This window comes from Mus caroli, unplaced genomic scaffold, assembly GCF_978045245.1.
Source record: "Mus caroli unplaced genomic scaffold, Mus_caroli_1 scaffold_15, whole genome shotgun sequence".
NCBI lineage: Eukaryota > Metazoa > Chordata > Mammalia > Rodentia > Muridae > Mus > Mus caroli.
Genome location: NW_028227270.1, coordinates 47,857,065 through 47,918,012, shown reverse-complemented (window position 1 = coordinate 47,918,012; position 60,948 = coordinate 47,857,065). Strand labels below are relative to the sequence as shown.

The window sequence follows — 60,948 nt, the reverse complement described above, 5'->3', positions numbered from 1 at the left end:
CTTCTTGGATTTTGTCTCTGTTTTACGAGTGGTACGAACCTAAGATCTGCCCTGTACCTCTGTTCTTAAATGGTCCTCTAGCTACTTCCTTCCTTACTCAGCCATCTGGTTTACTTGATGACATCAGTTGTTTTCAGATGACTTCAGGAGGCCTACATTGGGCTCCTGCCCCTTTCTTGACATCAGAATTACTACTGAACACCATGTTGGTAAAATGCACTAAAGATAACCTCAAAGTCATCAAAATGCTTTGGGGTCACATTTAGGAATAAAAATTCAACTCTCCTCCCTTGCTAATGCTTGACTGATTAGTGAGCCCAGGTCTGAGTCTTTCACTTCCCTGAGTCCGTCCTGTATCGTCTGTCTGTCCCCAACAAGAGGCTTCACTCTGTATGTATTGAGCAGAACAGAAAGCATAGGATGAGAAATGAGAGATTTACAGAAATCTTCAACAGAGTTTTATATGGTATTAAGTTATTGATTCTAACTGACCTAGAAATACTCAGTACTAACAATAAAACTTTATCAAGCTATATCCACAGGTTGATTCCAATGATTGTGGATATTTGTTGTATAGAGTTGCTTCCAGGCCATTTGCTAATTTCAGCAAATGATTACCACCACACACACACACACACACACACACACACACTACTCTGGATCAGGGCCATGGAAGAGTATATAACTTAAGATTAAAGTTATGTATTAGTGTAGGTTGTGAGAGGGCACACTACTTGGGAAACTGAGGCAAGTAAAGTTGCTTGTTACATTGTTCTCTTAAAGGCAAGTTAAACTTCAAAAGGTTGGTTACAAAGTAGGATGGAAGATTATGTCTTCGATGATCCCAGAATCTCTTACCTCAGTTGTGAGGTCCAGGAAAGACCAGCCTCTTTGAATGTAAGAGGTATTGGCATAACACTGTTTTATGACAGAATAGAGGCAAAGAGATAGCCCTTAGTGTGTTAGCCATTAGAGGTGATACCACTATCTCCTCAAGCCCCTGTTACCAGCTGGAATGTCAAGGACATTATTCCCCTACCCTCATCTACATGTGGAAGCCATAGCCTCTCCTGTCAGATGCTATTCAGAGTCAGGTCTTGGGTTTCATTGGCTCTCCTCAAAAACGTTATTATTATTATTATTATTTTGTCTTATAAAATGGCCCTGGGGAGCTCTGCACACCTCTGCCCTACAGAGACCCTAGAGAACTTCCCATTTGCCATGGGAGCAGCCCTCTCCAAATCCTCCCTGGGGATCTGAGACTTCTAAGCCTTTACAGGAATAAATGTTTGTTGACTGACTCCAAGGTTGTAATGTTTCTCCACAGCAGCTCCAGCTGACCACTGACAGCTGTAGCAGTGTGCCCTCCCCATTCTAATCTCACTTGGAAAAACAGCTCTAAAAACAGCTCCTGCTAGGCATCTGCCTCATTTGGGGGGGGGGGCTGAAGGGAAGCGATAAGGCCACAGGACATGGGTACAGAGAAGGAACCAGAAAGATAAGGGCCCAGCCATTTTGGGGTCCCAACTAGAATGAGACACTGCTAGGAACTTGGTTCAGTGGAGCCTGCAGGTGAGATACTTCCTCTAGGGTCCCTCGCTCTGGTCAAACCTCTCAGCTATTCTCAGGGAAAGCAGAAATGGAAAAGAAGGGCATGAGGAGGTGCTGGGAATGGGGAAGGCATGCAGAGAGGAAAAGGGCTTACCCTAGGACCTGCTTACATTTGGGTGTCCTGGACCTCTCTAGGTGGCCGAATGTCACACCCATCTGGGCAGGAGGATTCCAGTTCCTAGTCCTTTAGCCCTTGAAACAGGAATATTGGCCACACAGGCTTTATAGGTCCCTCCAGGAAAATCGGTTTCTGAAGCAGGCTGACTGGAAGGAGCCTCCGAGTTTGGATCAGATGGCCTGGATCCGTGTAAAAAAGTATGCTCAGAAGAGAACAGAGGCACACATTACAAACATGCACTTGTGACCATGGGACCTGAGAAAGGTGGCAGAGAATCAGGACCCATCAAAGGGGTATTGGAACTTTAGTGCCTAAGGCGCTCACGGAGTGAGGAGGGAAGAGTGCCTGAGCAAACTGGTCAGGGCAAGGACAAGACTTGTTGTGACCTGGCTAGGAACGCAGGTGGGCCACCTCCACAGCACCGGGAGGTGCGTCCCACTTGCTTTGTCTCCGAGCGGAACTGGAGATGGAAAATCTTGCTCGCAGGTTGGTTGTTCAGGGACAAGGGAGCAGGGTCGGCGAGTCATACAACATCGAAGGGAAAACTGGGGAGACCCGGGTGAGCCTTGGGAGCTCCGCACAGATCCACGTGCGCTCGCCACTTCACTCTCTTCCCGGGATCTGTTTCTGACAACCTTGCTGAAACCAGTTGTTGGGAGACTCATGCAGGCGCTGGCCGAGGAGAGCGAACAGGGACGGAGACTTGGAATGCTCCCTCCTGGAAACCAACTGTCCCTCTGGTCCGCAACGCGTCCAACCTGGAGATACCCTGCAGATCCCACGTGGCTGAGACTCTATAACCTTGCAAAGACACCTGCCAAACTCCTTGCCTGCCGAGGCTCAGTGGCCTCTAGCTCCCCGCAGTCATCCTAGTCCCCAAGTGGTGCAGGGGCGCTGCCCAGCCTGTCCTCCGCCCACCCTGGGCGGGACAGAGGCGGAGCCAGTGCCAGTGGGCGCCCCCCGACGGCGGGCGGGGCTAGGCGGACCGACCCTGAGGCCGGATAAGAGCTCGAGGCTGAGACCTGCCAGAGCTGTGAAGCGCGACTGGAGGCTTACAGGACCTCAAAGCTGAAGTCTGACGCAGGAGGCAGGTAAGGACCAAGATCGCTTCTTACTTATCCTGGGCAGAGGCATCTTCACTGCTCCACTGACTCTGGACGGCCGTCCGGTGGAGCAAGGGGCAGAAACCACAGCCGACAGGGTCCAAGTTGCCAACAGCCAGGGTTTTGGAGAGCAGCTCCTTCCAATACAGAACTAAGGGGTGTGCACTCAGTGCCTGTTCTCAGAGCATAGGATTCCACAGAGCCCAGACTCAAGACCTGGTTCATAGAGGTTGATGCTTCCCAGAGGGAAATGGCTGTCTGTGGCTGAGGCTGAGCATCACGGACCCTCGGTGATGGGCCCTTGGGGTTATTTTCACAACATGCCAAAAAGCTCCATCTCTGTTCTCCGTTTTGTTTATTTGTTGTGTTTTGTTTTGTCTTTTCTGTAAGCCGGGGCTGAATTCAGGTTGTGGGGAGAAAGCAGAAAATCTTGGTTTATGAGCCACCTGTTTCCTGATCCAGCCGGTGAAGAAAGATGTTTTCTCAGGGGCCATTTTGCTATCTGTGCCTAAACCTCGCCTCTGAGCTGTGAGTTGAGGAGTAGGGTGGGGCAGACAGGTACCTCTGTACCTGTGTCTGTGAGAGAGCTGGGGACGCAGCCTGGGACCAGGTCCTTTGCTCAGCATCTTGCCATCTCTCAAGCAACGTAGGGAGCTGTCCTACCTGCTCCCTAGCAGCTGCCACCCTCTAGCCCATCTTTGGCACATGTGAGGAATTTGCATTTGGGTTTGTCACCAGGGTAAAGAGGCCACAGAGAAGTGGTGCATAAAATAACTTCTGTCAGGAGTTTTTGTTTAGGGATGCAGAGGAAAGTCACCCCATTAGAGCAGCCACCCACATGTCAGGCTTCCATCAGTGTGCTTGTCTGAGTTCAGTGGAAACAGGCTGTCACTGGGCGAGAGTGCTGCTGCCTCCCTTATGCCCCATGGCCCTGGCTCTGCAGAAGCATAAGGCAGGGCTTCTCTGGGAGTGCTGCTAGTGTAGCAGTGGCCTGATCCTTCGCCTGGTGACATTCTGGTAACTCCCTGTCAGCTCAAAGGCCGGTGAAGCCATGGTCATGGGCAGGGTGGTCTGTACGCACTCTCCTTGGAGAAACCAATGTCCCGTTTGTTTTAAACTTTTCGTTACTGTAGCTGATTTTGGTTATATTCACTTTGCTTTTTGTTGTACTACTAAGTATTAAAAAAGCTACACATCCTTGCAAAGACTGAAGTGAGCGGTATGCTGTTGGCAGGGTGTAAAGTTGCCCCCCCCCACCCCGGGAATGTGGGTAAGCAATGCAGGCAGCATCTGAGATTGTTATTAAGAAGCAAATTAGAAGTCACACAAGCCGGCATTAATGTGAATGAGGGCTTTGGCGGGAAAGAGGATGTGTCTATTTCTAGTCTCCAGAGCCAATCTCTCCCATCTCTGTGAACCCCTTCCCTCCCTGCCCCTGCACATCCCCCTAGCTATCTTTTATCCTAGCCATGGAATTTCAGGTGCTTGGACTACCTCGGGTCTCTGTGTTCAACCCAAGCACCCTCTAGACATGGCTACTGAATCTGTGCATTGCTGTGTGGTTTTGTTTTGTTTTATTTATGTTGGCTAAAGTCGAAGAAGAAAGAAACAGACTTCCTCGGGCTCCCGTCTACCCATGAGTAAAAGCAAATGCTCCGTGGGACCAATGTCTTCTGTGGTGGCCCCGGCTAAAGAGCCCAATGCTGTGGGCCCCAGAGAGGTGGAGCTCATCCTGGTCAAGGAGCAGAATGGAGTGCAGCTGACCAACTCCACCCTCATCAACCCACCGCAGACACCGGTGGAGGTTCAAGAGCGGGAGACCTGGAGCAAGAAAATCGATTTCCTGCTCTCAGTCATCGGCTTCGCTGTCGACCTGGCCAATGTCTGGAGGTTTCCCTACCTGTGCTACAAAAATGGTGGAGGTGAGTGTGGCCTGGCCTCCTGTGCTTTCTGAGGGTGGGGCCATGACAGGGGACTCAGGGGTGCAGTGGAGGCCATGGGAGTCATGGTACAGTGGGGGCTGTGATCTCAAGAAACGCTCACAGTGAAGGCTGAGGAGATGACTCAGTCAGTAAAGCGCTTCTTGCACAAGCACGAAGACCTGAGTTTGATCTCCAGAACACACATACAAAAGTGTGTGCAGGGCATGGTACACACACTTGTAATGCTAGTTAGTACTAGGAAGGTGGAGACAACCCTGGGGATTGGTAGCCAACCAGAGTCAGTCTAGCCTGTCTAGGGAGCACCAGGCCAATGACAGACACTGTCTCAAAAAATCAAGGTGTCTGAGGAATGACACTCAAGAATGATCCCTGGCCTCCCAGGCATACAGAAGCATGCTTCTGCATACACAGGAAATTGCTCACAGCGGGAAATGCTTTCAGTGAGACAATCCTGTCTTCCTATAGGATAGTGGGGCTGCTTCGCCAGCAGCAGTAGTTTTCAGCCTTTTCAAACAGTAGAGCTCAGAGAAAATCTGACAGCCAAGGAATATGGAACCCAGAAAGCAGAAAGGAGAAGGAAGTAGGTGGAGGCATTAAGCCCTGATTTCTTATTCCACTAGTATTTTTAATTTGGAAGGAAAATTCTCAAAGGTCAAAATGTGTTTTCAGTCATCATCAGCAGTGCCTATAAAGTTTTTGAACTTTGTAAAATTTCAAGTTGAACTGAGGAGAGAAGATGATGCCCCTGAACTGAAATATAAATACCCATCTTATCTATGTATGGCCATAGCATCCTGAACTCAGATGATCTTGTCTGAAATATACTCATCTCTGCTACCTCTTCTCTTCCTCCCTCCCTGCTCTGTCCTTCCTTCCTTCCTTCCTTCCTTCCTTCCTTCCTTCCTTCCTTTCTCTCTCCCTCCCTCCCTCCCTCCCTCCCTCCCTCCCTCCCTCCCTCCCTCCCTCCCTCCCTCCCTCCCTCTCTCCCTCTCTCTCTCTCCCTCCCTCCCTCCCTTCCATTCTTTAAATACAGTTATGGGAGTTGAACCCATAGCTTTTTACATGCTGGCAAGTGCTTGACCACAGAGTCACATCCATTGACCTCTTGGATTTTTTAGTTGGAGTAAGGATTTCACTGTTTCCTAGGCAATTCTTTAACTCTTTCTGTAGATCACACAGGCCTTAAACATTGGCCTCTAGAGTAGCTTGGACTATGGTCTCTGCCACCAAGCCTGGCTCCCCTACTTTCTCATCTCAGCTTTAGATCCATAGTTGTGCAGTAGGGCTAAAAAGAGGGCAAGGAACAGATTTACCAAAGAAATTCAAGTTGAGCCCAAAAGGCCTCTGTTTTCATGGCTTGGTCTCCCTGAGTGGCTGCAGGGTATGAAGAATTGCTTTGGGAAGGAAGAGCTGAAGCAAATCCATGAGCACAGTGGCCTCATTATGTGCTCTTAATGCCCAAGGTCTCAGCAGCTCCAGTAGGTGACCCAAAGACATAGGTGAGGAGCCTCCTAGCTCATCCAAACCCCAGAAAAAAGCTGTGGTCAATCTCTGCCTCAACCACAGTCATATTTTGGGGACCAAGCAGACTTGGGTGTGGTGACTTTTGTGCAGTCCAAGCCCCGCAGTCCATCCAGCTCCAGGAACCTCCTGGCAGCAGAAATTCAGCTCTGGTCCCCAGAGAGGTGAGCTGTAAATGCCAGGATTGGGTCACAGATCCCAGGACCATAACCCTCAGGGGCAAACAAGATCAAGACAAAGTGGGGCCTGGCATGAAGAGGCAGGCAGTGCTAAGAACTGGGCTGAGACATGACTCAGGGCCTTGCCTGCCTTGCTTCTGGATGAGCTCAGGACATGGGGTCAGGGGACAACCAGAGGCATTAAGGGGGCTATGTCCAACACTGACAACAGCTGCAACAGGCAAGGAGGTTCACCACCAATCCAGAATATCCCCTTGGGTGGTAGCTATACGGGAGCCTTCCACTTTAGTCAGGAAGCTGGGTGACAAAGTCATACTCGAGGATGCAACATTGGGGTCCACATGCAAATGATGAAAACTGCCCCTGCCCATGGCCCTCAAGTTGAAGCTACTGTTCTATGCACAGGTGCCTTCCTGGTGCCCTACCTGCTCTTCATGGTTATTGCTGGGATGCCCCTCTTCTATATGGAGCTGGCTCTCGGGCAGTTCAACAGAGAAGGAGCTGCTGGTGTCTGGAAGATCTGCCCTGTCCTGAAAGGTAATATGCAGGGACGTGTCCCACAAAAGACATTGCCATGTCTTTGGGGGTTCAGAACAAGATGATGGCATTATGTGCAGGTTCCAACTTCCTAAACTGTGAGGACATATGTACATGACTGTGGGTCATACCTTAAAGACTGGTATGACCAGGAATCTTCTAGAACATTCCTTGCTCCCAGGCCAGGCTTCCCTAAAGCTAAGTGATGGTATTTTTGTCAGGGTGTTAAAAATACCTATGAATCTGCCATGTGTCTATCAACCATCTACTTACTTATCTATGGTCTATCCAACAAGCACCATTTAAAAAAATCTATCATCTATCATCTGCCATCTATCTCTATTATTACTCATTTATCTACTTATCATCTATATACATATTATCTGTTCACCTATCAGTCATCTATCATTCATCCTTCTATCTACATATCATACATTTATAAATCATGTATCTATCAATCATCTACCTAGTTCAGTGAGTCCCAGAATGTTTATAAAAGGCCTAAGAACTATGAGGCAGAGGTACCTTACACTGAGTCTAGGTAGCCTGCTCAGTGTTTGATACTTCCCAGATGTCAGCTCCCTTGTCCCAGGAGATCCCAGCTGGAGAACACAGTGCCTTCTTCATGGGAGATACTGACACTGAGAACAAGGCTAAGGACTTCTCAATGAGTTAAAAGCCAATCCTGAATCCACCCCAGCCCTGTTTACCACCAGCCAGCTTTGGATCACTCTTATCCTGACCCACTGTCATCCCAAGGAAGATAGAGTTCCAGGAGACTTAAAGACTCTTCTTGGAAGAGACACGGTGACATTCCCCTCCAGTGGTTGGCATTTGCTGAGAAAAACGACGCTTGAAAGACTAGCATTGAGTTTTCTCAGAAGTATTTGAACAATACCTGCATAGAAGAAAGTAGAACCCCAGTTCTTTTGTGCATCATCTGTGGGCCAGTGGTTGACACCCAAGACCAGAAACTGCTGCTTTGAATAGGAGCAGCAAAGGGCTTCTCACAGCTGCTCAGCCCATGCTCTTCATGAGCATGCTGCTCTTGCCCAGTAGAAATGTGAAGTGCAGAGGTTGTTGGGCACAGACAGCAGGCTTCTCAGTTTAGGATTTGTAACTGGTAAGTGTATGAAACTGTGTTAAGAGGGACCTTATCTAAACCTCCATGCACAGCTTTAGAGCCAGACAGATCCTCTGGATATGTTACTGCACTGGATGTTCCCCCACTGTGATCAAAATGTAAGATTCAGCACTTAGGAGAACTGCACGGGACTGTCTGACACTATCGATGGTTTCTAAAGGAGGACTACTGTGGCACTTGGGAACCCTGGGACTTTAGGAGATAATTCTTGTGTTGAACTCCAATTACTATACAAGCTTTTTTGGGCCAAGGTCAATGAGCTCCATCTAAGAGCTCCAGGTGAAAATAGCTCTTGTCATTCCCTCCTAGACTATCTAGCAGTGCTAATGTGACCCAGGGAGTATATACCATTTCTGAGGCTGTGGTGGTAGCCACGATGAGCTTCAACCAAATCTGGTTTTCAGGTGACCGTTTGGAACTGAATTGGAGACCCAGCCTGCCTGTCCTTGAATAGAGGACATGTCCAAGTTGGTGGTATCCTGTAGCCTTGTGATGCCAGACGTGGATCTGCTGGACTTTTTGAGATTCATGCTCCATGACTGTGGAGTGTGACATAGATTTCCACAGGATACAACCAACCAGTGCCTCAGTCTTCGCTGGAAGTCACAAGGACTGAAAGGCCAACAGGAAGCCAGGAAAAGGGGAAAGATTCAGTGCCCAGGGCTGTGGCCAGCCCAAGAAAGCTAGTTAGCTCAAACATAGACCTACTCACAGCACAACTTCTCTCTCGGTAGTTGGGTGTGAGTGCTGGTGTACTTAACAATCCCAGCACTAAGGAATCGGAGGCATAAGGACTGCAAATTCTAGGACAATCTTGGCAGAATAAAAGGCTGTCTGAGCAAAGCTCTTCCACAAAAACCACTAAAGCATTTTTTTTTCTATTTGTAAACTATCAGTAAACCATTTTGAAGAGCTTCACGGCACTATGCAATTCTCATAACTTGGCTTGGAGCACAGTGGATGAACAGGCATTGGTCCTGATAGCTTTGTAGAGAACAGAAGACTGTGGCTATGTTACTGGATAGCTGAGAGAACCTCAAGAATGTGAACAGAGTCCAGTGAACTTGCTGCCTTAGTTTTTGGTGGTCCTATCCTCATTTCTTGGCAGCTTTCAATCCATTCCAAAGACAAGTCTATAGGCTTGAGCAGAAGCAGGGATGTGTGAAGAGCCTGTAAACCCCAGGTATGGGATCTCAGTCAGAGATGTCCTCGCAGCGCTAACCTGAGGCTGGGGAAGCTTTACTCAAAGAAGCAAATGTCAGTTTTAGTGTCTGTGTGCCATCATGGAAGCGCCTGTGTTCTCTCTCTCTCTCTCTCTCTTTCTCTCTCTCTCTCTTTCTCTCTCTCTCCCTCTCTCCCTCTCTCTCTTTCTCTCTCTCTCCCTCTCTCTCTCTCCCTCTCTCTACCTTGGCTTGTTCAATGTTACACCAGGTACAATCCCAGAGGGTCTTTTCTGCTTGTTTTTCTGACCTCCCTCATGCCTTCTCTTTCCTTCTTCATCTCTTCAAAAGTCTAAGAAAATTATCTGTATTTTCATGGCACATAAATTTAAGCTCTACATGGACAATGAAGATGGCAATTAAAATATCCAGCACAACTGTGAGATAAAAAGACTGAAAAGTTCCTCAGGAGAAGTTGGGCTAACCTGTCTCTTCCCAGTCTACCTGTCCCTGAACAGTTCTGAGTGGCTGTGAACATGCTAGGTGACTTGGGGACAGGGCATGAGTAGGTTCCAATGGCTATGTCTTGAGACACTCAGGGTGTTCTTAACATATATGGATGGATATAGATAGTTGTGTATGATCCATATGATTCTGTGTAAGCCGCCCGTGGCCACACCAACTGGATTCCTGAGTGGGAGGCTGAAGCTGTATGGAAGGAAACGTCAAGAGAATTCTGGGTGGCCCTCTATTTTCCTGAGTAATCCTGGCAATCTTGTTTACCCTTTGATAGTTTTGGATAAACCTGGGTTCTTGTGGATGGCCAAAAAAATGTCCTAGTTGGCTCTTAATGATTCATGATGGCTCTGAAGCTTTGGACATTTCTGGGTGACTCTAGATGGCCTTTGTTGGCTCTGTTAACTTGAGTGTTTCTGGCGGCCCTTATGGTTGTGGATAATTCTAAAAATTTGTTGTGGCTCTAGTAGCCATAGATAACTTTGTTTGGCTTTCCTTGGTGATTCAACAAAGCTGTAGATGACCCTAGATGGGGCCTAAATTACCCTGGCTGGTTTTTTTTTTTTTTTTTTTTTGAGTAACTGTGGTGGAAACAAATGGCCATAAGAATTCTGTGTGGCTGTGGGTGACCCTGGATGGTCAAGTGTATCCATGGCTGACCCATGGGGAGTTTCTGAATGCTCAGAGGGTGGTCTTAGATACTCTTTGATGATCTTTGATAATCCTTCTGATTCTCATCATCTCTCTGAGACATCTCTCTCTGGTATATACAGACAATTTTGAAGAGTGGCAACCCCTTCTCCATAATCACAGAATAAGGTCTTACCCATCTTTCCTGTGTGTTATGGTGCTGTGGAGTGCAAGGGATGTCAGTGCACCAGCTCAGGGTGAGTAGACGACAGAAAGGGGCATGCTGCTGATGCTGGCTCTACTGTCACCACAGGTGTGGGCTTCACTGTCATCCTCATCTCTTTCTACGTGGGCTTCTTCTACAATGTCATCATTGCATGGGCACTGCACTACTTCTTCTCCTCCTTCACCATGAACCTCCCATGGATCCACTGCAACAACACCTGGAACAGCCCCAACTGCTCTGATGCACATAGCAGCAACTCTAGCGATGGCCTGGGCCTCAACGACACCTTTGGGACCACACCCGCTGCTGAGTACTTTGAGTAAGTGAGTGGTCTGTTCTTCCTGTCCTGCCTGGAGAATGGGAGGGTTGGCAGGTCTGCGAACTCAGTTGCAACACAGAGGACACCACCCCACCTTGTTGTTCTCAAAGCTGTGCTGAACAAGTCCCTATCCTTGCCCGTACGTAGCTGCTGAGTCCTGTTCTTTATGCAGTATTATCGCACAAGGATAGTCCCATACATGCTTAGCCAAACTCTAATGATGGGGGCCTCAGGAGGGATGGGCCCTGGACTGTTGCTCAGTTGTTCTATCCTGCCCCTATAGTGGGTGGGAGGAAGCTGCTCAAGACACTGCAGCATTGCTTAGAAGGAAGGAAGGACGGGGAGCTCTGGCTTCAAGCTCCCAGGACAGAAGGCACAAAACAAGCAAGGTCTTGATTAGCTCCAGAAAGGGAGCTCTCTGAGCATTGCTGCCTGGGTGCTTCAACTTAGGCAGGCTGCTGATAGGTTGTAAGGGATGTCCCCTTGCCATGAGCTTTTCTCCTTTCTAAAGATTTCTTCACTTACTTTGCTGTAGCCCTTTCCCACACATGGTCCTAGTTTTCTTTCCCCAATGCCTTCCTAGTTTTCTGTCTCCTTGCCAGGCCTGACCTTCCACAATCCACCTGTAAGCTAGTAACCACCCCTGAAATGTATTTTCCTGAGTCCTGTCTCCCATCAGCTCTTCTATACCCTTCTTTATCATAAGGTGGCCTATCCTGGAAGGGCTGCGACACTTGCTCCCATAGGCCCACTCTTGACCTCTCTTGGAGTCTAGGCATGTGTGCATGCATACATTCACTCATATGTGTGTGCACATCTGTGAACACATGTGCATATGTATGTATACATCACAAGTATATATCTGTGTATGAATGTTAATGCTTACCACAAAGAGTCACATCATCAAAGGCAATAATTTCCTCTGAATGATTTTCAAGGTGACAGCTATGGAGATGTAAATTTACAAACATGCAAGGAAATCTGGCTCCTCCATGGGGCTCTGGAGCTGCCTGCCTCTCTTGGGACACTGCTGGTGCTGGCTTGCCCAGCTAAGGCAGGGAATGCTGAAGTGTGGCTTCTGTGTCAGACAAGGGGAAACAGCATCTAATCAGTTGCTGTCAAGATTGGGATTTCCCCTTGGACACTGACTTTTTTTTTGGTAGGACTGAACTCTCACTGGTCTATTTGAAAATGTCTTACTACCTATGTTTAAATAAATAAGAGTTCACTTACCACTTAGCAGAAGAACCTGTAGCTGGGCCAGTGCTTCTGATCTTAGTACTCAATAGGCTGAGGCAGGAGAATTGCAAATTCAAAGCCAGCCTGGACTACAAGGAAGAATCAAAAGCTTAGCAGAAGTGGCTTTGGCCAATAGAAATGAAGCCATTTCGGCTTTAAGGGAAAGCAGGTTCATTTGCAAAACAAAATGCCCTACCTTTAAAGTTTTAAAAGTGGTGCTCACTAGAGGTACTGAGATTCTGGGGAGGTGAAAGGAGACACTGCTCTGAATGTTTAGATAGAGGTTTTCCTATGGCAAGCAAATAAGAAAGAATGGTATTTTTCAAAGAATACTTCCACCATCTGTTGAAGTAGATTTCAGTGCACTTTTTAAAATTCACTTTACATTCCAATTGCAGCCTACCGCCTCTCCTCCCAGTCACACCTTCACAAGCCCCTCCCCTTATTATGCTTTCTCCTTCTCCTCAGAGAAAGGAAAGCACCCCATAGGTACAAATCCACTCGGGCACATCAAGTTGCAGCAGGACTAAGCACATCCTCTCCAACTGAGGCCAGACAAGGCGGCCCAGCTAAAAGACAGGAATCCAAAGGCAGGCAGCAGAGTCAAAGACAACCCCACCCTGCTTCAACTGTTACGTGAAGACCAAGCTGCTCATCTGCTACAAATGTATAGGGGACCTAGGTCCAGCCCCTGCGTGCTCATGGGTTGTTGGTTCTGTCTCTGTGAGCCTCCATGGGCCCAGGTTAGCCAACACTATAGGTCTTCTTGTGGTGTCCTTGATCCATTCGGTTTCCTCAATCCTTTCCCCGACTCTTCCACAAGTCTACCCAAGCTCCACCTAGTATTGGGCTATGAGTCTCTGCATCTGTTTCCATCAGCTGCTAAGTGAAGCCTCTCAAATGACAGTTGTGTTAGGCTCCTATCTATAAGCATATCAGTATCATTAATAGTGTCAGGGGTTGGTTCTTTCCCATGAGGTAGGTCTCAAGTTGGGCCAGTCACTGATTGGCCATTCCCTCAATCTCTGCTCCGTCTTTGTCCCTGCACATCTCGTAGGTCAGACACTTTTTGGATTGAAGGTTTTGTGAGTGGATTGGTGTCCCCCTCCCTCTACTAGAAGTCTTGCCTAGCTACAGGAAGTGACCACTTCAGTCTTCATATCTCCAGCAGCTAGGAGTCTCTTCTGGGGTCACCCTCATAGACTTCTGGGGACCTCCCTTGTCCCAAGTTTCTAACTCATCCTAGAGATATCCCCACATTGACTTCCATTCTGCCTCCCAGCCCTCTCCTGATCCCCATGCCCTCTTCCACCCAGTTCCGACTCTCCATCTACCTCTGATGTCTATTTTATATTACATTCTGAATAAGATTCAAGGATCATCCCTTGCACCCTCCCTGTTACTTAGCTTCTTTGAGACTGTGGATTATACCATGGTTGACCTGTACGTATGGCTAATATCCACTTATAAGTGAGTACATACCAGGTGTGTCTTTCTGGGTCTGGGTTACCTCACTCAGGATGATATTTTCTAGTTCCATCCATTTGCCTACAAATTTTCATGATGTCTTTGTTTTTAATAATTGAGTAGTATTTCATTGCATAAATGTACCATGTTTTCTTTATTCATTAATTGGTTGAGGGACATCTAGGTTGTTTTCAGTTTCTGGTCATTACGAATAAAGCTGCTATGAACATAGTTCAGCAAGTGTCCTTGTGGCATGGTGGAGCATCGTTTGGGTATATGCCCAGTAGTGGTAGAGCCGGCTCTTGAGGTAGAACTATCCCCAATTTTCTTAGAAATCACCAAATTGATTTCCAGTGGTTATGCAAGTTGGCACTCCCACCATCAATGGAGGAGTGTTCTCTTTACCACAACAGTATGTACTGTGCTTGAGTTTTTTTTTTTTTTTATCTTATTCTATTCTGACAGGTGTAAGGTGGAATCTCAGTCATTTTGATTTGCATTTCCTTGATGACTAAGAATGATGAACATTTTTAAAAATTCTTCGTGGCCATTAGAGATTCCTCGGTTGAGGATTCTGTTTACTTTTGCACACTATTTTTTATTGAGTTATTTGGTTTGTTGGAGCTTAACTTCTTGAGTTCTTTATATATTTTGGATGTTAGTCCTCTGTTGAATTTAGGGTTAATGAAAATCTTTTCCCATCCTGTAGGCTGCTGTTTTGTCCTATTGACGGTGTCCTCTGCTTCACAGAAGCTTTACAGTTTCAGAGGTCCCACTTATCGATGTTGACTTTAGTGCCTGAGCCACTAGTGTTCTGTTCAGGAAGTTGTCTCCTGTGACAGTGTGTTCATGGCTCTTCCCCAACTTTCTCTTCTATTAGATTTAGTATATCCCGTTTTATGTTGAGGTCTCTGATCCACTTGGACTTGAGTTTTGTGCAGGGTGATAAATATGGATCTATTTTCATTCTTCTACATGCAGACATCCAAAAGACCAACACCAATTATTGAAGGTGCTTTCTTCTTTTTCCATTGTATGGTTTTGACTTCTTCGTCAAAAAATCAAGTGTTTATAGGTATGTGAGTTTCAGTATTTCAGTGTCTTTGATTTGATCTCATTGATCAACCTGTCTGTTTCTGTACCAATACTATGCAATTTTTATTAGTATTATAGTACAGCTTGAGGTCAGGGATGGTGATCCTTCCAGAAGTTCTTTTATTGCACAGGATTGTTTGGGGTACCCGGAGGGTTTTGTTTTTCCATATGAAGTTGAGAATTTCTCTTTAAAGAGGTCTGTAAAGAATTGAGTTGGGAATTGCAACTAGGAATTCAATGCAATTCTAGACTTCAATGCAATTCTAATGGGAATTGCATTAAATCTGCAGATTGGTCTTGGTAAGATTATTACTATGTTAATCCTATTGATCTATGAGCACGGGCAGTCTTTCCATCTTCTGATGTCTTCAATTTATTTCTTCAGAAACTTGAAGTTTTGTCATACACATCTTTCACTTCCTTGGTTAGAGTTTCACCAAGATATGTTATATTATTTGTGGCTATTGTAAAGGGTGTTATTTCCCTATCTCTCTCTCAGTCCATTTACCATTTGTTTAAAGGAGGGCTATTGATTGTTTTGAGTTAATTTTGTATCTAGCCACATTGCTGAAGGTGTTCTCCAGTAGAATTTTGGGGGTTACTTATATATACTATCATATCATCTGAGAATAGCAATACTTTGACTTCTTCCTTTCCAATTTGTTTCCCCTTAGTCTCCTTTTAGTTGTCATATTGCTCTAGCTAGGACTTCAAGTACTATATTGAAGAGATAGGGAGAGAGTGAACAGCCTTGTCCCTGATGTTAGTGGGAGTGCTTTAAGCTCCATTTAATTTGATGTTGGCTATTGGCTCGCTGAATATTGCCTTTATTGTGTTTAGGCATGTGCCTTGCAACCCTGATCTCTCCAAAATTTTAACATGAAGGGGTGTTGGATTTTGTCAAAGACTTTTACAGCATCTGATAAGATAATCATGTCTCAAAAAAAACAAACAAAAAAAAATCATGTGATTTTTGTCTTTCAGTTTGTTTATATGGTAGATTACATTGATGGATTTTCATATATTGAACCATCCCTGCATCCCTGGGATAATGCTTACTTGATTATGGTGGATGATGTTTTTGATGTTTGCAAGTATGTTATTGAGTATTTTTATATCAATGTTCCTAAGAGAAATTGGTCTGAAATTCTTTCTTTTTTGAGTCTTTGTGTACTTCATGTATCAAGATGACTGTGGCTTCACCCTAAGATGGGTTTGGCAGTGTTCCTTATGATTTTATTTTGTGGAATAGTTTGAGGAGTATAGGCATTAGTTCCTCTTTGAAAGTCTGGTAAAATTTGGCGCTAAACCATCTGGCCGCAGACTCCCCTTCTCCCATATTAGGAGACTTTTAATGACTGCTTCTATTTTCTTTTGTTGGTTGGGGGGTTCGAGAAAGGGTTTCTCTGTGTAGCCCTGGCTGTCCTGGCACTCACTTTGCAGATCAGGCTGGCCTTGAACTCAGAAATCCGCCTGCCTCTGCCTCCCAAGTGCTGGAATTGAAGGTGCGCGCCACCACCGCCCAGCTGCTTCTATTTTCTTAGAGGTTATAGGACTGTTTAGATAGTTTACCTGATCTTGACTTAACTTTAGTAAGTGGTATCTATCAAGAAAATTGTCCAGTTGATTGGAATTTTCCAATTTTGTGGAATACAGGCTTTTGAAGTAATACCTAATGATTCTTAGGATTCCTCAGTGTCTGATGTTATGTCTTTTCATTTCTGATTCTGTTAATTTGGATACTGTCTCTCTGCCTTTTCACTTAGTTTGGATTAGGGTATTCTTAAGGCCTATTCACTATTACAGTTCCCTTACTGAACATTTTAAGGAGAAACAAAGGCCCCAAACATTACATACATATAATGAGTAAGGTTGTCATGTGTCCTATCTGTGGGAGCAGTATCTGACCTATGTAGGGGGATCAGCAAGACTGTGAGGAAAGCAGTGTCTAGGGACCCTATTGCGGGGTTTGTTTGGGGGATCCATCCGTTGCACTAAAGGAAGCTAAGAGTCAAGTCAAGCTTGAGCTGCAGTTAGCATATACACAGAGAAAAGGGTGAGTAGGTTTGCGAGCTCATGTGTCTTTCACAACTGCCAGATGAACTGAAATGTGGTTTAAAATACTTGGAAAGAGCAAAGATGTCAGCATGGGTGAGGGGTCTGGGGAACTTCCTGATTTCTCTTTGGAAGATGTTGGAAGCACTGGTTTCATTGTTGTCCTTGGTAGACATGGACTAAGCTGACTATAGGCACAGTAACCGGTTCTGCATGTAGGGCTGGCCATATCTGAGGAGCATACTTCATCCTGGACAGCTGGGCTGTAGAGTCAGAGCCTGGGAATGACATGACCAGTGTTTGTTGTCCCACCAAAGCCTGGCTGCTGTTCACCAAGGATGAGGTTGACACACTTACACTGCTCTTTTCATATCTGTTCCTACCATGTCTTAGCTGTCATATCCATGATGTGACATCACACAAGTACAGGAAGGCTGGGACTGCTCCCCACAGATGCCTGTGTCATGAGACACATCTTTCTTGTCAACCACTAACTTGGTCTTTACACACTTCATAGGGCAGTCTACACTGTCTATTTGTCAGCTCCCCATCTATGTCCCAGTCACCATTAGTAATAGATTAGTGTGTAGCCAGGGCTACAAGCCTTCACAGAGTACAGAGTTGGATACCTCTGCTCGGCAGCCTTCCTTTCCAGACTTCCACAGCTTAATTTTTAAAAGATAACATTATTTCCTTCAGTATCTACTACATAGACTAATTATATTTTTCCTCTAATTTCCTTATTTGAAAATCGCATAGAAACCAGGCTTTGGATATGCCAGACAAGGAATCTACCATAAAGTTACATCCTGTGTTGGATAGTTTTAGGTCAATTTGACAAAACTAAAGTCATCCAAAAGGAGAGAACCTCAATTAAGAAAATGCTTCCATAAGACTAAGCGGTAGGGGCTGGTGAGATGGCTCAGTGGGTAAGAGCACCCGACTGCTCTTCCGAAGGTCAGGAGTTCAAATCCCAGCAACCACATGGTGGCTCACAACCATCCGTAACGAGATCTGACTCCCTCTTCTGGAGTGTCTGAAGACAGCTACAGTGTACTTACATATAATAAATAAAAAAAAAGACTAAGCAGTAGACAAGCCTGTAAAGTTGTTCTGCATACATCCCAGCCAAGGTGCGTGGTGCATTCTTGTGGTCCTAGAACTTGAGGGTGAAAAACAGAAATAGGAGGTTTATTCAACATGTTCACATTGAGAAAAGGGACAAAACATTCCAGCTATACACACACCAAGTCCATCTTTAGGGGTCTCAACATTAGGATAAAGTTTAAGGAGGGGCCAGACTTAATGCATAACTAAGCAGTCAGACGTCGTGTGCCCGTACAACACTGGCCCATCATTGTCTCTTTCCTAAGGTGGTATAACAATTTTTAAATTTCTCCTCAGAGAAAAGTGTTCCCTCAGTCTGGCCCAGACTCTGGCTTTCTCTTCTACCCGCATGATATTCCTAGGGAAACTCCTGTTTCTTACGATCCATTATCTCAATAGTCTAATGGCCAAAGGTGAGGTGCACAAGTGTCTCTTTAGAATATCCTCATGCCTGCCAGACCAGCTACATAATCCCACTCTCATCCTTAGTACCTCACTATGAGGTAAGAATATATTTGTGAGAAACAAAGACAAATGAAGAACCAAGGTCAGAACACTGAGTTAGTGTTAGGCTGCTGGTTGTAACTGGTGGCTTTTTACTGCTCTTGGAAATGCTAGCACCATTTTGTCCCATTGGTTTGTGACAAGGTCTCACCATGAAGCCTAGGTTGGTCTCAGGGTTTTAGTCTTCCTGCTGCTGCTTCCCAAATACTGGGATGACAGGCAGCACACTCTACAATACAGGATGGAGTCCAATCATTCTTATTAGATAGTAGACCTGGTGACTTTTACTTTTTATGATAGTATTTAGCATTTGTCTTCCTTTAGGAACATGAAGTCTGTTCTGGGAAGTCAGGTGAATGGGTGCCTTGATTCTTCAGCTTTGTGCTTGTGGCTCTAGAAGTTTCTCTTGAAGGATAGTTTAGCATCTGTGTTTTCATGACTTTGTGTGACCAATAAGTCCTTTTCCATGGCTAGTGAATGACTGTTAGCCTGGGATTTAGGATCTGTGTCTAGTTGGATGAGCTGTGATAACGTCAGCTCCAGCTCCAGTGTATATTCCTCCTGGTCTTAGTTTCCTGCAGACTGCACCCTGGTGTTCAGTGAGGATTTCATTTCTAGAAGGGACCTTCTTTCCAAGACTCTGTCCTTCAATGTGATGTTTCTTGGGCTCTCTGAGCTCCAGTCCATTCTCTATGCTCAGCAAAACCCAGAACTGATCTCAGAACCCTGACCTATCCTGGCAGGGGTGAGGGCTCCTAGAGGTGAAAGTGGGTACTGGCTAGATTCATCCCCATGTGCCCGCCACCCAAATCTCAGACCTGGGTTCTGTCCAGTTCAGTATCTGGTTCCCCTTCCAGAAGGGCTAGGATCCAGGCTATATGTGGCCTCACTTCTTTATTATAGCACATGTCTGTGGGCAATGCTATAGTCTTGCCTCCTCTATATTGCAGCATGCTCCTGTGGGCAAATCCAGGGGCTAGAGGTAGAAATTTGGGCCCAAATCCTAACTTTGCTATTTGTTGGCAGAGCTTATTTTCTCTATGCCTTGGTTCCTCTATCTGTAAAATGGGGAGAAGGGACCCAGAGAGACTGTATACATGATGCCGCTGGTACAGATTCCAGTCAGGGCAAAAGACACGTAGTCAGGATCTCAGCTTGGAAGAGAACACAAGAGCACTGTTACTGTAAAGTCTTTCTCAGTGCTGGTGAGATACTAAGCTAAGCATCTCTGTCCCTTCATATTGCATAAGCTTCAGAAAGTTCTGTACATCATCCCTAAGTCACCTTACTTGTTGACTGCAGGTCCCACTCTCAAGAGTAGTGCCCCTACTGCGCAATGTGTGGCTTTCTGTGGCTATTGGTGGGGCTAGTTTCCATGTTATAGCCAGCCAGGGAGGTGAATAGTAGGTGGAGATGAGGCTCGGGGGCTGGATTTTCTTCTAAATTGTCCATGAGATCTTTTGTGTGTGTGCCATGTATTTATGTGTGTATAATGTATGTGCATTGTGTGGATGAGTACACTTATACATGAAGGTGCTTATGCATGTATGTATGTTTATGTAGATATGAACATGTGCTCATGTAGATATGCATACATGTGTGAATACATGAGGTATTCATGTATGTGTATGTCTATGTTGAGGACAGAGGTCAACTCTGACTATCTTCTCTAATCACTTTCCGTTTTATTGGATGGACTTATATGTTGTATGTATATATTCATGTAGGTCCATGTGTGTGTGTGTGTGTGTGTGTGTGTGTGTGTGTGTATGTGTGTGTGTGTGTGCATATGTGGAGCTCAGAGACTGTTATAGGGTATCTTCCTCAGTCACTCTTCCCCTTATCATTTCTGGGACATGGTCTCTCACTGAACCTGGAGCTCACTGATTTGGCTACGTTAGCTGACCAACGAGTTAGAGGGACCCTCCTGCCTTCTGCATTGAACTCTAGCACTGGGGTTATAATTATACACCAGCAGACCTGCCTTCTAATGCTGGAAATTCAAACTCAGTTCCTAATGCTTACAGCACAGGTACATGGCCTGCATACCATCTCCCCAGCTTTCAGACTATGAGTTCAGTAACTTCGAGGATAGCCTTGGGTCTTTCACAGAAGGAAGGGCGATCTGACTATACTTATAGTCAGATCATACCAGATACTTTCCATATGACAAAGATGAGGAGGATAGGACTAGCTCAGCTGTTCCATTCCTATCCTGGGAAGCAGTTGCTTCCTCCAGAATCACTTGTTGCCTCTCTCCTTCAGGCGTGGTGTGCTGCACCTCCACCAGAGTCGTGGCATTGATGACCTGGGCCCTCCACGGTGGCAGCTCACAGCCTGCCTGGTGCTGGTCATTGTTCTGCTCTACTTCAGCCTGTGGAAGGGAGTAAAGACTTCAGGGAAGGTGAGGTACTAGCCAAGAGGACCTGAGAACACATGGTTGTGGGTGAGTGGGTAGATAAACATATGGCCATGGTGAGCAGATAGGTTGGCATAGTTGGTGAGTAAACTCATGGCCATAGTTGGGTAGAGTAACATGTGGTTATGTTTGCATGGTTGTATACATGGCCATGGTTGGGTGACTGGGCACATGGCCGTGGTTGGTAAGTGACCATGTGGCCATGTTGAGTGGGTGAACTTGTGACCATGGTTGATGGGTGGCATATGGCTAAGGCTGGTAAATGACATGTAGCCATGGGTAGGTGAGTGAATATGTAGCAGTGATCAGTGGATGATAGGTGGTTGTGATTGGTGTATGGACATGTAGCCATTACTGGATGAATGATCATGAGACCATGGTTGGGTAAGTTGTCATGTAGCCTTTATTGCACATCTAGACATGTGTATATGGGTGGGTAGGTAGATATGAGATGATGTTTGCTGGGTGGGAACATGAGTATGGTTGAGTAGAAAGTAGGCAGGTGGTCATGGTTGAGTTGAGAGTAGACAGGTAGCTATAGTTGGTTTGGCTGTGGATACATGGCCATGTTTAGGTAAAGAGGGGATGTATGACTAGGGTTGAATGTGAGTGGACATGTGACCATGATTTGGTGGAAGCAGGGGACACATGATCATGGTGGATGTGGATAGACATTATGTTTGGGGTAGAGCATGGAGAAGAACATTGTTCATAATGATGTGTCCAGCATGAACTTAAAATATTTTCTTACTGATGATTAAAATACTTGGGAATTATATTGGTATGAGTACACATGGCAATTTTAACCAAATGATCCTGTGGTAATGCATGTGCCAACACCTGAAACCCTCCAACAATAGCAGATATTGCCTTCCCTGACCTCATACCTCAAATCACCTGCAAAGTCCCACTGCAGGTGACTCATGTTCCTTAAAGGTACTGTCTTCTCTCCCAGGTGGTGTGGATCACAGCTACCATGCCCTATGTAGTCCTCACAGCCCTGCTCCTGCGTGGAGTCACCCTCCCTGGGGCCATGGATGGCATCAGAGCATACCTCAGTGTGGACTTCTACCGTCTCTGTGAGGCATCTGTGAGTGCAGCACTGGGTCATGGTTGGCAGTCCTTTGGGATAGTAAGGCTTTGTGACAGGGCTCCTGAACATGCTTCAGAGGCCCAGTCTGTGGCTCAGAAGTAATTCCTTCCTATCCTATGAAGTCAGCAGATGCAGACCAGCCTATATATCTGTCTCCTTCATAGGCAGGTTTAGTTAAGGAGGGGTCATAAGATACTTCACTGAGCTAAGAGAATCTTCATTTATGGTTCCAGGAATTGTGAGTGAGTGTGTGTGTGTGTGTGTGTGTGTGTCTAGGTTGACACCAAGAGCATTATCTGTGGCTCTGTGGTAGTTGTCTGCAGGGCTGAGCTGCCTCAAGGCCCTATGAACCAAGGTCTCTTTAGGAGTCCCAGGTTCTCATAGGCTGAAGGTTTGTTAAGTAAAGGAAGGGGTTATTCTAGGTTAAAAGAAATGGAGAAAGCCAGGCGTGGTGGCGCACACCTTTAATTCCAGCACTCAGGAAGCAGAGGCAGGTGGATTTCTGAGTTCAAGGCCAGCCTGGTCTTCAAAGTGAGTTCCAGGACATCCAGGGGTATACAGAGAAACCCTGTCTCAAAAAGCAAAAAAACAAAAACAAAAACAAAACAAAACAAAACAAACAAACAAAAACAAAAGATATGGAGAAGGCCTCATAAGAGATGGGCTCTTCCAGGCTATGGGAGATGATCCTGAGAGATGAAAAGGGCAGCACCATCTTTGAAAAAGATGAACAGAAGGCATTTTAGAGAGGTAGTTGTGGTAGAACTCCATGAGGAGCTGTTGGAAGCCATGTGGATTGAGTTGGGACCGGCGATAGACCCCAAAGGCGGTAGAGCAAAGCTCAGATACTGTTGTAGTCCTGCTGGAGGGGTGTGGGTTTCTACTGAGACTGGGGCCAGGGGAAGAGGTGTGAAGGTCTCACTAGGCCTGGAGCTTGAGCTTGCCAGGTATGTGGGTCTCCAATGGAGAGGGCAGGAAGGTTGGGAGGCAGGAGGGCTGTGGATCCGTACTGGGGCTGAGTCGCAACATCCTTTGGAAGTGTGTTGGTTTATACAAACCTGAGGCAGAAGCAGATAGGATGAGATGATCAGGATAAGGAAGCTCAGTAGGTAGTCACAGTGTCCTTGGTCAAGTCTGTATTAGGGCAGAGGCAAGGCTTGAGAGCATGCACAAATCCCACAGAGTGAAGGAAGAGCAAGGGGAAAGCAAAAATGATCTGTGGAACTAGAACCAGGAGGACTGTGGCTATCATCCCTGTGGGAAACTGGAAAAGCCAGGGTCAGGCAGGACATGTTTAAGGATTCAAAAGAACAAAACAAGTAAAGAGTATTGGAGTCTTAGTAAGCAGACGTGCAGTCCACAAAAGAAAAGCAGAGAGACACTGCATGTGTGAGAAGGTGCTTTTAAAAACAAAGCAAATCACAAAGATGAAAGGTTGTGAGAAATTAAGATGGCAGTAAGATTGGATGGATGGATGATAGGTAGCCAATAGGTAGATAGATGTTAGATAGTGCTGGATATTGATAGATTTGGTTGTCAATAGATGGCTGAGTAATAAGTGATAGAGGTACCCAGATAATCAAATATATAATCACAAAGAACCAACCAAGAAAAAAAAAAAAAAAGGAAGGAAGCTATTTCTAGTACCTCAGGGGAAAGTGGTACAGGTAAGGTCAACCAGGGTCCTGAGGGGCCAGGGAGGCATTGAGTGTGGTGTGACAGCAGCCCAGGCAACGCACATACTGTGAGCCCAGTGACGAGCACACACAAAGCTCTGAGCTGGAAATGAACTGAGTGACCACTGGTAGTAAGTGGGAAACAAGAAGCCCTTGGTGATAATGTTCCAACCTGAGCCATCTCAATGGCTGAGCGTGTTGTGAGATAAGGGTCACACAGGACAGTAGGACCACTCTACTGACTGCCCACTTGCTCAACCACTCTGGACTTGGCCTCTTCACCATGCTGATGCACTAGTGGTCCCTGCAATCTTAACCTTCTGGCTGGCCAGCTATCCTCAAACACCTAATTCCTATAGTTCAGAAACAATTCCTGGTACTGTCCAGCCCCCAAATACTTAAGGTGGTAGGCCCAGATCCATGGGAGAGAACTTCAGCAGCTCCTCCTAGCCTTCCCAGCCAGCAAAGCTACCCAGGAGAGCAACGGAGGCCTAGCTCCCTAGGTGGTCTTAGCATAGCCCTAACTCAAGCGACTGTACCTGACTTTATCATTTTGGTATAACTATCAGCTCTTGCATCCTTCTTTTGACATCCAGATAAATGAGCCTGCTGTCTGTTGGGCTTCCATTTCTGGCCTTAGGTGGCCTGAGGCTTCATCCATGTGCCTCCTGAAACCACAAGCAAAACACAAAACACTGCCTCCCTTTTGCCATGTCCTTTCGTACTAGGGATGCGGTAGGGCTTGTTTCCTGGGACAGCAGGTACCTACTGCCACCAAGCTGAGAACTTTTGCAGCCTCAGCTGGAGGTGAACACAGAGTGCAGTTAGGATGCCTACACTGAATGGTGACAGCTCCCATTCTCCCCTCAGGTGGGACTAACTCACATCCCATTCTCTCTGATCATCTTCCTCATGCTCTCCTATCTCTGGCTGTGACAGGTGTGGATCGATGCTGCCACCCAGGTGTGCTTCTCCCTTGGCGTTGGGTTTGGGGTGCTGATTGCCTTCTCCAGTTACAATAAGTTCACCAATAACTGCTATAGGTAAGCCCTGAGGTACTATTGCCGGGAACCAGTCTGCAAAACCTAGTCTATGTCGCAGATCCTGGGGTCTGCCTCTTGGAAATGAAGCATTCCCAGGGGAAAATCATGAGGCCTCTGAGCCACACAGATTTCCTTCCTTTCCTTGTGTCAGAAATAGGGTCTCATGCTACAGCTTACGTTGTCCTGAAATTCACTATGTAGCCCAGGCTGGCCTTCAATTTATGGCCTCTCCTCCTGCATTAGCCTTGTAAATACTGCGATTCTGTGGGGTTGGCTTTGCACAGAAGCGTCCAACAAAGTCTTGCGTCTCACTTTAAAGAAGATACTGAGACACGTGGTGATACGTGGCACCTTCTGAGGAGAGCCAGACTCCCCAGAATGGCAGGCTAGTCCTTCCTCTGCATATATGCCTGTGCCTCTCCTTCTTTCTCTTCTCCATCCTCTCCTCCCTTGCCAGCCCCCATGGATTTTCCCCTCTTGCTCAGGGTCTAGTTTAGTCTAAGACCTTTACTCAGGGCATTTGACTATAACCCTCATAGCCTAAACTAAGGGATCCAGGGCTTGGGAAGGTGTCCCTGGTTCTGAGAAGCTTGGTCTGTTTCACCTGCAACTACATGATAGACCCCATTCCTACTCAAAACAGATGCAGTTGATGCTGAGGCCTGTTCCCTTTGAGCTCAGTGGGCTTAAGTTTGCTTACTCATCCTAAGGACAAAAAGCACTAAAAATACAGAATAAACACAGAAAAATGGTTCCGAGGCACTGAGGGTAGTTTCATGGAGGGAAATAAAGTGGAGGAGGGGGGCGTGAATCACAGTCTTGAGGCAAGCCCTACCTGAAGCTCATGTGTGTACCTGGGTAGGCACACCACAGCAAACTGTTGGGTCCTCCACAGTAGACTGGCCACGGTGGAGAACCCTGATCCTACCAGTGCTCTCTAGACTTGCCTCTGTCTCTTATTAATGCTTAGAGTAGATTCTCCACACCAGCAACTCTAGCACCTCCATGTGTGCATGAAAACTTTGGTTCACCAGCCCCCAAACCCATGCATGCCAAGGTTCCAGGATTCACACGAGGCAGCCCAATGCTGTCATGACCCAGTGAATGGGACAGAATGGTCATATTTTCCACCACCACAAACCCAGGAGTACTAGACAGGTTCTCCCAGCTATAGGTGCTTTGATAGTGCCCCTCTTAGAAGCTTTCCTCCGAGCCTGCCCACTGCTTCCCTAGATGCTGAAAATGTGTAATAACAGTTGGCATTCCCAGAGCCGCTGCTTAACTGGTGTCAAGACAGTCTGTCTTGTTTCTACAGAGATGCAATCATCACCACCTCCATTAACTCCCTGACGAGCTTCTCCTCTGGCTTCGTTGTCTTCTCCTTCCTGGGGTACATGGCACAGAAGCACAATGTGCCCATCAGGGATGTGGCCACAGATGGTGAGTTCTTACCACACACTCTCACTCTGACCTCTCTGAAGAAAGACCAGAGGGACATGGCTAGGGCCCAAAGGATATTGGGTTTAAGAACTGCTGACTCAAACAAGAGCAACCAGCCTATGTTCATGTGGTGTGGCTTACCAGCCCCAGTCTAACCCCTGTTCTTCCTGCCCTGCTTTTTCCATATCGTCTATGCTGGGCTCACATGAAACCAAGTGGCTCAGTCCCTCAGCCTGTTGCCTGTAAACACTGTATGGAGGTCTGGGCAGACATTGTCAGTTGTCATTTGAGTTCCCTAAGAGTTGCCATGACAGTGTGGCATATATAAAGCTCAGGGGAGGTGAAGACTGAGCTGTAGCAGTCACATGGTATCAGGACAGGATGTTTCTAGGTTTCAACATGGCTTGCCAAAATGAGCATTAGCTGTCAATGTTTCTTAATAAGTGTCCAGAAATCATGACAGGCCTGGATGAGATTTAGGTCTATCAGAAAAGTCCTTGAGTTTTTAGAATATGATCTCCTTTCCTTCTCATTTGGCTGAGTTTTGGACACTGAATGTCTCTCCACACCTGGAAGTTGGGACTAAGAATCGGAAAGGTGGAGGGGAGGGCTTAGTGTAGTCAGTTGATGTTATATTTTAGTCCATTTGCTGTTGCTATGACAAAATGCCCGAAGCTAGGCGACTTTACTAAGAAAGGTTAATTTAGTTCACAGAGGTCTGAGAGCATGGTGTACCCATGAGTGTGTCCTTGGTGAGGGCCTCCAGATGGAAGGGAGAGAAAGGAATCAGCCCAGTGCAAGTGGGCTAAGCACATAGGGAGGCCTCGCTTTGTAAGTGCCTACTCTCTTTATGTTTAATTCCACAAGTCAGCCTTTGGTCACTGTGATAAAATACATAAGAAAATCAGTTTAAAAGAGAAAAGGCTTGTTCGAGCTCAGTTTTAGAGATCTGTGCCCAGCACGCCTTGGTTGTCACTTTGGGCATGTGACAAGACAGAACATCATGATGGAGTCAGCATAGTGAGACAAGCTGCTGAACTCCCTGTGGCTAAGAAGCTAAGGGGAAAAGGATTGGGGACACTCTGCATGACTTACTTCTCTCCACCTAGGTCCCCACACAAGAGCCATTCAGTATGAGCTCATTCACTGATGTTGTTCCCAAGACCCAACCAGCTCCCAACAAACCACAAGCTATGAACTAGGTCTTCAACATCCAAAATGTGATAGCAGTGCAGTCCCAAGAGATCTACTTTGGAGAGCCCTAACAATCTTTATAAATAATTTCTTCATAAGGGTGATGCCCCTATAACCCAATACTTCTCAGAGGCCCTACAACCTCACTATCAATCCATCTTCAATTAAATTTCAACATGGGGGAATGGGAAGATGGCTCAGTTGGTGAACTGTTTGTCATGTGAGCATGAGGGCTTGAGTTCAGCCTCCAGAACCCTCATTAAAAAACTGTGTTCTCTGGCACATGTTTGTAATTCCAGTGCTGAGGAAGCAGAGACCAGCAGATCCCTGGGGATTGCTGGCTTAGACTAATTGATAACTTATGTATACACACATCCATATACACAAACTCCAATCTGGGCAGGAAGTAACCCCTCAGTGTGATATGCAGGCACAAGACCACAAGGACATACAAGTATTCGGCAGAAGAGAAGGGCTTCTGAGCATTGAAGAAATCTGTCTGGCTATAGCAGAGGCTTAGCAGCCCCTAAGTTGGGTCAGCTCAAGACCACAGTTCTCCAAAGGTTGTTTGGGGTCTGTCAGCTGGGACCTCTCCCCTGCCCTCAGGCTTATCCTGTGGTCCATCATTGGTGACAAGGACATAATTTCTCTCTGGAGACAGATCTACTAAGTTGGGGGTTGCCTATCCCGTGTTTCCATCTGGCACCCCTGGGGTTCTTTCCTACTGGACTGCTACCCTTAGAATCAGGGACCCCTTGCCATGGTTAACATTGCCCACCACTGGCCGATCACTTCTGAGTATCAGGTACAAGAAGGGGAACATAGAGATCAATGAGCTATATCACCTGTGCCCTGAGGACCAAGCCGAGGTCCACTCCAATTGTTTTCTTAGTTCCTGGAGAACAGAGTATCAGAGGCTTCTGATTACAAATGGGAAGCAGGTTGGAGTCAAAGGAAGGTTCTGGACCTGGAGGAAGACAGTAAGATGGCCAGAATTTCTTCACCTATGTCCTTTCCTCCAGGAAAGCACAGCTGAGGTGAGAGAGGAAATGTAATGCAGAGAAACACAGCCAAGAGTTTGCTCACCTCCACACTCAAAGCCCTGCCTCCCATTTATCTTCACAAACAGCCCTAGCTGGTAAAGCCTGACTCCTGAAAGTAAAGTGAACAGCCTCTGCCCCTTTTCTGAAAAGGAAAGCAAATGTCATTTACAACAAATTCTCAGGGCACAGGTGAAGGAACTAAGAGGGCTCTGGTGTCATCCCTCCTCAGCAGAACTGAAGGATCATTCTCCAGGTTCAGGGTCTGGAGCATTTAAACTTGAGTACTGTCCCATGTTGAAAACTGTGCCCTGTCCCTTTGGGCACTTTGATAACTACCTGGAGCCCAGGCCTACCCCTGCAAACTTCCTTGGTCTGTAACTCTATGAAGATGGTTAAGTGTTGAGTCCTTTAGAGTAAAGCAAAATTTGCCCTGCTGAAGAGGAAGAGAAGAGACCAGAAGCAACCAGTTCCAAGTCTATCTATAGAAATGCAGGGCCTAGCCTATCATGAGGGGCTCTGTATCCAAGTCGAGTCTCAAAAATGGCCAACTCTTTGATGCATGGTGGTGGGGGGGGATATTTTTTGCTTAGGGATCATCTCAGATTAGAATGCATTGTGTTTTGGTATGGTGCCTGTTGTGTGTCTGCCGCTGCCCACACAATATTGTCACTGATGGCAGTGAAGAAGGAGTGTCCCCAACAAGCCATGGGGTTGACACCTCTTTGGCTCTGTAAGTGTCACCTTGATCTGATGTGTCCTTGTTGTTGCTGAAGAAACAAGGTAGCAGAATCATGTTGGGGACCCTCCAGCCTCAGTCCCTATGTCAGGCAGGACTGTGGGTTGTGCTCTAGTGACCAGTGTCTTGGTGACTTAAGACTGAAGCCGTTTCTTGCTTTATTTCTGAGTCCTCTGGAGATGGATGGATGGTATGTTCTACCCTTCTGAACCCCTCAGGACCCCGGTGGATGAATTCTCAACTAAATATCCAGGCTCCTCAGTGCAGGATCAATGGGTGACAGAAGTCCCACTTATTTACAAAAAAGTCACTTGAAGGTGACACTGTATGCTGCATTGCATAGGCAGAGAAGCTACTGGCTGCCAACAACTTCAGAGGGAAGGGAGGGGTCTTGTCGTATTCCGGGAGGGTAGAAGTCAGAAACATACCCTAAATGTAGTGCTTCATGTAAAAGGAAATCAGCTTGGGAAAGTGTGCATACTTGTGCATATATGTGCCCTTGCTATGTGTTCCTGACTGTATGGTATGTCTATGCATGTAGGTATAAGTATATATACATGTACTTGTATGTCCTGCCTCTCTCTCTCTCTCTCTCTCTCTCTCTCTCTCTCTCTCTCTCTCTCTCTCTCTCTCTCTCTGGGGGTGGGTGGGTAATGCTGACATCAGCTCTCGGCTGAGTGGCTGAGGGTGGTGGGGCAGCAATGAAAATCAAACCGTGATATGTCGGGAACTAGGAAGCTAGCTTGTGGCAGTAGTGAGCTCCTGGTGTGCCAACTGGAGAATCGAGGAGCAAGCTTGAGGCGGTGATGAGGGTTTCTGCCTGTAGGACCTGGGTTGATCTTCATCATCTACCCTGAGGCAATCGCCACACTCCCGCTGTCTTCAGCCTGGGCCGCTGTCTTCTTCCTCATGCTGCTCACTCTGGGTATCGACAGTGCCGTGAGTAATTCACGTCCCAAGGTTCCACAGCTGTGTCTCGCTGTTGGCCTGTTCCTGTGGGTGTAGGTATGGCCCCAACAGTCCCTCAAACTTCATGTGCTGATAACAGAGCCTGCAAATCAGGTTTAGACACACCCATGAGCACTGGAGACCTTCTCTGGACCTGAGTGTTAGTGGCTGGAATGTAACTTACCCTTTTTCTTCCTAACCCAGTATCAGGGTCTGAACATGCACATAAAGCAGAGTCCAGTAACCAAAGGTTTGACGTAGAATGACAGTGATTGGCCTCAGGGGTACAAAATAACTGCTTTCCTGACCTCTGGACTCCCTTAGGACAGATGGAAGCTTTCAGTAGCCTGGGCTGGGCCTTGGAAACTGTTTGCAGCCACCTGGTGTCCAGCCTTAAAGAGGCTGGAGCTATGAGCTTTCTTAGACTCCTTTTCAGCCCCATCAACTGCTCAAGATTATTTACTGAGCTCTAATATCAGCATTAGCTGGTGGCACCTTTTGGCTGTCCCGTGCCATTTTCCCACCCTGACACAGCTCAGCTATTATACACTTTGTGGAAAGCCTGAATCAAGAATCCCTCTTCCCAAGTACACAGATGTCATACCACAGTCCCACCTTCATCTTCCACCCAGCTGGTAGTTAATGGGTTTCTTATCTTGTATCCAAGAGGACACATCTCATGAGCATTGCTTGCAGAACACAGGCCCTACCTGGCTAGCCCAATTGTGGTAAAACTGGGGATGTATCCAATGCCCTTTTCCTGTGGGTGTAGGTATGGCCCCCAACAGTCCCTCAAACTTCATGTGCTCACCACAGAGCCTGCAAATCAGGTTTAGACACACCCATGAGCATTGGAGACCCTCTCTGGACCTGGGGACAGGTCCCTGTGTGCTCACGGGACAGACATTTTGATTTGGTCATGCATGCACTATCATTCTCATAAGACTTTCAGCCAATTGGCACTTCATAGGCTCAGTGACTTCGAGGTGACTGTAGTCACTATCCCTGGACTCTTTCTGGGCTGTGTCACTAGGAGAGCTTCAGCAAAGGCTACTTCCTCATTTTACCCCAAGTCTGCTGTACACTCACTAAATGAGAGGTCAGGCCTGGGAGGGGAGTGTCAACCACCATTCTCTGTGTCCCACAGATGGGGGGCATGGAGTCTGTGATCACTGGGCTTGTCGATGAGTTCCAGCTGCTACATCGGCATCGAGAGCTCTTCACTCTTGGCATTGTCCTGGCTACTTTCCTGCTGTCTCTCTTCTGTGTCACCAACGTATGTAGTTTCCTGCTCCTGTCATAATGTCAGCCCTGGTGCCTGGCAGCACAGCTGGTGCCATGGGAACAGACACACTGCATCATTTCTAGGAAGCCTCATCCTCTCCCTTATGTAAACCATGTAGTCACAGGCAAGGCAGCAACGGGTCTAGAATCTGGTCCTGGAGATAATTCAGCACGCAGGCATCATTTGCCTTCCTGGGTATGAAGAGGGTCTGGAAACTGGCAGAGTCCTGTTTGTGGTATCTTAGTCACTTCTTCACAGGAGACTCTACCAAGCTTGGCATTTGAGTGTTTCTGACCCTTATTATTTGGAGCCTGGGAAAGGAAAGGAAGGGAGAAGTGGTTTCTATTTTTATTGTGATGGATGTGTCTCTAAGAAGCTGTGTGTGAATCCATGACTCAAAGCAAATCTTATAGAGGTAAATACGATATATCTCTACAGTAAACCCACAAAATGGGTTACCTTTTAGGGAAGATACTTGGATGGTGTAGTTGCTGCGGCTGTCCCCAAGCTCATTAAGATCCCCTCTCTCCCAGGGTGGCATCTATGTCTTCACACTGCTGGACCACTTTGCAGCTGGCACATCTATCCTCTTTGGCGTGCTCATTGAAGCCATTGGGGTGGCCTGGTTCTATGGTAAGTCTTGGTGGTCAGACCAACACTTTGGCATCAGTATGACAGTTGGGCTAGTGTCTTCCTGCTTGCTTTCTGCAAAGCCACTTTGAAAAGAGGCATTTGGACTCCAGAGGTCTAAGTCATGTCTCTCACGGCATCAAGGTTGTGTGCCCAGAGCCTGTCTACTAGGTTGAGTAGACAGTCACGTGGTTGCTGGGAAGCCAAGTTGTGATCAGAGAGGCTGTGTTGGTAGGAGAACAAGGCTGGTTGGGGTGTTAGACCATTTACAGCCACTGGAAAATGTTAAATGCTCCATCCAGCTAGCCTGGACTCTATTAATAAGCACAGAATACCTTTAGCTCTATCTGGGCAGAGAATTGCCTACCTCTCATCTTTAGGGACTTTGATCAGATAATTCAGTTGGTGTGTGAGAGGGATGTCAAAGCATGACTGCTTCCCTCAGGTGTGCCTCACATGTACCTTCTGGACAAGACCAGTTAAGTTGCTTGTGCATAAGTTAGAACAATAGGTCAGTCTGTGAGAAAAGCCCATCAGCCATTTAGTCGCTGAGTGTCCCTGGGGATATGAAGCTGACCACAGACCTCTTGGGATCTAGCTGGAGGTAAGAGCTGAGCTGCAGGATCCTGAGGACCTCCTGAGATTGCCTGAGATCAGAAGTGTGTGAAGGGAGTCCCCACTGAGAAGATCTCCTTACAGATTCCTGAATAAGAAAAGCTGAATGATATTGTTGAAAGGTGTTTCTAAAGTAAATTGCTAGAGAAAATTCCAGTTATTAAGTATCAGAATTTCAAACTAAATCTCTCTCTCTCTCTCTCTCACATCTCTCTCGTGAGTGCGAGAGAGTGTGTGCGTGCACGCGCGCGCGCGCACACACACACACACACACACACACACACACACACTGGACTATTCAGCCTTTAAAAATGTAGAGATTTTGAAACATGCTCCAACATGGATGTATGTGCTAACTGACACAAGCAAGTCCCCAAAGGACATATACTGTGATACCACCTGTAGATGATCCCTCAAGGGTCCAAGTTCCTAGAGACAGAGCAGAGTGGAATGCTAAGGGTTGGGGCTGGAACTGGAATTGAATGGACAGAGTTTCAGTTGCTGAAGATGAGAAAACCCTGGAGATGGAAGGTAGTGATGCAGCCACTGGGCTGACCCACAAAATAGTATGCTTCGTGTTAGATGCGTTTGACACAGTGTTTCGCAGGTTGGAAATTACTGCTTGCAGAAAGAGGCATGGAGGGTGTGGGACACAGAGAAGGAGCTGGAGCAGGGTAGGGTTGGAGTATTGTTGGGCCCTCAGTTCACCCAGCAGACCACCAGCCTCTCTGAAGCATCATCAGAGCCAATCAGTGCATGGCTAAGTAGAATCAGGGTTATGGGCTCTGAGGGATGAGGGATGGGTCAAGAAGGACTTGCAAGTCCAGTTATATGACCCAGTCCCACAGCCACCTCTTCTCCCCTAGGTGTCCAGCAATTCAGTGATGACATCAAGCAGATGACTGGGCAGCGACCCAACCTGTACTGGCGGCTATGCTGGAAGCTGGTCAGCCCCTGCTTCCTTCTGGTAAGTATTGTGAACCCTAAATCTTTCTGACCCTGCCCTTGAACCCATCCCAATGTCTTTTTTGAGGGGGGTTTTTTTTTTTTTTCAAGACAGGGTTTCTCTGTAGTTCTGGCTGCCCTGGAACTCACTCTGTAGACCAGGCTGGCCTTGAACTCAGAAATTCGCCTGCCTCTGCCTCCCAAGTGCTGGGATTAAAGGTGTACACCACCATGCCCGGCCATCCCAATGTCTTGAGACCACTGAGAAGGATGCCAGAGAGCTCACCTGGCTCCATGCAGTAGTTAGCAGTGGCTTAGATACAGCTGATATGTGTAGCTACACAAGCCAGCTTACAGGCCTCTGCAGCCTGACCGATGGTCTTTCACTCAATCCAACCAGTATCTGTGGCCCGGGTGGACCTGCCTGGGAAGCCCTACAACACAGTCCTCTCGTCTCTGAATAAAATGACCCTTTCTTTTTTTAAGCTATCCCATCTCTGACTTCTCCCTGTTGACAAGCTCCCTTCTCAACATAAAAGAGCTGACCTTGATCTAAGGAGATGTGACAAAGTCTAACCTTGAAATTATGCTACCCAGTTCTTCCCACCAACTTCATGGAAGCATGATTTATATCATTTTAAGCCTAATTTTTAAACCCATCCTATAAGTAGCTAAAACATTGGCAGAAAAATAAAAGATGTTACTTCATGTTTCTCTGGGTCACTATGTTTCCATCTGGCTGCAGCAGACAAGTACACACAGCAGGCACGTTATTATGTGTCTTCTGCAGCAGATAACACTCCCAAACAAATGACCAGATTGAGGTCAATTTACATGTAAGAGTGTGGCTTTGGCAGATACAGTGCTTTCTAAGAAATGTGTCATTTATTGAAGCCAAAAACAAGTATGAGACAAGTGTGTGTGTCTAAGTGTGTTTTCCAAGATAATGTGTTTGGAGAGTAAACTTTGCTGACCCTGAGAAATATACACAACAGGTGAAGATTTGCACCCGGAAATAGATCTTAACCCACATCCACTAGACTTCCTATGTTTAGGAAGGACTGTCATGCTCAGATATAGAGAACATGTTCATGCCAATCATGTGCAAAGTACATGTAGTATGAGACACATGTTTAGGTGCATTGTATACACGCAAGCATAGAGTGTAAATACATAGTGAATGTATTGGTGCAATATAGGCACGAGTAGTCTGGTAGGCATACATGTGAGCACACTTATGTGTAGGTATGAAACGCATGTGTAGTTAGTTACACACCATGTGTGTAGATATTGGTGCCTCAGGAAGATGTTGTATTGCTTGGGACAGGCCCAAGAAGTCTGGCTGGGGTTGGCACTTGTGTTGTTAGGAGACCTTCTGCAAAAAGCTTGCTGATTTTCTGTTCTGTCTTCATACCTACCAGCAAAAGCTGCCTGACCTCTGTGCCCATTTATTTCAGTATGTGGTCGTGGTCAGCATTGTGACCTTCAGACCCCCCCACTATGGAGCCTACATCTTCCCAGACTGGGCCAATGCCCTGGGCTGGATCATTGCCACGTCCTCCATGGCTATGGTGCCCATTTATGCCACCTATAAGTTCTGCAGCCTGCCAGGGTCCTTCCGAGAGGTGGGTATCAAGGGGGTTCATCATTCTAATGGTTCAGATGGTGTCTCCATCCCTGGACCATACCAGCCAGCAGGAGGCTGGAGCTGGGATGATGGGATGATTTAATGGAAAGAAGGGTACATATGTGTATGCCACGTTTGTGTTTTGTGTGCTGGTGTCCACACATGTGTGTGTGTATGTGTGTACATCACATCTGCGACTATGAATGCCCATTTGTCTCTGTGTGCTTGAGTATGTCATTATCTGTATGAATTGCCTCTCTGCACCCATGTGTCTGTGTGATGCCAGTCTATACCCACATGTCCTGTTTGACCCCCTGGTTACTGTTCCTGAAAGAGATCAGAACTTCTGTGAATGGGATTGTGAGTAGACTGATTCCCAGATGCAATCCCATACCTGAGACCTAGGGACTCCATGAAGCAGTTTCATTGGCTTGTGCAGCAAATCCCATTGTACTTAGGGGGCCCAAGGACTCTACCTTGGAGCCATAGTGTCCCTTGGTGTTGGATACTGCAGCAGGTCCCTCCTCTCACAGGCTGGCACTCAGATGTTCCTCTGTCAGTCAGGCCAGACTATGTCTAGAACAGACATCAGAGTGTGTGGCCAGGCCACAGCCCCTCTGCTGCCAAACTCTTAGAAGGAATGAGGCTGCCACCATGTCCAAATGAGAATCAAGGACAACCCTGGCACCTGAAGTCTATTCTGGAGGCCAGGGTAACATCTGGGCTCCAAGAACAGATTAGTAGGAGGAAGCAATATTTCCTACAGGGGGCAAGTGACAGGCCCTGTGGGGCCTGCATGCATCCACTGAGGGCTAGAGACCTCAGCCAGCACTGCAAACTGTATATCCGAGTATCGATGGTTTGCTCTCAGGAAAGAACTTGAGGCTATAGCTCTTGAGTCAGACTCCTTCTGGGTAAGTCCTAGTTATTTAGGTAGATAGATAGATAGATAGATAGATAGATAGATAGATAGATAGAACATGATAATAGTGGGTGGTGGCTGGTCTGTGCCAACCTGAGCCCCATGCTATATCAACAACCCCGTTCTCTCTTAGAAACTGGCCTATGCCATCACACCTGAGAAAGACCGCCAGCTAGTGGACAGAGGGGAGGTGCGCCAATTCACGGTGAGTCTGACACCCTATTTAACCCTTTAAGAGAGGATTCAGAGAGGTGTGAATAGTATCCTCACCCTATTGCTGCTCTAACAGCCCCAGGAAGACCAAGAAGCTGTGTGCATAAAAGCATTTGCCACACAAGCAGATCTTTGGTGCTGGCCAGAGCCACCCAGAAGCCTGCGATTGTGGGCAGGGCAGCCAGCACGGAAAAGATCCATGAAGATGAGCAGTCATGGTGACACTGGCAGGAATGCCTGTATGAGGAGCCATGTGGGGACAAATGTGAGAGTCCCTAGGATCGAAGCGCTCTATTCTTGGAGACAAGAAAAGTACCATGAGACAGAGGGGCTGGAGAAGCTCCAGGAGCCAAGTGGGCTGTGGATCATAGGGGAAAGGCTGATGAAGGTCTGGAGTTAGACAGATGTCCATCGGTACCTGAGGGCAGAGAGGCCCAAATGAGTGAGTTCAGTCCAGCCTGGTCAGATGTCTATGTAGAAAGCAGGCAGGCTGGGGAAGCTCCAATGAGAATAGGGTCCCTCAAATCCCTGGTCTCACTCCTTTCCTCTCTCCTTTGAGAGCCATGTGAGTTCCTGTGTCACACAAGCAGGTGACAAGTGTGTGACCTATTGAGAGGCTTCTCCTCCCACCCACCCCCAACAATGCTTTTTAGTCTGAGGATCCCTTTTGTGATGGTGAATATAGCTTATGTGGAACCATCCCTCTCACCTCCTCAGTGGCCCTAAAATTTAGACTGTGTAGGCTGGAGGAACACCCTAGGGTATTCTGAATGTCGTCCTCAGTAGTAGTTTTCACAGAAGTTTATATATATATATATATATATATATATATATATATATATATATATTCTTTTCATGTTGGCCATGTCTCTGAAAGCTCCCAGACCCCTAGCCCTAAGGGCCTTTCACAGCTTTTAAAAATTAAAAACACAGTTTTTTAAATACTTTTTATTAGGTATTTTCCTCATTTACATTTCCAATGCTATCCCAAAAGTCCCCCATACCCTCTCACCCACTCCCCTACCCACCCACTCCCACTTTTTGGCCCTGGCGTTCCCCTGTACTGGGGCATATAAAGTTTGCAAGTCCAATGGGCCTCTCTTTCCAGTGATGGCCGACTAGGCCATCTTTTGATACATATGCAGCTAGAGTCAAGAGCTCTGGGGTACTGGTTAGTTCATAATGTTGTTCTACCTATAGGGTTGCAGATCCCTAATCCCGGTTCTTCAAAAACACAGTTTTTAAAATGCAGAATTTAAAAATTCCCCTCTGCACTGGGCAGTAGTGGTGCACACCTTTAATCCCAGCACTCAGGAGGCAGAGGCAGGCAGATCTCTATGAGTTTGAAGCCAGTCCTGTCTACAGAGCTAGTTCTAGGATGGCCAAGTCTACACAAAGAAACCTTTTCTTAAAACAAACAAACAAACAAGTCCAGCTGGTCCTTTGCTCTACTGATTTGCCTCTGGGCTCTAGAGTATATGTCTGGGTCCTTTGACACTCTTATCTACACTTAGATGTGTTTAAATTTGGGCTTCGGGGACACTGCTGCACAGTGGCTCTGGTCCCTGTCCGTACATCACCTGCTCCCTCCCTGCATTCCCGCTATTTATACTTTGGATGCTTTCTGATGCATCTCCCAGCCCATGCTTCTTACTGAATCAATGGGAACTTTCTTTGCCTTTATTGATCCACCGATTCGTTTTTAAGTCAATCAATGTGTCTTTCTTTGAGCCTGTACAGAGAATATTTTCCCTTTTGCCTGTCACAGTTTCTTCTTCTGAGGTCCATTTTGAGTCTTTTGTATCTTCTATGTCTCCTCTTAACTCTTTGAACAAGGAAGTCATCTGAGAATCTTTTTGTCAGTTGGGGTTCAATGTCAGATGACCAGTTTTTTTTTTTTTTTTTTTAAATCTTGCTTTTTGTGACTGGTAAAACCTAATCATAGCCAAAGCACATGGCTTTTTTCCCTTATTGCATCCTGGATATTTTTTTAACATCTGCATGTACATGTTGGAGTGGGAAGCAGTGCATGTATGTGTGTGTACATGCCTGTGTGATGCACGTGTGTCTGCATGCCTGTGGGGGCTGGAGGAATACCCTAAGAGTATTCTGGGTCCTGTCCTCGGTAGTGGTTTTTACAGAAATACAATGCCATCTACTTCATTTGAGACAGGGTCTCTCTTTAACCTGAAGCTCACTGAGTAGGCTAGGCTTGTTGATGCAAACCCCAGAGATCCATCTGGTACTCCCTCCCTAACATTAAGATTATACACACAAGCCACCATGATTTCCACACAAATTCCCTAGGGTTGAACTCAGGTCCTCATGTTATCAAAGCAACAACTTTACCAACTTGGCCCTCTCCAGGCCCCTATATATTGGATTTTTTTTAATTGGTTTTATTTTAAACAGAGTTTCACTATGTAACTCTAGCTAGTCTGGAGCTTACTATACAGACCAGGCTAGCCTCTGACTCACAGACACACTTGATTCTGCCTTCAGAGTGTTGGTATTTAAGGAATGTGCTACCACACCTGGCTGGATTTTTTTCAGTGCCTTTAAATGTTCTTGGTGCTCCTTGGATCTTTTTAGATCTATTGGGTGGGTCCCAAGAGGCATTGCCATAGATCTGTCTCTCTGTTGCAGTTTGAGTAAGGAGAGTTACCAACAGAGGCAGGCACTGTTTCAGCCCACAGGTCCCTTAGTGCCACTTCCCATACCCTGTTGCAAAACTGTCCTTTGGTGTCACAAATGCTGCTCAAGGCTCAGCCCAACTCTGCAACTATTCTCTTCTGTTCTGTCCTGCAAGTTAGGAACACAAGTGCCCTCGAATTCCAGAGAGTTCTCTGGGCTCTCACCCCACTCCGAAATCCAGAGGCCCTCAAAGCAGCAGGCTGGGTGACTGCCTCATTCATTCTTCTAGAGGTATCACTTGACCATGATCACCTGATGTTCAGTGTCTTGCAAACTTCATGGACACACATGGTGTTTACTCAGGGTTGTTTCAGATGGTAGAGTAAATTCAGCCTTGTTATTCCCCTTTGATCAGAAATATGGGTGTGCCTCTAGACCATCCATTTTGCCTGCTCAGTAATATTATATTATGTCAACAGCCCATAATTTGTCCCTGTCTCCCTAATTATATCCACTCCTCTAGTAGCTACATTTCAAGCCTCATTTTGTCCACTAAAACACACATCTCTAGACTCACACTGCCACTTTTTCTAGCACCCCACACATCTGTGTCATACTGCACCAGTTGCAACATCTCTGGTCCTGAACTCTGCACTCCAGGCTCTGGGTTCTAGGTTCCAGTTCTTGATGATCCTTGCTCAGAGCTATGTGTTCCCAGTCTTTGAAATGTAAGTTACCCTGCAGCCTTAATCATATGCTTCTATTGGTGACAAGGACAGAGCATGTAGGGCTGTCCTCATTGCTGTTGCAATTGGACAGTATTCTAGGTTCTGTCCCTCCTCTGTATACCTTCAACAAGAATTCTGCTTCTTCCCTGAGCCCCATGCCATCCTTGGCCAGTGCCTGTGGTGGCCTTATCTACAGACTGCTTTAGACTATGCCCACCCTAAGCCATGCTGTGGCATGTCTTAACCAGCAATGAAAAGCCCCAAAGAGCCACTTGTGAGGAAACCAAAGAGAGTCATGTGGAGACAATGGCTGTGGCCTCCAGACAATAGTATGAGTATTGTTTTGAAAACGTTTAGCAGCACAGATCTCACCAGTCAGTGCCAACAAATGCCTCGTGATCAGAAATAAGCAAGCAAGCAACAGAACAGCAAGCAAGCAACAGAACAGCAGGCTGCTGCTCTCTATCCCTGAGCTACCCAGGTGCTGCTCCTGACTTTTGTACCTGGATCACACCTGGCAAAGCAGGCTTCAGAATCCAGCACTCCTGGGGACGAACCTAAGAGAATTTCAACATGCAGAAGGACAGACACTTCTGGACCACTCACAAATCAGTAGGAGGACAATATGGAGCCAGTTCTGCATCTAAAGATGTTCTCAATATCTCAATTCAGCTACTGATCACAAATATGCTAGGCAGAAAGAACCCTGGCCTTCTAAGCACCTGGGCTCCACAAGGCTTGGTTATTTGTTGGTTCTGGTTTGTTTTGCTTTATTCTGCCTTTTTTTTTTTTTTTTTTGAGACAATCTTACTGTAGTCCAGGCTGGCCTCAAACCCATACCTGCTAGCCCTTTGAGATCATGATTACAGACATTAGCTGCTCTACCAAGTTTACAGGTCCCTTCTTCATCAAGGAATTCAAGTACTTAAAAGTTTCCACGAGGTCATTAGCCGTTGGTGCCCCTCAAGAGTGGTATCCATCATCGGTAACCTCCCCCATGGGCAAGTAGTGCCACCTGCTGAATCGATCCTTATTTCATCATAGAGTCGGTGGCCCATAAGCCGTGATTCTAAAGTCTGCTTCTCACTCGTAAATAAATGATGTTTTCTTTCCAGCTGCGCCACTGGCTGTTGGTGTAAAGTGGAAGGAGACAGCTGCCAACTGGGCCATCTCACAACAGAGGGGACAGGGAGATCACAAAGGAAACCAACGCATCAAGAAAGGAGGGCCACTTCCACTGTCCCCTTTTGCCATATGGAAAAATAATCCAAGCATGGGCTTCAATCTTTGACTGTTCACACACAATCCATGCCACAAAGAAGCCTCTGTCTGTGTGTGGCTGTAAAAACACACACCTCTATACAGTGAAGTCAACCATGTCCCTGTCCCTAGTGGGTGGGGAAACCCCTAGCTGGCACCCTGTCCCTGCAAGGCTGACTCCCCCATCTGTGGTCACTCTGGGAGAACAGGTCATACTGTCCCCTGCATTCTAGGAGAGGGACTTTGGTACCTGTATATACACTGTGCCAGAATCCTGTGCTCACGGTAGTTGCCTAGATCATTTCTTTTGCTTAAATTTACAGTGTCAAGTATCCTATTTTGCTGTTGGTAGAAAAGACAGTTAATACATGCCAAGTCCTTTCCTGGTGCTTGGCTCCGAGCAGACACCATGACCTTAGCATCCTGTTCACACATTACACACATGCAGGGTCTGTTCTGAGCCACGGAGGACAGGGAACTTGGTGCAGGTGACCAGAGGTTAGGGGTTTTTTTTCCCTTTATATCTGAGATAACTAAAATTCATGAATTCAGGTTGGGAGACAAGCCCTACTCCTGGCCCCTAGAAGGCCTGGTCAGCTTGCAGCCACTTTAGTATGGACTTGTAGACCCCTGAGAAAGTGTACTTCTCCTAGCCAGTGTGTCCCTGCCTCCTGGACACCTGCTCTTCACAGAGTTTCAATGCAACCTGAAGATCATATTCTTGGCCTGGAGCTATGCCTGGTCTTCGGGGAAAGACACCCACTCTTGGGTTTGATTTTTGACTGGCTCCTGTCATACCCATGGACATTATCCATGTTATAAATGGCTTTTTAAAACCATATTTATGTGTGAATCAAAATTATTCTCAAAATGTAAGGTGAGTTTGTTCAAATCCATTTGCTGAAGAGTCGTTAGCATAAGACGAAGGTATGCCAAAAATACCTGCCCCTGGAGAGCTGGCTCTAACCTCTGAAGTGAAAAGTGGAGGTCATGATTTTCCTTGAGCTAATAACTGTGAACTTTGGCCTAGCCTGTGTCCCATAGAAATGGCACCATGTGTCTGTCTGAGAGAGCCCGCCTTAGGTATTCTCTGCAAGTAGACATTGGCACGAGGATCTTGAATGTGCTACCAGGGTGGAAATGCAGGCCTGTTGGCTCTGAGACTGTAGTGTGGCTGAGAAGAATCAGGTTTACCATGTCCTCTCAGAGGAGTGGCTCCATGTATAAATCCAGGTGTTGTCAGCATCTGTTATTTATGTCTATAGCCAGTACCTTGTTGTGGGTCCTTATAAACAATAAAAGAAATATATGTTGGAATCAGGGTTATCCATGCTGCCATGTGTTTCTCGGCTCTGTTATCATGTACAACATCCAACTCACTGGCTCATACGTGGGGGAAGGGGTGGGTCCAGCTCCCCTAGAGAGAACTTTTTCTTTCATCCCAGTACTTCTCAGCCTGTGCCCTACCTCACTTTACATCCCCCATGCATCTCCACACTCACTTCTCCTGGACCTGGAACTCCCTCGTCAGTGTACTGACCCTGCCCCAGGTCCATATGCCTGTGATGTGTATGGCGCTCACTTTGTACTGCACTTTCTCATTTCAGGGCCCAATGCCCACCTATTCATCTTCCTCCAGCTCTCCTCTTCCCAACAGCATCCTATCTGCTCCCTCTACATCCAGACTCAGACTCTCAGCCCAACCACCACCATAGCTGACTGAGATCTCCTTCCAGAGACACACCCCAAGATCTTCTGAGTGGGCCTCTAGGTTTTCTATTCTACTTTATGATTGGTGGACATTGGTGAAACCAAACCATACTTAAAGGAAAGCTCCATGGGTCTACTGATACTTGGTTTAGTGCAGTGTTTCTCAACTTCCTAATACTGCAACCCTTTAATATAGTTCCTCATATTGTCGTGACCACCCCAACCATAAAATTATCTCATTGCTACTTCATAATTGTAATTTTGTTATTGTTATGAATCATAATGTAAATATCTGATAGTCAGGATATCTGATATATGACCCCTGTGAAAGGGTTGTTTGAACCCCCCAACAGGGTTATGACCCACAGGTTGAGAACTGCTGGTTTAGTGTAATATCCTTAGTGTGACCTATAATGAGTCATGTAGTCGTCAACACTGTGACAATGCAACAGTCTCCCTATGACCCATGATAGAATGGGACCCCATCCACATGATAGCCACTGCCAGGTCATAGCAACCTCACTTTCTTTCACAATCATTTCTGAAAAATGATTGGAGAGTCCACCAAGTCCACATAATGAGCAAAGGTCTCGCTGCCAGGGCCCACTGTCTATGAGTTCCAGGATGCTGGCCATAGCAACATTGTACAGTGATGTCACTATGCACTTTGTGCACCATGTCCCTAGTTCATCTTCCTATTGATTGCAGCTACTTTCTAGTGCAAGCCACTCTGCAGCTATACATACAGCTGTGCTTGCTCAGAGGTTTTGGGAGAGAGATGCACTAGCCAAAATCTGTGGCTCAGGACCTACACAGGGCTGGGGCTACTTGCCATTCCACCTTTCCCAGCCTCTAGCTTTCGACTGTTCATACTATGCCTTCCTTATACAGCACAAGAGGAGGAGAAGGCATGAGGGCTAAGTGGGAGTCAAAGCTCTCAGAGCTGAGTGCTATGGAGAAATACCTTGAAGAAACACTGGAACCCAATGCAGATGATGCCTCCAGTGAGACAACCACCACACCATGTTCCTAGAGCTATTAACTGCTCTCCAAAGCTTTACAGGCATCCAAACCTAGGAGGAGCTATGCAGAACATCAGCGGCTAGAGACTTGCCTAGTGCTCACTACATGTGATTCAGAAAATGTCCTAGGGAGCAGGGGCATGGGAGGTGTATTCCCTGAACACGTAAAGAGCTCTCACAAGTCAATAAAATGATGGTTCTTTGGCAAAAATCATGAGCGGGTACTGAGTCATTCATCTTTTCTTACCATAACACATACCTGAGCGACTCATCACGAGAAAGGGTTGTTTTCATTTGTGGTTTTGGAGATTCCCTGACCACGACTGGTTGGTCCTATTGGCTTGGGGCAGAGCAGCTTCAACCATCATGACAACAATGAGTAGCAAAGTGGATCCCTAATGGGATGGGACATGAAAGAGCGGAGTTATAAGCTCTTATAGCACTACAGTCTCCTTCAAGAGCATTTCCCCACTGACCTAGCCCCTCCACTAGGCTCTGCTTCCTAAAAAATCAACTACCTCCTAACAATGCCAAACTGGAGACCAAGCCTTTAGCACAGAGGTCCATTTGGGTATATTCTAAAACTGAACTTTAGTAAATTTACTCCAAAGGAAGGTGGCTAACTGGTCCTAATCTAGGGAAAGGGGCCTGTACTTACTCATTATCAAAGAACCATATGAAAACCCTAAAATGTCTGAGAACTTGTCTAGGTGGAACAAGATCACTGGTGCATTGTGGGTAGAAGCAGACATCAGTATGGTGGCTTGGGGAGGGTGTAACATTCTAGTTCTAGGTGCTGGCGGAGCCTTTCCCTGTGTGTAGGTTCACCTTCTCCATCAACTGTGGAACTCCTACCTTCTGTGGTGATGCTACACTAGCCTACACTGTGGACTGTCTCCAGGGCCTGCCCCAGGCCTAGCCCATCACCAAGCCAACATGACCTGACATCCCTTTGTGACCAGGATGAGTTGGACTTCACCTGAAACTGTGCTTGCTCCTAACTCCTTCCCTTCCTTACCCTATTAGCTTAACCCCCTTCTCATTTTCTCACAAGAGCTCCACCATGGAGTGAGGGCACATGAGTTCTGCCCAGGAATTTTCAGGAGTTCCAACCTCAGATATGTGTCCATCCAAGCCTCCAGTCTACCTCAGTGTGTCCATCAAGAATCACATGTCAAACCCAAGCCCCACAGTCTGTCATTTTGTACCCAACCCAACAGAGATCATGTGCCCAACCTGAGCACATCTACAATGTACCAGAGTACACACACACACACACACACACACACACACACACACACACACAGGGGGGGGGGGGCGGGGGGATGAGTGTCCATAAAAGTCCAAATTGGGTACAGCTGATGTTGAGTAACACATTCCACATTCCTGCTTGGTGTAAGGAAGAGCCTTTAGTGACTGACCTATGGGGTAGAGCAATAGGTTAAATGGCTCCTGCATATCTGAAGGCATCCTACTCCCTACTACTTATGAAGATGATTTTAAACACATTTTTTAAACTTATTGTCTATGTTCTCGTGCATTCAAATAAACACACCATACCATGCATCTTGGTGTCAGAGAACAACCTGAAGGAAATCATTCTCTCCTTCTACCATAAGAGTCTCAAGGATAGAATTCAGACCATCAGGATTGGTACCTCCACCTGCTTAGTCATCTTGCTTACCCCAAAGTGATTTAAACAGAAGATAGAGTTATCACAGATGTTGTTGTGAATTGTCCTAAAGCCAGTGTGACTGGAGTCCTTATGAGGAAGGAGAAAGACTCCATGATGTAAGGAAAGGATGTCATGGGACCAGACATGGAGGCAGAGATGTGCATTGGTATTTTGTCTGCATGTGTCTGTGTGAGTGTGTCAGATCCCCTGAAACTGGAGTACCATACAGTTGTGAGCTGCCGGGTGGATGCTAAGAATTGAACTCTGGTCCTCTGGAAGAGCAGCCAGTACTCGTAACTGCTGAGTCATGTCTCCAGCCCCATGTTTCATAACTTTTAACCGTATTTTATTAATATCCTTTGATATTCTCATATATGCATACAATGTGTAAGAGAACATACTCAACTCACACTCTTCCCAGATTAAACCCCAGCTCTCCAATCCTTCTCAACTTCCTCTGTGTGTGTGTGTGTGTGTGTGTGAGTGTGTGTGTGTGTGTTTGACAGTACAAATTCCATTTTGTACTGCCCATAAACTCATGTTCGTGGGGTCATCTACTGGAGTATGGTGGACCTACCAGGGATTTAAAAGAAAACTGACTCTTCTTCAAGAGATATCAACTGTCAGTAGCTTCTCAGTTAGGAGTGAGGACTTATGACCCCCTCACACCCATGCTGGAATACTGACTTAATCTTATATAGGTGTCTTAGTCAGGGTTTCTATTCCTGCACAAACATCATGACCAAGAAGCAAGTTGGGGAAGAAAGGGTTCATTCGGCTTACACTTCCATACTGCTGTTCATCACCAAAGGAAGTCAGGACTGGAACTCAAGCAGGTCAGAAAGCAGGAGCTGATGCAGAGGCCATGGAGGGATGTTCTTTACTGGCTTGCCTCCCCTGGCTTGCTCAGCCTGCTCTCTTATAGAACCCAAGACTACCAGGCCAGAGATGGTCCCACCTACATGGGGCCTTTCCCCCTTGATCACTAATTGAGAAAATGCCCCACAGCCAGATCTCATGGAGGCATTTCCTCAACTGAAACTCCTTTCTCTGTGATAACTCCAGCTGTGTCAAGTTGACACAAAACTAGCCAGTACAACTGACCCCTTGTCAACTTGACACACAAACACATCACTAGTAAGTCTCAACCCTTACATTCTTATTCATCCCCAAGGTCTAAATAACTTTAAAAGTCCCATAGTCTTTACAAATTCTTAAAATTTCAATCTCTCTTTAAAATATCCATCTCTTTTAAAATCCAAAGTCTTTTTACAATTAAAAGTCTCTTAACTGTGGGCTCCACTAAAACAGTTTCTTCCTTCAAGAGGGAAAATATCAGGGCACAGTCACAATCAAAGCAAAAATCAATCTCCAACCGTCCAACATCTGGGATCCAACTCACGATCTTCTGGGCTCCTCCGAGGGCTTGGGTCACTTCTCCAGCCATGCCCTTTGTAGCACACATGTTGTCCTCTGGGCTCCAGATGCCTGTACTCCACTGCTGCTGCTGCTCTTGGTGGTCATCTCATGGTACTGGCATCTCCAAAACGCTGAATGACCCCTTCAGTCCTGGGCCTTCAATTACAACTGAGGCTGCACCTTCACCAATGGCCTTCCATGGCCTCTCACAGTGCCGAGCTTCAGCTGCTCTGTGTGACCCTTTCATGCCTTCAAAACCAGTACCATCTGGGTGACCCTTACACATTACCAAGTCCCGCTGCAGAAGGAGTACAACCTTGGCTATCTCTGGAACACAGCCTCTTTGTGCTTTCAGAAAACAATTCCCAGAAGATGTCACCTCAACGATGCTGGTCTCTTCTTAATCACAGCTAATTTCTTAGCTCCAGCTAACCAGCATCAATAGTCCCAGTAATGCAAAGTTTTTGCTTTAGTAGTTCTGGTATCTTGTTAATCACAGCTAATTCTTCAGCCCCAGCTAACCAGAACTACAGAAGCTTCACAATCAAAACAGCAATGGCCCTGAAAAGAGTCTTTAATTTTCCCTCTGAAATTTCACAAACCAAATCTCCATCTTCTGCACTGTTCTCAACATTATCTTCCAAGCTCCTACACAACATCTGACAGAGCTCTTAACAACGAATGGATCTTCAAGCCCAACGTTCCAAAGTCCTTCCACAGTCCTCCCCAAAACATGGTCAGGTTGTCACAGGAATACCCCACTCTGCTGGTACCAATTTGTCTTAGTCAGGGTTTCTATTCCTGCACAAACATCATGACCAAGAAGCAAGTTGGGGAAGAAAGGGTTCATTCGGCTTACACTTCCATACTGCTGTTCATCACCAAAGGAAGTCAGGACTGGAACTCAAGCAGGTCAGAAAGCAGGAGCTGATGCAGAGGCCATGGAGGGATGTTCTTTACTGGCTTGCCTCCCCTGGCTTGCTCAGCCTGCTCTCTTATAGAACCCAAGACTACCAGGCCAGAGATGGTCCCACCTACATGGGGCCTTTCCCCCTTGATCACTAATTGAGAAAATGCCCCACAGCCAGATCTCATGGAGGCATTTCCTCAACTGAAACTCCTTTCTCTGTGATAACTCCAGCTGTGTCAAGTTGACACAAAACTAGCCAGTACAATAGGCAACTACACTACTGTGGATTTATGAATGCAGTAGTCATGACAAGTGTAGAAAATACTGTTCTGCTCTGATGCTTTCCAACCTCTGGCTGCCCTTCCATGATGGTCCCTGGGCATTATTAGTAGAGGGCATGTTATAGGTGTCACATTCATGGCTAGTCAGCCTGCATATAGTTTTTCTCAGCATTTTGAAAAATTCTTAGTTTCTACATTAGCAGTTATAAACTTCACAAAGAAACTGTTCTAATGTTTAAAAGCTATAGTTCTTTGTTTAGAGGTGATACTCCACAAAATTACCCCCCTTGCATGTTAATATATTCATTGATAATGCTATTGTTCCAGCCTTGTTTATGCAGCCATTTCTATGAGAGTGTTTTAGTTTTTGATTTTGTTTTGCAGAAGACTTTCTTGAATTCTGGATTTTAGAGTCTTTCTACCCCATCTTCCCTGTTCCCTGAGCCATAGCCAACCATGATGTAGATGTATCCATCGGAGCTCCCCACAACCCATTGATCTCTGCATGTGTACATGTGTGGTTTTCTGTGATGGTCTCCACTTGCATTGGACATAGTACTACTGGAAGATCCAGCAATACCTCTCCTGGGCATATACCCAGAAGATGTTCCAACTTGTAATAAGGACACATGCTACACTATGTTCATAGTAGCTTTATTTATAATAGCCAGAAGCTGGAAAGAACCCAGATGACTCTCAACAGAAGAATGGATGCAGAAAATGTGGTATATTTACACAATGGAGTACTACTCAGCTATTAAAAACAATGAATTTATGAAATTCTTAGGGAAATGGATGTGTCTGGAGGATATCATCCTGAGTGAGTTAACCCAATCACAAAAGAAGTCACTTGATATGCACTCACTGATAAGTGGATATTAGCCCAGAAATTTAGAATACTCAAGATACAATTTGCAAAACACATGAAACTCAAGAAGAAGGAAGACCAAAGTGTGGGTACTTCGTTCCTTCTTAGAATGGGGAACAAAATACCCATGAAAGGAGTTGCAGAGACAAAGTTTGGAGCAGAGCCTGAAGTAATGACCATCCACAGACTGCCCCACTTGGGGATCCACCCCATAAACAACCACCAAACCCAGATACTAGGCAGATGCCAATTAGAGGCTGCTGACAGGAGCCCGATATAGCTGTCTCCTGCAAGGTTCTGCCAGTGCCTGGCAAATACAGAAGTGGATGCTCAGTCATCCATTGGATGAAGCACAAGGTCTCCAGTGAAGGAGCCAGAGAAATACCCAGGGAGCTGAAGGGGACTGAAGCCCCATAGAAGGAACATCAATATGAACTAACCAGTACCCTCAGAGCTCCTTGGAACTATACCATTAATAATAATAAAAAAAACACATAGTGGGACTCATGGCTCCAGCTGCATATGTAGCAGAGGATGGTCTAGTTGGTTATCAATAGGAGGAGAGGCCCTTGGTCCTGTGAAGGCTCTATGTCCCAGTATAGGGGAATGCCAGAACCAGAAATGGGAGTGGGTGGGTTGGGGAGTAGAGGGAGGGAGAAGAGGATAGGGGATCTTCGGAGGGGAAACTAGGAAAGGGGATAACATTTGAAATGTAAATAAAGAAAACATCTAATAAAAAAAGCAAAAGCAAAAGCAAAAACAAAAACAAAAAAATAAACAAAAATAAATAAATAAATCTTGGTTTTGGATCTGGGAAAAAAGAGAAGCTCTTTGATGAGAGGTGGTAGATACACTTCTCTGTAGTTATAAGGATAAAATTTAGACTGTAGTAAGGAGTTGTGCTGATCTAGCAAAATAGCAGTAGTAATGGTTTATTTTCTAAACTCCATGACTTCACTATCACAGGGAAGATGGCTAGGCTTCCAGTACCAGACATGATCTCCTTCCTGCTGAATAGACCTCAAGTCGAATTAGACAGCTGTTGGCTGCCACCAACATGTGAGTGTCACCTCTTTTTTGTAATTTTATTTATTCTTTGATAGTATAATATGATTATATCATTTCCCTCCCTACTCCCAGTCTTCCAATGCATTCCTCTTTGCTCTCAAGAGTGAAACTTCTTGCACCTTTATGCATATCTTGCCAGGTTGGTAATTGTCACGGTTCATGGGTGTTACAGGTGAATAGGGCTGTTTAACTGTTTCCCTCCCAGGCAGTTTGTACAATCTTTTTTGGAACCATGAAAGCTAGAACTGCAGCAAAGAACTTTTTTGGGGGGGTCAGATCCAACTCAAGTCTTTTGAGTCATGATTCCCAAGTGTGCGATGTCTTCAGCAGTAGGAACCTCCTGCCCTCAACCCCTAAGAGGCAACCAAGGACTACATCAACATTCTATATTGTTTGGGGAGTTACATAGATTATCCTAACCAACCCTTCAAATGGAGATTTCTCATGCCTGGCACTGGGGTTTTTGTTAGTTTGTGGTCCTTGTGGGGAGCATTGCCAATCCACATGACTTAGCTTCCTTTAGAGAGTGTGTTTGTGTGTGTGTGTGTAATTTTAGGTAAATATATAATATTTTGATTCCTTGAGGCTTTATTAAACAACCTTAGTGTTATTTGTCCCTTATCCTGCAATCTTCTACTGTACTGACCTCCTTTATTCCTCCCAGTTGAGACCCTCTCTATTATTCCATTTCCTATGCCATATCATTTGTATTCTTCAATTCCCATCCTAAGGCCTCTCACTTATGCCCACTTTATGAAACTCCTGACTGACTGGAGAAAGAACCTCCTTTTTAGTTGTCCATGCGGAGTGGTCAGCTTTAAAACCGTATACACACAAGAAACAAAATCAGTCTCAGTAGTGTGTGTGTGTGTGTGTGTGTGTGTGTGTGTGTGTGTGTAACAAATCTAACCAGTGAGAAGCAGTCTATCAGCTTCACAGTGCATATCATGAAAAGGATTCCAGAGAGAGTAACTGGGAGGGGCTGGAGGAGAGAGTAGAGCAGGGGAAATGATGCAATTCTATTTCAATTAAAGTGTTTAAAAAGAAAAAAATTTGAGAAAGAGATTCAAAACGGGTCTAAGGACTTCACTTATCCGTAAGTACAGAAATTGGAATTATTTAGAAGGAAATTGGATACTATGCCCATTTAGCAAAGTAATATTTAGTAGATTCAACCCCTGGAGCCTATCAACTCCGAAAACATGGGTTGTTGGCCAGATTTAAAATACCAGGCATACACTTTATCCTGTGGAGTGGGCCCTAAATCCAGTCATAGAGTGATTAGTTAGTACCATAAGAGTGTGTGACTGTTGCATGCATGCATCTCCATAACCAGTGCCACTGTTGCATTCATGGGCATCTCTCATCACTCTATACCATAACACTGTGCCACTATTAAATTCATGCATCTCTTGTCACTCTGTACCATAACACTATGACACTGTAGCATTCATGGACATCGTTTGTCACTCTGATCAATATTGTAGCTTACAAGTTCTCAGATGTGTAAGACTATTGATGACTTCTCTTTCCCAGCAGCCTTCATGGCACCTTTCAGTGCTATGAAAGCTAACCAGTAGAGCAGAAGTTCCCTCATCAGCATCAATTTGATTTTCCCATGACCTGTGACCAGTATGTATAGTATCTTTAGCAATAAGGGCTTACCAGTTCTGATGGGTAGACAAGAGAGTGGCAATAGCCTGTACTATTTTGGGTAGCTCCTGAAAATTCCTAATCAACAAGTTGAGGGGAAGAAGACCACAGCTGACACTGGGTTTCGGTTAGCAACCTATCATTGTGATAACATATATCTTTTAGTAGTCAATCATTTTACACCCAATTACTGGACTTATGGTGTAGTTCATTTTTCTTAATGTTGCTAATGTTATCTATCTATCTATCTATCTATCTATCTATCTATCTATCTATCTATCTATTTATTCATATCCCAAATACTGCCTCCTCCAGGTCCTCCCTTGCAAAGCTCCTCCCCCATACTCCTTCTCCTTTGCCTCTGATAAGGTATTCCCCCAACCTGGGTGCATCAAGTCTCTGCAGGATTAGCACATCCTGTCCTACTGAGGCCAGACAAGGTAGCCCTCTGCTACATATGTGCTGGGGGGTGGGGTTCAGATAAGTCCATGTATGCTCTTTGATTGATGGCTCAGTTTCTAGAAGCTCCCAAGGATCCAAGTTGGTTGACACTGTTAGTCTTTCTGTGGGGTTGCCATTTCCTTGAGGGCCTTCAATCCTTTCCCTAATTCTTCCAAAGAGGTTGCCAATCTCTGCCCAATGTTTGTCTGTGGGTATCTGCATCTGTCTCAGTCATCTGTGAGAAACAATGGGAGTTTTTTCAAATTTTTCAAGTCTCCAAGATCTCCATGTTAAGTACACATGTAGAAGAACCATCACAGAAGCTCCCAGGAAGTCCCAGGGTGTGGGTTTATAGGTGCTGAAGAAATCAAGTCACCAGAATGAGAATCTGGGACCTGAGGGTGCAAAGCCATATGGTACTTGTCCAGCTTCACACTCCTTGTCCTATGCCACCCACTTGGTCCCTCCATTTGAAAAGAAAAAATGTTTTTTCCAACCCCATCCACCACTCTCCAACCTCAACCTCAGCCCAGGTTCCTTTAGCTATCACTCCTAGGAGTCAGACTGACCCAGGCTTCTAGGATCTGACCCATGGTCCATACTCCTTGAACCCACCATTCTCCTCAGGCTCTCCAGCTGGTGTTATTTTGCATGATGCTTGCCCTTCCTCTTCCTTCCAAGTTTGGCTGGGAGCAGATGCTGACTTGTTTTCATTCATTTACAATGGTGTCTTGAATAGGCCTGTCACACAACAGATAATGATACTGAATATGTTCATATATGTATGGGGAATTGTAAGTGGGTGAGTAGCTAGATGGATGGATGGATGGATGGATGGATGGATGGATGGATGGATGGTAGGGTGGATGGATATGTGGATGGATAGGTGGGTAAGTAGGTGGATGGATGAGGGAATGTGGTGGTATGATGAGTAGATAGGTAGATAAGTGGGTGAGTAGATATGTGGATGGGTGGGTAGATTGGTAAGATTGGATCAAGGATAAATGAGTTGGGTTGATAGGTGGGTGAATATGTAGATGGATGGGTGTATAGATTGATGGGTATATGGATAGACCAGTGTATAGATGGATGGGTGGGTGAATAGGTGGTCTTTATAACATCCACAAGTCTGGTCTAATCCATTACTCCTGTAGGACTGGACATGTGGATGCCATATTTGGCATTTGTTCTCTAAAGAGAGCCTGGACTATCGTTTTAATTTTGAGATAGATGAAGCAGAATTCTCTTCTTGCAGTAACTGGGTGCTGAGGCTGAGCTCTCAGAGGGGAGGGCCACTGTACTGCTTTTTTTATGCTCAGTAGGACCTTACCACCCCCTCTGCTCTTTACCATTGGATTTGAGCTCTTTGCTGACTGACCTTTAGACACAAAGTCTGAGTATTCAAGCCCAGAAAAGCCACGTGATTCCTCTGAGAGAAGCATTTTAATAAAGGCTCTGCAACAGTGAAATACCTGGCTTAAAGGGTAAACAGATTCCTGTTTGGCTTTTTTCCCTGTGATCCTCCTTCAGTCTCTGTAGATTTGTCTGACTGGCCCTGCCCAAAGGTCACAGCATCTACCTACTCCCTGATTACTGACTGCAGAAAACTGGTTCCATCTTTGAAAAAAGGGGTAATTAGCAAATCTTGTTTGTGTTCCTCGTCCTTCGGAGAACACAGGATACCTGACCTCAGTTGGGCCCATTTGCTTTCCCTCTTCCCAGGGTACCAGGTCATAATCACAGCCAATCTCACACTGTGGCTATGATACCCAACTGATTCTCAGTGTTTGGGGGTTTAAAAGCCTCAGGCTTTCCCAGAAGACCCTACACCAAGTTATCAGGGAGTCAGAAAAATAGAAAATGGACCCCCTGCCTTCTGTAACCTGTTTCTTACTGGCCAGGGGTGGGTAGGGCCAGGGCCCAACCTGTAGCTTCCTACTGTGACACAAGTCACACAGAAAACAGTTCAGAGGTCATTACACAAGATGCAAATGTCAGGTTGTATTGATAGTGGGATGGGTCCTCCTGTGGACCCTTGTGGGTGGCAGAGTGATGAAGAGAGAGTCTGCCTAAAAATTTCACAGTGCCAAAATAAGATTCAAAGTTTGGAGGCCCTCACCCAGAAGGGGTGACCAGCTAGCTATTCCAGTCTTCCCAGGCTTCAGGAGTCATTTCCATCCTTAGCATCAATGCCCTGAGTTCAGAAGTACTGAGGTCTCAGAGAGGGAAGTTTTATAAGCCATGGAGCCCCAAGTGTAGGGGTGGCAGCGTTAGGCTGTGGATCTTCTGGGTGTCCCAGCATTCAGTAAACAAAGTGTGAACCAAACTTCCAGAAGCTGTACTTTCCACCAAGCTTTCTGCCAGCAGAACCACCCCTCTTCCCAAGGCTCAGGGATTGTTGTAGAACAAGGAGCAGAAACAGTGTAAGAACCAGAGGCAGTGCATGATTACATGGAAACACTGTCTTCTAGACACAGAAAGACAACTGAACATATGAACTCACAGTAGTTGTGACTGTGTATAGGACCTGAGCAAATCCAAGCCAGAACAAATCCAGGTATTAAAAAGGGATCTGGAAGCCAGGCAGTGGTGGTGCACGCCTTTAATCCCAGCACTCATGAGGCAGAGGCAGGCAGATTTCTGAGTTCGAGGCCAGCCTGGTCTACAAAGTGAGTTCCAGGACAGCCAGGGCTATACAGAGAAACCCTGCCTCAAAAAAACAAACAAACAAAAAAAAAAAAGGCGGGGGGGGGGACCTGGACAGGCCATCCTTGTAAGGCACTAGCCCAGGTGGTCCTTGATGTGTTACTAGCACTGTGGGACTACTGACAATTGTTAGCTGCTGAGAAGGGAAGAGAGAGTTTTCTCTAAGAGTTTTCTACTCCTTGGTAGGTTGACCACACTCCAGAGGAAGGACATATATCTGAGAATACTTGGGAAGCACAAGTTGGTTTTGATGGTTATTTTGAAATAGACACAAATCTGGATGGATGGAAAGAGTTGGAGTAGGAGTGAATATAATCAAAACCCATTATATGAAATCTCCAAATAGCTAATAAGTGAAAAGCAAAGACACAGCATATGTATTCCACAGGATCTCATACCAAGTTCAGGCTCACCCCCATGCTTCTGCTCTTTCCTGTCTTGCTTTGAAGGGCTAAAATAATAGAGGATAAATCACCATGCTTTGAAAAAGTATACCCCAAGCCTCTGGGTGGGCACAGCATGTCCTGGAGACCCAATCCCTTAGAGCTGTTAGCCCAGGAGGTCCCCAAGATGGGTGTCAAACACCAGAGGAGAATGGTATGCAAGAAAAAAAAATCCGCAAACTGCACTTGCTTTAAAATGCTGTTCTCCTGAGCAAATGCAAAAGATTTCACTCATAACTAAACTTCATACACAGAATCAATGTTGAATGTATTTAACGCCAAGGATGTTTGTCTAGAATTTAAATAATTTTACTTATTCCAGGAGCTAAGCTTCCTTTTCCTTGGAATTATTTGCCATATAGACGAGGGCTTCCATCAGACAGGACATTTTATTTGATTGCATTTGGATGGTGTACATATTTACACAGTATCAGTGAGGCAGAAATGCCCTTTTAAAATCATGCTTTTGGCCTCAATGGGCCCGTCAGCTGTACAATGCATCAACCAAGTCCTGTAGGTCCATGGTTAAGCCCATGTCTGGCTCTGGGCTTGAGGTTGACATTTGGACTGTGGCCATCAGCCCCTGGGTATGCAGATATCCTGGAAGCTTTGTGGACTCAGAGATATAAAATCTAAATCTTAAAAAGTTCTATCATCCAAAAAGTACTAATTTTAAAGCTTAGAGAGAAAGGGGAAAATCAACCACTTATGATCCATGACCAAGGGCAGCAAACAGCTCCTTGCTCTAGACCATTCCCACTTCTTGGTTCCCCTGCATGGTTGTTCTTCTTGAGATGCACAGGAAGGAAGGAAGGAAGGAAGGAAGGAAGGAAGGAAGGAAGGAAGGAAGGAAGGAAGGAAGGAAGGAAGGAAGGAGGACTTGGGGCTATACAGCCCAAGTACTCCTTTCTCCCTAAACAAGGTTCCAAACTGCTGATTCTGGAGTTTCTCATCTGTTCATGGGGTGCCTGCGATACAGTCCGATTGGTTGTTGAAAGGACTGGAGGCATTAAATGGTGCAAGTGCTTACAAGGGAGCGGGGAGTGTCCTGAATCCGTGTGACCCTAGATTACTACTGATTGTCAGTTCTCACAGACTGGCTGGTGACCCTACAGCCTTATTGGAGGCTGGGGAGAGGCCAAGACTATCTTGACTTCTGGTGCAGCACTGGTGGTAGGAGCAGCTGGAGCACACACTTGTGTGCAAATGCCAATGCAGGCTGGGTAGCAAAGGATCAGGAAAGCCACTGTCCTTTTATCTGGCTTTGCCCAGGCACACTAGACTCCATAAGCCACTTCTGTTGTCTTTGTTCTCAAAGGGTAAGGGAAGATCAGTGTGGACCCCAGGAGAATCATCAGAAATAATACACTAGAGAAGTCAACCTGGTCATTTGTCACCTGGAGGGGCCAACCCTGGACTCAGAGGCATGTCCATAGAGCAGACCAGATGCAGCAGCAAGCCTTGAGAGGTGTGACGGTTTGTATATGCTTGGCCCAGAGACTGGCACTATTAGAAGGTGTAGCCCTGTTGGAGTGGGTATGTCACTGTGGGTGTGGGCTATAAGACCCTTGCCCTAGCTGCCTGGAAGTTGGCCTTCTACTAGCAACCTTCAGATGAAGATGTAGAACTCTCAGCTCCTCCTGTACCATGTCTACCTGGATGCTGCCATGCTCCTCTGCCTTGATGATACTAGACTGAACCTCTGAACCTATATGCCAGCTCCAATTAAATATTGTCCCTATAAGACTTGCCTTGGTCATGGTGTCTGTTCACAGCAGTAAACCCTAACTAAGACGAGAGGGTATGTCTGCCAGCCTCTGTCTGATAAGGACCCTCATAAAACTGACCATCCTGCATGGTCTTACATATAATCCCTTTCAGATTGGCTGCCGGGAGGGTCCGGAGTACTTGGGTTCTATAACTGAGTGGGGTTAGACCTCTGTTGTTACGCTTGGAATGCAAATTGTACCCAGCATGCTCCAAGAGTGGAGCAATCGCTCCTCAGATGATAGTTCTGTTTAGGGAGGTTGTGAGACCCTTAGGAGGTAGAGGCCTTTAGGAGGAAGTGGGTCGCAGGAAGGCCCTGTGTGGTCACAGGACTTGCCCTGGTTCTGGCTCCAGCCCCACCACCTGTTCCTTGGCCTCCTAAGATAAGGAAGCAGCCTCATGCTCCCGCCACCATAGCTATGAGCCACTTCAACCATCATGCTTTCTCCATCATGATGGGTACCCTCAAGCCATGATCTAAAATAAATTCTTTCTTTCTATGTTGTTCCTTGTCAGCGATTTGGTCATAGCAATGAGAAAGTAAATTAATGCACCTGAAAAATCTCCTGTCACGATCAGGACAGGGTTGCAGGCAGGGCTGTCAGGCACTCCCACCTCGAGCTCATGCATTTTTTTTTTTTAAGGTTTATTTATTTTATGTATATGAGTACACCATTGCTCTCTTCAGACACACCAGAAGAGGGCATCAGATCCCATTGCAGATGGTTGTGAGCCACCATGTGGTTGCTGGGAATTGAACTCAGGACCTCTGGAAGAGCAGTCAGTGCTCTTAACCATTGAGCCATCTCTCTAGCCCCGAGATCATACATCTTTATATTGTGCCTGCATTACAACCCTCTTCAACCTACAGGACACAGTCAAGGTAAGCTCAGCTGAACTACTAACCTCTTACTCTGTGGGATGGAGAGGCTATGACCATTGCCTAGCACCCTACAGTGCAAGGAAGAGAGCTATACATCCCCAGCACCAGCAGCACTTCTGTAGCACCCAGAAAGTTGGTAACACGTGTGTGCAAGGCATATGTGTAAGTGTATATGTGTGGGAGTGTGGAGTGAATTTGTGTTTACTTTTACATAGGGATGCATGTATGGGTGGATCCATGTGTGTTCATATCTGAGTGTGTACGTGCTCTGATAAAGTACTCACAGGAGCCTGGAACACTCACCTGTGTCCTGTTTCTGTCAGCTACAGGAGTGAAAATCACAAGTTGGCCAGGGAGAGAAACATGAGAAGAAAGTGCACTGCTTTTCTTGTGAAGTCTGGAGAAAGCAGGTTCTGGAGGGGAGGTGTCTATGTGGCCACTCAGCCAGAGAGTTTAATAGTAAGTGGAAAGGTCCACAGAATGAACGGAAGTAGCAACAGAAAGCTGTGGTTAAAGCACAGCAGGAAACAGGTCCTCAAAGGGCTCCAGAGCTGCTCAGCATTCATCCCCAGACGTCCCCCCAGCATCAGGACCTTGTGGCCTGCTGAGGATAAGCCCTGCAGAGACTCTCTGCACTGGCAGCATCTGGAGGGCTAGCATTTGCACCTTGGTCTCACCTGAACTTTCCTGAGGCTTCAGTGTCCTTGGCGTTGGTGGGGAAATGATGGCCTGCCAATGGTGCCTGATCCTATCTTACTCCACCCAGGTCAACCTAGAACTCACCCAAGCCTCTCCCTGTGAGGTTTAAAGTGGATATCATCATCACTACATCTTCCTCCTCAGGCACAGATAGAGTTTAGTACCCTTTTGAGTCCCTGGACTTTCTATCTAGCCTGAGCCCCTCTTTGCCTCACCTGGGCATCCTTGGCTGGGCTGTCCCCCACATAAATGCCCAGGGAATACTGTGTATGACCACTCATTGGGTACCCTGCACCAGGCCAGGCAGGACCTATAGGTACCCTTACTTCTGTGCAACCCTGCTATCTTTCTCCGTCTTTCAAGATCATCTCCACTCCTTGCAAAGGTGAGAGGATTAGGGGAGAGAACAAACAGATCCTTTACCTAAAGGACTAGATGCTAGTTGCTGCAAAGGACTTGGTATTCTGTCTAGGGGGGGAGGACACAGAAATACACCAGACCCTCATAAGAAGCATGGTTTATATTTTCCAGCCCCAAGGTGGCTCTGAGAAGTCAGTAAACTTCTCTGAGTGCACTTGTGGAAGTAGAGTTTTAGCAGATGAAAGGCAGAAGAAGCTGTGCACTGCCCTCATTTGTGAAGCTGGTCGACACAGAGATGAGACATAGCAATTCTGAAATCACTGTGTGTGTTCCAGAACTGGGAAGCAAACAAACATATTATGGGTAATTAGAACAAGTGACATAATTTGTGGGAATTAATGCAAAAGGTGAATTCAGAGCCCTTACCCAGAATGCACTGAGAACTCAGGAGCTGGGAGAGGGGGGTCACACCTTTTCACTTCAGCACTTGAGAAGTCAGCCTGGGCAACATAGTTAGACCCTGCTCAAAACAACTGGGCTGTGGATGGAACTCAGGGGTGGAGCACTTGTTTGTTCAGCACATGGATGGTCCTGGACCACACACACACACACACACACACACACACACACACACAATGTCACAACAAGATGTAGCTAGAAGCTATCATATGGACAGCTAGGGTTGCTCTGGAAAGACGAACTGTGAATGAAAATGATCAGGATGGGGAGAAGCAGCAGGTTGAGCTGTGGGATTGGACTTAAGTGGCACACAGACACACAGCCAGCTGTCATGTGCAGATGGAACACAGCATAGATGTTGGCACCACAACATGTGTCTCATCTGCCTCCAAAAAAACCTGGCACAGGGGTACCCAGTGCCCCTGAGTACTTCCACAGCTCAAGTCTTTTTGACACCTTTTTCCAGTCAGGGGCATTGTGGGGATCCTAGAGCACCAGTTCCTCACAAGTAAGACAGGGTTCCAAAGTGATGTGCCAAGAGGGCAGAGCCGACCTGAAAAGCATGAAAGTCCAGACCCCAGAGTGATGGGAACCAGGAACGGTCATCCATCAAACAGCACAGTAATGTGACCAGAGCCACCAAAGGACATTAAGTACTTAGAAATAAGATAGGTAGTGACCTGTCACTTAGCACCAAGTCTTACCCCAAGGAAAGAATAAGTGGTGTCTGCACCATGGAGAGGCCTGGGCACTGCTTCACAAGCTCCAGCTCAACATTATACAACAGACAAGATGGCAGCCCAGCATCTGAGTGCCCAATGACAACCACCAATCCTGGAGCATAGGATGCCCTGCCAAGGTCACTGAAGGGAGAAGCGGAGGTGCAGCAAGAGGTCCTGGATTGGATACTGGGCCACGACACATACATGAGGTCCGCACAGTTCACAGCACCATACTGGAATCGGCATCCTAACTGTGAACCCTATTCTAAGCTAATGTAAACTGTTGGCCTTGGGGGAAGTGATATGGAATGTGTTGGAATTCTCTGCACTATATTGAAAACTTCAGTAAACTATTTTAAAATTACTAGTTAAAAAGTACTCCTTAGAGTAGATCTGGTCAAGATACCTAGTGTGAGAGCTCTGTTCAAAATCATTTGAGATCCGTCCCTGCCCCCATGGCATTCGATAGACTGACTGGGGAATTTGTGTCCCACAAATTCAAGTCCCACAAAGACCTTAGAATGATATATGGCTTAGAAACGAGATCTTTGCAGATGTGCTAGTTAAGATGAGATATATCAGATTGAGATGGAACCTAAATCTAAGAACTTACATGTCTTTATAAGAAGAGACTGCAAGAGATCATGTGGAATGCCGCAGGTATTGAATGATATGCCCATGAGCTAAGGAACTCAACCTCTTTCCATCAGCCTAAGAAGCCCAGAAAGTTGGGGAAAAGTCAATTCTCAGACAAGCAGGAGCTGAAGACACTATGATCTCAGGCTTGCAGCTTCCAAAGTGGAAAAGCCTCATCCTTTTTACTTTGGTCCAACAGACTGGTCCCTATTGTGATATGTGTGGGTCTTCCACAGGGTTGCCTTCCAACCTTTCAATTACTCTGCTGTTTTTGAGGGAGCCACATCCACTCAATGCTGTA

At 46.2% G+C, this 60,948-nt stretch overlaps 1 protein-coding gene across 1 annotated transcript; it reads left to right on the top strand.

Annotated features, from left to right (window-relative positions):
* The first annotated feature begins 2,760 nt into the window (after positions 1–2,760).
* On the top strand, positions 2,761–42,201 carry Slc6a3 (solute carrier family 6 member 3). The gene is made up of 15 exons (XM_021180149.2): positions 2,761–2,820; positions 4,426–4,754; positions 6,881–7,012; positions 10,776–11,007; positions 20,740–20,878; positions 21,849–21,983; positions 24,602–24,705; positions 26,021–26,145; positions 29,945–30,057; positions 31,214–31,342; positions 31,885–31,984; positions 33,463–33,563; positions 34,999–35,166; positions 36,224–36,295; positions 40,781–42,201. The coding sequence occupies exons 2-15, from the start codon at positions 4,469–4,471 to the stop codon at positions 40,802–40,804; spliced, it is 1,860 nt and encodes a 619-aa protein (XP_021035808.1). The 5' UTR covers positions 2,761–2,820; positions 4,426–4,468; the 3' UTR covers positions 40,805–42,201.
* Positions 42,202–60,948: the final 18,747 nt, after the last annotated feature.

Coding starts and splice junctions, on each gene's coding strand:
- Slc6a3 (XM_021180149.2), top strand. CDS start 4,469: ATGAGTAAAAGCAAATGCTCCGTGGGACCAATGTCTTCTGTGGTGGCC. Junction 20,879..21,848: donor GAGTAAAGACTTCAGGGAAG/GTGAGGTACTAG, acceptor CTTCTCTCCCAG/GTGGTGTGGATCACAGCTAC. Junction 33,564..34,998: donor TCAGCCCCTGCTTCCTTCTG/GTAAGTATTGTG, acceptor CATTTATTTCAG/TATGTGGTCGTGGTCAGCAT.